We start from the raw sequence: 72,089 nt of genomic DNA, 5'->3' as shown, positions 1-72,089 counted from the left end.
ATTCTTACAGTAAATGTCTTTGCTAAGGAAATGCACTTTGTAACAGAGTTCCTTTCTAACAATGCCTAAAGCATGTTGTTGTGATAATTATCACATGGAAATCTTTTCCTAAAGCATTATTATGTTGAACTGTGTAAGAAAAGTAAAATACTTGGTTAAATTCTTCAAGGTTTGTTGACAATGAAACTTGCAGGTACCCTACCACACACAGGCTTAGCTAGTTTCTCCTGAAAGAAAATTCACTCTCAAGAGACATGAAGTACTGTTGAGTCAGAAACAGATCATTACCTGCAAGTCAGTACTAAAAAGGAAACTTAAAAAGTATAATACTAAATATCAAAGTAGCTAGTGTTGCAGATAGACCTGGTGTTGTTTGTATTTTGATGCTAATTCTGCTTCCCCAAGAGGGGCTGCCTGGGACATGGTAGGTATGAATCACCTACTCAGATGACTTTCTGTGAACCTTTCCCTAATGAATAAAGATGTCTAGGAACCAATCATTGGGTGAGGAGTAGGCAGGACTTTGGGGTCTGAGAGGGGAAGACTAGAGGGAAGGGTTTTTACTTTGGGACAGGGAGAGCTAGAGGAGAAGATATAAGAAACAAGTGGCCCTCGATTTAGATGGCGAATTCTAGTAGCCACTAGGATCCACTAGGATTCGCCACAGGAGGATTTATATTTCTATGGCTTACAAAATTAAGATGTTAGCTGTTGTGCCCAGAGATTGTGTTACCTGTTGATTTTAAACCAAGATTGTGTGATGTTTTACTTCACTGCCATGACTCAATTGAGTTACAGAGAAAGGTATGGTGGCAGGCACTCCAGTCAGCCAAGGAATTTAGATGTGTGGGGGTGGAGTGGCAGCAACCAGACATGGGAACTTATTGAGTCAGATTTCAGAGCAAGGGGTCAGATAGGCTGCAAAGATAAGAACAGGCCAAGGCTCCCTGGTGCCTTGAAGTGACTGTGTGGGTGCCTTGAGGCTGTGGAGGTGGCTAGATCGCTTGGGGGCAGGGAATAGCCAGAGTTAGCAAGAGATGGCGCATTTTTGCATTTTTGCATTTTTTATTTTTAATTTTAATTTTTTTATTATTTAATTTTTTTTTAATTCCTGGTACAGCTAGTACCCACAGATTGTAATGTAATATCTGCTGGTTTCTTTGATCACTAATATGAAGAACCCTTTATTCCTGAGGAAAGATGGCCTAGATGTTGTTCCCCTCACAGGCTCTTCATGGCTCCACCTGCCCATGGCCCATCTGAGGCCTGAGCGTTAGGTCTGGGAGATGCCTTCAGACTCGGCTTCACTAACTCTCACGCTGTTATGCATCTCTCTGGATATCAGTATTTGTGTTTGGATATGTTTACAGCTGATGCTTTAGTTTATCAAGGGCTTTACCCTTTTTCTTAGAGAAGGACCGACTTTGCAGACAGCCATGACAGGTTACTTCACTGTTAAGTGCACAAACAAGATTGGCTCTTGAGGTTACTCATAATTGGATGGAGCTCACGGGTGTGAATCCCACATGGTGAAATCCTCAGGATCTAGTCCTCTCATTTCTCTACTTCATTGTGGAAATGTACTTATACTACCTTCTCAAGCATATTGACCCCCTGTTCCTGCTAATTTAACAGACACTCCAGTGATGCATGCCTCTCCTTTATGCATGTAGGGAAATCTGATGAAAGTGCTGGGAGATACCAAAGACCATGATTTTACTACTTCTAATTAAAGCTATGGAAATATGTAAATTCATTTAAATTCTAATGATATCACATCATTAAATAAAAGTATAGGTTCTGAAACATTATCATTCACAATCCTATAAGTATTTGTTCACAAAACATTAATTAATATATTATACTAGAAAAACTAATTTTTTTGCTAAGGATTACTGACCACCTTCATGTCATAAATAAATCAAGCTTATATAATAACTTGATAAAATGAGCAGAGTGGTTAATTTCAAAAAAAGACACAAGGCTCAAAATTCTTATTCTATTAGCATACACTCAAGTGTGGTTCAAATGGATATACTATATTGTTAGGTACCTATGCAGTGTAGACACTGTACAGACAGTGTAGGCAGAACTTCTGTTATCATACTTTATTAATATTTTAATTGAGAGGTAAGCAAGCAAACAAAAAATAAATTCAGATGATAATATCAGCATTTTCACAATAAAAATAAGCAAACTTTAAAAACTGGTTTAACATAATTTGTGTCTAAGAGCAAATGGCAATACTAGAGTTGGACGTTTTTATGCCTTTAGTCTGTTAAATCAATTATGAATATATTTTAATAATGTTATTTGTTCATACCTTACTTTTCACATACTATACACAGATACACATTAATACAGATAAACACTGTCAAAAATTAAATTAATTAAGAACTGGTGATGTGAAATGTTAGACTATCAATCTTATATTTCAGTGGTTCACAACTTCACTAATGCTGTGAACATTTAATGCAATTCATAATGATGAGGTGACTTCCCCACCATAAAATTATTTTTGTTGCTACTTTATAACTGTAGTTTTGCAATTGTTATGAATTGTAATGTAAATATCTCTATGGTATAATTGTCTGGGGTTACCCCTGTGAAATTGTTTTTAGTATAGAGGTATTTTATTCCAGCAATGTGGCTACTGTGACAAAGGATCCTAGCCAAAGAACTTTAAGATCTATATAATCTGACTGGAATACCAAATACACACTTTTAATTCCTAACAATAAAGGTAAGGTTAGTTTTTAGAAGGAAGCATGCATGTTGGAAAGTGACTTCTAATTGTGGGGCAGGGAAAGTGATAATGAATCAGAGAACCAGTTGACAGATTGAGCCAGATATAGGATACACCCAACTATCCTAAGAACAGACATGAAAGAGTAAATACATGAGAGCAGCATTGGGAGTGTGTGTATGTGTTTGTTTGTGTGTTTGTGTGTATGTGTATGTGTGTGTGTGTGTGTGTGTGTGTGTGTTTTAGTAAGACAGCGTTATATAGACAAGTGGCAGAGAGAAAAAGATAAAAACAGGAAGACAGAGAATGAGAAGGAGCCATAAGAATAGAACAGACTGCCAGAGTTAGAAGAAAAGCAGAGCAGTTCCCTAAGAAGCCAAGAGATTCCAGCTTGAATCAGTCTGCTTGGAGCAGAGATTGGGCCAGAACAGATGAGTTGAACCCAACAACAAAAGTTCAGAAAGAGCAGGGTTCATTCAACTAAAAGCCTCTGAAACAACAATTAAATCTGGCAAATAAAAGATACATTTTGTATCTTAGACACACCATGAAGCTCAGATACATGAGTTGAGATCTCAGCTATATGGCCTCATTTGAACCTGACTTCAGTACCTCTACCAAACTTAAGCATCACGTGTCATTCACATTATATGAGTTAAAATATTTATATCTCTTCTGTTCTTATTTTATTTTTATATATTCTTCTCTATTAACAAATCACACATCCTTAATAATATTTTTAAGGTAAAGTATAATAATTTTAAATATATCTTTGGGACTTACATTTCTTAGCATCATGTTTATAACTTCAATGTGTATTTCTGCTGTGGTGCACAGTGAGCAATAGCCTTCTGTAATGTCCTCAACTCCATCAAAATTTTTCATCTTGTTTGAGGTGTGTATTCATATATTTACCTTTCATATGTCATATTTTTCAAAATACTGCTGAGATTTTTATTCACATTTATCATCATCTAGTTTATACACAATCTTTTTGGCTTGCTCTGTAGCTATGTCCTTCCTTATTTAAGCATTTCCTCCTTAATGGAGAAGTATTAGAAGTTACTCATATTCAGAAGGAATGTGTGTGAATCAAGAGTCAGTCCTAGAGAACATATTCACTGAATATGACATATTCATTACATGAATAACAGTATCAATAATTATATCCATACAGATATCTGGATGTCTACTTTCCACTTAACTAACATACACAATTATATATATATAATATATATGTATCAAATATACAGTATATTGTTTTATATGTGATATAAGTAATTTAAATATTAGTATAAATATTTTATATAAACTCTACATAATATATGAAGTATTTAATATAAATGAAATGTAATCATACACTTATATTTATAGTATATAATATATAATTTATTACACAATACCAATAATGTAATATATAATATATAATTACATATGTTAGAGTGTATATAACATACTATACATAAAATTTTATGTAGATTATTTATATAATTGTATGTATATATAGATATAGATAAAACATATAGATTATCATGTAATATATAATATTTATAAGCATAATAGTATATAGTACATAGTATATATCTTATATGTAACATTTCATATATGTCATATATAGTATATAATGTTAAATTAAACATTTTAATTTTATATTCATATCAAGGTATATAAATAAATTATAAAATATTGTATAATATTCATCACAGATGTATATATGACATATGTTATATTTTTGTGTGTGATATACATGTGTATATACATATATACATGAACATGAACATATTTATATATATATATTACACATGTATTGTGTTCTTCATATATAATTCACACACATAATATATGTTTGATATAATATATGGTATACATATCTATTAAATATATAAATACATTATATTATATGATATATGTAGAGTCTACAATGTGTATGTAATATATAAATACATTATTTGCATATAACTCAATATAATTCAAACCTCAATTTTACTTACTGTACTCTTACTCATAAAATTTATGTGTCTGAAAGCCATTTTTAAAAGGATGCATATGTAGCTTGTCATTTCCTTAGTCCATTTTTCACCTACAGCATTACCAGAGGGCCCATTATGTAATTTGATGTTTACTTGTGGCCCTTGTATTTTCTTTTATTTTTATAAATTAATTAATTAATTTATTTATTCTTTCATTTTACATCCCAATATCAACTCCATTTTTCCTTCCATCACTCTTTCTTTACCCATATAATTCTCCTTCCTTCCTCCACTTCTGTTTTGTGCATGGGTATATCCTCTTTAGGTATCATCCCCATCCTCTGCCACTAGAATCACCCTCACCTACAAAACGAGCCAGTCAAGTCCATATATATATTATATATATGCATGGAGTCTAGGTAGAGCTCATGCTTGCACTTTTTTGGTGATTCAGTCTCTGGGAGCCCCCAAGAGTCCAGGATATTTACCTCTGTTGGTCTTCCTGTGGAGTCCCTCTTCTCTTTGAGTCCCTCAATCCTTCCCACAACTCTTTTAGAAGACTCCCAGAGTTCCATCTAATATTTGACTGTGGATCTCTGCATCTGTTTCTATTGGTTGTTTTGTGCAGTATCTCAGGACAGTTAGACTTCTGTCTGCAAACATAATAGAACATTATTAATAGTTGGTTCTTGCAGATGAGATGGGTCTGAATTTGGGGCAGACATTGCTTGGCCATTCTCTGTCTTTGCTCTATCTTTGTCCAGTACAACCTGTAGGCAGAACACATTTTGCCTGAAGGTTTTGTGGGTAGGTTGCTATCCTTATCCTTACACTGGGAGTCTTTCCTGGCTACAGTGGGAAGCTACTTCATAATCCATATTCCCCATTGCTAAGAGTCTCAGCTACCCTTCCCTGTAGATTCCCTGTGGTTTCCTCCCATTCCAGGTGGTGTATACATCCTAGAAATTGCCACTGCTACCCCAGACTTCCACTCTCTCTCTCTCTCTCTCTCTCTGTCTCTCTCTCTCTCTCTCTCTTTCTCTCTCTCTTCCTCCTGTTCTCCCTATATCTGATTAATCCCACACTACCTTGGTACCCTCCTCATTCTTTCTCCCACCTAGTTTCTTTCCACTATACACTTCACACATCTAATTTATTTCCCTTTGGTCAAAGACATTCTCACTTGAGCCCTTGTTATTTAAGTTCTGGGGTTCTGGATTATAGTGTGGTTATCTTATACTTTACAGCTATTATCCACTAATAAGGGATAAGTGAGTGAATACCATGTATGTCTTTTGGGGCCTTGGTTACCTAACTCAGGATGATATTTTCTATTTCCATCCATTTGCCTGCAAAATTCACAATGTTCTTGTTTTATTAGCTGAATAGTATTCCATTGTACAAATGAACCATATTTTCTGCATCCATTCTTTCCTTGATGCAATCACTGAGGGAATCCCCATCCCTGATCTCAAGCTATATTACAGAGAAATAGAGATAAAAACTGCAAGGTATTGGAACAGAGACAGACAAGTTGATGAATGGAATAGAATTGAAGACCCAGAATTAAAAATCATATACTTAAGCACACTTGATATTGACAAAGGAGCCAAAAATATACAATGGAAAAAATGAAGCTACTTCAATAAATGGTACTGGTCTAGCTGCCAGTCTGAGTGTAGAAAAATGAAAATAGAACCATTTTTTGTCACCTTGCACAAAACTCAAGTCCAGATGAACCAAGGACTTTAACATAAATGCACATAAACTGGATGTAATAGAAGAAAACGTGGGAAAGAGCCTCAAACTTAGTGACACATGGGAATATTCTGAAACCAAACTCCCAATGGCTACCAATCAAGAATTGATAAATGGGACCTCATGAAACTGTAAAACTTCTGTAAGGCAAAGGACATAGTTAATAGGACAAATCGGCAACCAACAGATTGGGAAAATATCTCCACTAACCTGACATCTAAGAGAGGGCTAATATCCAAAATACATAAAGAACTAAAGAAGGTAACCTCCAAAAATCCAAACAACTCAATCAAAAAATGGAGTATAGAAATAAACAGAGAATTCACAACAGAAGATTCTTGAATGGCTGATAAGCCCTTGAAGAAATGTTCAAAGTCCTTAGTGATCAGGGAAACAGAAAATTGAAACAACCCTGAGATTCCACCTTACACTAGTCAGAATGGCTAAGTTCAAAAATTCCGGGACATCACATGATGCGGAGAAAGAAGAATATTCTTCCATTGTTGGTGGAATTGAAAACTGGTACAACCACTCTGAAAATCAACCTGAAGGTTCTTCAGATAATTGGAAATAGATCTACCAGAAGACCCAGCTATAACACTCTTGTTCCAAAAGATGCCACACCATGTCATAGGATACATTATGTTCATACAGGCCTTGTTTGTGATAGCCAGAAGATGGAAACAACCCAGGTGTCCCTCACAGCACTCACTCTTACTGAACTATTTATCAATGTTTACAAAGTCAACTACAGAAGAGTTCCGTCTTGCTGGAATGCGAATGTGAAGTTCAGAGAATTAAGAAACTTCCCAGAATTGAAATACTAATTAAAGAGAAGGAAAAGTCAAACTCATGTCTGAAGTTGAATTCATGCCCATTTCATCCTCCCAGGACAAGGCTGCCTTCATTATGCCTATGGTAGGTACTTGACTTCGGTTTATGGCATTTGAATCCTTACAGTTTAACCTAAGATTTCATGACGGAAGCAAGGAGACTCAAGTATATAGCAAGCACAGCTTAATATATTTCTTTTGTTACAAACTGTGACACATAAAAGTTTATAAAATGTCACTTGTACAGAAATGCACCGTGAATCAAATAGCTCTTAAAGAATAAAAACTGAATGATATGGTATAGGAAAAAAACAGCATGATGTTACAGTGCCAAATTATGTTACTTCTACCAGTGTTATTATCCACCAATCTAACTGTCTAATTGTAATACTGTCCAATTAATGAGATTCTATTATACTACCCCAAGACACTACTAGAAATTATGAGTTTAAGAAATGAAGATTGGAAAAATGATTTTACTAATTTCAACTAATTTTATCAAGGGCATTTAAATTAAAAACACTAAATAAATCTAGAAAAAATTTATTCTAGTTCATCATAAAGACTCACGAATAGATACTTTTATAATTTTTCATTGAGAATTTATGATTTCTATTTCAAAATATTAATTACAAGCTAAAATGTCCACAAGTATAAATAAATGTAATGTATAACCAAGTGAAAATCAGTCTTATTTATCTAGCTGAAAAATGAACCTTTATTAAAAACAACTTAATATTCTTCTGTTCTCTTCATTGCCCTAGAAGACAAATTGTTTTTGAAGCGATATAATGAACACCTGACACAGTGGCTTTGTTTCTGCAGTTAGGTCATTTAGGCAATATGTGACACCACTTCATGAACATGTTCTCTGGAATAAAAAGAAGTAACAAGAGGGTGTATCAACATTAGGGACAAAGAAATAAAATGTGTGTTTACAATGGACTAATTAAGAAGTAGGGAACCTGTTCTATTCTTTCTGTTGTTTCCTATGCTGTAGTAATTATAGAAAAAAAATGAAATAAATCTAGTCTTTCACCAACAATGAAGTGTATAATATATGATACAGGTAAACAAGTGGAATTTGGGTGTTTCAGTAAAAGGCTAGCAACTTCAAGGAATAAAGATGAGGGAATATATTTGAAATCAGAACAAAACGTGAGTGCAGTGTTTCAGGTGCAAATTTTCTTCACTTTTCTGTTACTTTAGGTTACATATCTAGAAAGCTATCATGGTGGATTTTAACCTTCAAAAAGAGGCATAGTTACTTGGCTGTATGATTAAGATAATCTCATTAATATAAGAATAGCCAATTGGTTTGTTTGCTTATACAGAATCCCTGGAGTATGGAGTAACCTAATGAATAATATAAGAAGACACAGGATTTCTGCTCTTCTTTTCCCTGGATCTGCATACTGAGGTTGTAAGCATGCACCACCAAGCAAGTTTTATGCCATGCTGAGGATAAAGGTCAAGAGTTTGTGCTTGTTATGCAAGTAATTTGACAACTGAGTTATAGTACCAAGTCTCTTTACTTCATTTAATAAGAGCAAAGTGCTTCCTATTGTTTAAAAATATATGTCAGAGTAGAACTGAGAAAACTGAAACACTATAGATGCAAAGTTTATGCTGAGTCTTCTAGAAAGGGCCAGTGCTCATGACTAAGAAAAAAGAGAGAACAAGAGAGATGAAGACACCAAGAAAGATAGAATCAGTACAATTCTATGTCAAAATTAAAATGAATCTGTACAGTAAGTGGGTCTGCAATTATGCTAGTTAATGTACTATCTAATACAGTCAAGCAGGGTGACATTGACATACATTTTAATCTCTCATAATAAAATCATGACCGAGGTGGGCACTCCTGAGGCTGCAGAGCGGAAGAGACCACCAACACTGCTCACCCCTGCCCACATCCCTGGCCCAAGAGGAAACTGTATAAGGCCTCTGGGCTCCCGTGGGGGAGGGCCCAGGAGCGGCAGGACCCCTGCCACAGACACCGCCGGACCCTGAAGGAAACAGACCGGATAAACAGTTCTCTGCACCCAAATCCCGTGGGAGGGAGAGCTAAACCTTCAGAGAGGCAGACAGGCCTGGGAAACCAGAAGAGACTGCTCCCTGCACACACATCTCGGACGCCAGAGGAAAAAGCCAAAGACCATCTGGAACCCTGGTGCACTGAAGCTCCCGGAAGGGGCGGCACAGGTCTTCCTGGTTGCTGCCGCTGCAGAGAGCCCCTGGACAGCACCCCACGAGCAAACCTGAGCCTCGGGACCACAGGTAAGACCAAATTTTCTGCTGCAAGAAAGCTGCCTGGTGAACTCAAGACACAGGCCCACAGGAACAGCTGAAGACCTGTAGAGAGGAAAAACTACACGCCCGAAAGCAGAACACTCTGTCCCCATAACTGACTGAAAGAGAGGAAAACAGGTCTACAGCACTCCTGACACACAGGCTTATAGGACAGTCTAGCCACTGTCAGAAATAGCAGAACAAAGTAACACTAGAGATAATCTGATGGCGAGAGGCAAGCGCAGGAACCCAAGCAACAGAAACCAAGACTACATGCCATCATCGGAGCCCAATTCTCCCACCAAAACAAACATGGAATATCCAAACACACCAGAAAAGCAAGATCTAGTTTCAAAATCATATTTGATCATGATGCTGGAGGACTTCAGGAAAGACCTGAACACACTTAGGGAAGCACAGGAAAACATTAATAAACAAGTAAAAGCCTACAGAGAGGAATCGCAAAAATCCCTGAAAGAATTCCAGGAAAACACAATCAAACAGTTGAAGGAATTAAAAATGGAAATAGAAGCAATCAAGAAAGAACACATGGAAACAACCCTGGATATAGAAAACCAAAAGAAGAGACAAGGAGCTGTAGATACAAGCTTCACCAACAGAATACAAGAGATGGAAGAGAGAATCTCAGGAGCAGAAGATTCCATAGAAATCATTGACTCAACTGTCAAAGATAATGTAAAGCGGAAAAAGCTACTGGTCCAAAACATACAGGAAATCCAGGACTCAATGAGAAGATCAAACCTAAGGATAATAGGTATAGAAGAGAGTGAAGACTCCCAGCTCAAAGGACCAGTAAATATCTTCAACAAAATCATAGAAGAAAACTTCCCTAACCTAAAAAAAGAGATACCCATAGACATACAGGAAGCCTACAGAACTCCAAATAGATTGGACCAGAAAAGAAACACCTCCCGTCACATAATTGTCAAAACACCAAACGCACAAAATAAAGAAAGAATATTAAAAGCAGTAAGGGAAAAAGGTCAAGTAACATATAAAGGGAGACCTATCAGAATCACACCAGACTTCTCGCCAGAAACTATGAAGGCCAGAAGATCCTGGACTGATGTTATACAGACCCTAAGAGAACACAAATGCCAGCCCAGATTACTGTATCCAGCAAAACTCTCAATTAACATTGATGGAGAAACCAAGATATTCCATGACAAAACCAAATTTACACAATATCTTTCTACAAATCCAGCACTACAAAGGATAATAAATGGTAAAGCCCAACATAAGGAGGCAAGCTATACCCTAGAAGAAGCAAGAAACTAATCGTCTTGGCAACAAAACAAAGAGAATGAAAGCACACAAACATAACCTCACATCCAAATATGAATATAACGGGAAGCAATAATCACTATTCCTTAATATCTCTCAATATCAATGGCCTCAACTCCCCAATAAAAAGACATAGATTAACAAACTGGATACGCAACGAGGACCCTGCATTCTGCTGCCTACAGGAAACACACCTCAGAGACAAAGACAGACACTATCTCAGAGTGAAAGGCTGGAAAACAACTTTCCAAGCAAATGGTCAGAAGAAGCAAGCTGGAGTAGCCATTCTAATATCAAATAAAATCAATTTCCAACTAAAAGTCATCAAAAAAGATAAGGAAGGACACTTCATATTCATCAAAGGAAAAATCAACCAAGATGAACTCTCAATCCTAAATATCTATGCCCCAAATACAAGGGCACCTACATATGTAAAAGAAACCTTACTAAAGCTCAAAACACACATTGCACCTCACACAATAATAGTGGGAGATTTCAACACCCCACTCTCATCAATGGACAGATCATGGAAACAGAAATTAAACAGTGATGTAGACAGACTAAGAGAAGTCATGAGCCAAATGGACTTAACGGATATTTATAGAACATTCTATCCTAAAGCAAAAGGATATACCTTCTTCTCAGCTCCTCATGGTACTTTCTCCAAAATTGACCATATAATTGGTCAAAAAACGGGCCTCAACAGGTACAGAAAGATAGAAATAATCCCATGCGTGCTATCGGACCACCACGGCCTAAAACTGGTCTTCAATAACAATAAGGGAAGAATGCCCACATATACGTGGAAATTGAACAATGCTCTACTCAATGATAACCTGGTCAAGGAAGAAATAAAGAAAGAAATTAAAAACTTTTTAGAATTTAATGAAAATGAAGATACAACATACTCAAACTTATGGGACACAATGAAAGCTGTGCTAAGAGGAAAACTCATAGCGCTGAGTGCCTGCAGAAAGAAACAGGAAAGAGCATATGTCAGCAGCTTGACAGCACACCTAAAAGCTCTAGAACAAAAAGAAGCAAATACACCCAGGAGGAGTAGAAGGCAGGAAATAATCAAACTCAGAGCTGAAATCAACCAAGTAGAAACAAAAAGGACCATAGAAAGAATCAACAGAACCAAAAGTTGGTTCTTTGAGAAAATCAACAAGATAGATAAACCCTTAGCCAGACTAACGAGAGGACACAGAGAGTGTGTCCAAATTAACAAAATCAGAAATGAAAAGGGAGACATAACTACAGATTCGGAGGAAATTCAAAAAATCATCAGATCTTACTATAAAAACCTATATTCAACAAAATTTGAAAATCTTCAGGAAATGGACAATTTCCTAGACAGATACCAGGTATCGAAGTTAAATCAGGAACAGATAAACCAGTTAAACAACCCCATAACTCCTAAGGAAATAGAAGCAGTCATTAAAGGTCTCCCAACCAAAAAGAGCCCAGGTCCAGACGGGTTTAGTGCAGAATTCTATCAAACCTTCATAGAAGACCTCATACCAATATTATCCAAACTATTCCACAAAATTGAAACGGATGGAGCCCTACCGAATTCCTTCTATGAAGCCACAATTACTCTTATACCTAAACCACACAAAGACACAACAAAGAAAGAGAACTTCAGACCAATTTCCCTTATGAATATCGACGCAAAAATACTCAATAAAATTCTGGCAAACCGAATTCAAGAGCACATCAAAACAATCATCCACCATGATCAAGTAGGCTTCATCCCAGGCATGCAGGGATGGTTTAATATACGGAAAACCATCAACGTGATCCATTATATAAACAAACTGAAAGAACAGAACCACATGATCATTTCATTAGATGCTGAGAAAGCATTTGACAAAATTCAACACCCCTTCATGATAAAAGTCCTGGAAATAATAGGAATTCAAGGCCCATACCTAAACATAGTAAAAGCCATATACAGCAAACCAGTTGCTAACATTAAACTAAATGGAGAGAAACTTGAAGCAATCCCACTAAAATCAGGGACTAGACAAGGCTGCCCACTCTCTCCCTACTTATTCAATATAGTTCTTGAAGTTCTAGCCAGAGCAATCAGACAACAAAAGGAGATCAGGGGGATACAGATCGGAAAAGAAGAAGTCAGAATATCACTATTTGCAGATGACATGATAGTATATTTAAGTGATCCCAAAAGTTCCACCAGAGAACTACTAAAGCTGATAAACAACTTCAGCAAAGTGGCTGGGTATAAAATTAACTCAAATAAATCAGTTGCCTTCCTCTATACAAAAGAGAAACAAGCCGAGAAAGAAATTAGGGAAACGACACCCTTCATAATAGACCCAAATAATATAAAGTACCTCGGTGTGACTTTAACCAAGCAAGTAAAAGATCTGTACAATAAGAACTTCAAGACACTGAGGAAAGAAACTGAAGAAGACCTCAGAAGATGGAAAGATCTCCCATGCTCATGGATTGGCAGGATTAATATGGTAAAAATGGCCATTTTACCAAAAGCAATCTACAGATTCAATGCAATCCCCATCAAAATACCAATCCAATTCTTCAAAGAGTTAGACAGAACAATTTGCAAATTCATCTGGAATAACAAAAAACCCAGGATAGCTAAAGCTATCCTCAACAATAAAAGGACTTCAGGGGGAATCACTATCCCTGGACTCAAGCAGTATTACAGAGCAATAGTGATAAAAACTGCATGGTATTGGTACAGAGACAGACAGATAGACCAATGGAATAGAATTGAAGACCCAGAAATGAACCCACACACCTATGGTCACTTGATTTTTGACAAAGGAGCCAAAACCATCCAATGGAAAAAAGATAGCATTTTCAGCAAATGGTGCTGGTTCAACTGGAGGGCAACATGTAGAAGAATGCAGATCGATCCATCCTTATCACCCTGTACAAAGCTTAAGTCCAAGTGGATCAAGGACCTCCACATCAAACCAGACACACTCAAACTAATAGAAGAAAAACTAGGGAAGCATCTGTAACACATGGGCACTGGAAAAAATTTCCTGAACAAAACACCAATGGCTTATGCTCTAAGATCAAGAATCGACAAATGGGATCTCATAAAACTGCAAAGCTTCTGTAAGGCAAAGGACACTGTGGTTAGGACAAAACGGCAACCAACAGATTGGGAAAAGATCTTTACCAATCCTACAACAGATAGAGGCCTTATTTCCAAAATATACAAAGAACTCAAGAAGTTAGACCGCAGGGAAACAAATAACCCTATTAAAAAATGGGGTTCAGAGCTAAACAAAGAATTCACAGCTGAGGAATGCCGAATGGCTGAGAAACACCTAAAGAAATGTTCAACATCTTTAGTCATAAGGGAAATGCAAATCAAAACAACCCTGAGATTTCACCTCACACCAGTGCGATTGGCTAAGATCAAAAACTCAGGTGACAGCAGATGCTGGCGAGGATGTGGAGAAAGAGGAACACTCCTCCATTGTTGGTGGGATTGCAGACTGGTAAAACCATTCTGGAAATCAGTCTGGAGGTTCCTCAGAAAATTGGACATTGAACTGCCTGAGGATCCAGCTATACCTCTCTTGGGCATATACCCAAAAGATGCCTCAACATATAAAAGAGACACGTGCTCCACTATGTTCATCGCAGCCTTATTTATAATAGCCAGAAAATGGAAAGAACCCAGATGCCCTTCAACAGAGGAATGGATACAGAAAATGTGGTACATCTACACAATGGAATATTACTCAGCTATCAAAAACAACGAGTTTATGAAATTCGTAGGCAAATGGTTGGAACTGGAAAATATCATCCTGAGTGAGCTAACCCAATCACAGAAAGACATACATGGTATGCACTCATTGATAAGTGGCTATTAGCCCAAATGCTTGAATTACCCTAGATCCCTAGAACAAACGAAACTCAAGACGGATGATCAAAATGTGAATGCTTCACTCCTTCTTTAAATGAGGAAAAAGAATACCCTTGGCAGGGAAGGGAGAGGCAAAGATTAAAACAGAGACTGAAGGAACACCCATTCAGAGCCTGCCCCACATGTGGCCCATACATATACAGCCACCCAATTAGACAAGATGGATGAAGCAAAGAAGTGCAGACCAACAGGAGCCGGATGTAGATCGCTCCTGAGAGACACAGCCAGAATACAGCAAATATAGAGGCGAATGCCAGCAGCAAACCACTGAACTGAGAATAGGTCCCCTATTGAAGGAATCAGAGAAAGAACTGGAAGAGCTTGAAGGGGCTCGAGACCCCAAAAGTACAACAATGCCAAGCAACCAGAGCTTCCAGGGACTAAGCCACTACCTAAAGACTATACATGGACTGACCCTGGACTCTGACCCCATAGGTAGCAATGAATATCCTAGTAAGAGCACCAGTGGAAGGGGAAGCCCTGGGTCCTGCTAAGACTGAACCCCCAGTGAACTAGTCTATGGGGGGAGGGCGGCAATGGGGGGAGGGTTGGGAGGGGAACACCCATAAGGAAGGGGAGGGGGGAGGGGGATGTTTGCCCGGAAACCGGGAAAGGGAATAACACTCGAAATGTATATAAGAAATACTCAAATTAATAAAAAAAAAAATTTAAAAAAAAAAATAAAATCATGACCCCAAACACATGTCCCTTGCTGTTGCAGGGACAGTTATATCCAATCTCTAAGGTGAAGTGAGAAATTGTGGTAAAGCAGCACAATAATTTCCTCAGATGGATTTGTGTAAACACATTCTCAGATGGTATAATATGGCCTCACATATGAAAACAATCATCTTCTTTAACAATGAAAAGTAAATGTATTACACAGAAGTCTTTGAGTTTCAGATTGAACTATCTTTCATTGACCTGAGGCTTCTTTTCCTACATGGAACTATTTTCCTGAGCTCTGGAATATGGTAAAAGGCAAGAGGCTGGGGTATTGATCTAGAGAGCTTTGCCCTGCAGCATAGAGATGAGCTGTACCTGAGTCAGAGCTGATTCTGAGGTAATCAGTAAGGTTGCACGTAAGGAAGGGGGAACATTGGTGAATTTGCTGTCCAGCAAATCTGCCCACATAGATCACAAATCGACCTCTTTGTTCAGATAGAAAGAAATAGGCACCGGGTATGGGAAACCCATCCTTACAGGAAACAGAATTACAAACTTCCTCTGTAAATCCACCTACGTGTTAATGAAAATCAGTAAGAGGAAGTGTATGGAGTTGTCCATAATTCTTTCCTTGTTATTAAAGACCATGTTCAAATAATGAGGCAATCTGACTTCTGGTGTTACTATACTTAGCATGATTTGAGTTAACATTGTTTGGATACACATGGGTGCAATAGTATGCAAGTCTGTGTGTATGTCCCATGTGCTGGCACACACTTGTGAAAATGTAGGGAGGCCTAAGACTGACATTGCTCTCTTCCTTGATTGCTCTCTGTTTTATAAACTGAACTAGCTGCCTTGACCAGGATAGCTAGCTGGTTGCTCTTACAATTCTGGTTTTGCCTCTGTCAGAGGATTACAGGACAGCTGCCATGCCTAACACCCTCTTCATATGTTGTTCACTATTTACAGAAAAGGGTAATTATTTCTATCTTCTTATACCCTTTCCATCACAGAGTACCCTTCAGAATTGTTTCTACACACTTTTGTGTCAGAGTGATTCCTATCAATAAGTACTTAGTTTGTTTTACAGTAGCATTTAGACTAAAAGTCTTCATTTCTAGTTCAGTCATTTTCTTACTTTTCTTTTTTACAACATGAGACTCCAAACTCCTAGGTAGAAGATAATAGACAACATTCAAATAATTTATTCAACTATTTCTTTACATAGATGCTTGTCAGTTTTTGTTGTCTCAGCTCCACATGTCTTTCCCCATGATTAATGTGATTTTGCTGGAGTTCCAGGACTAAGAATCATGCAATTGTGGATAAATATACTATACATGCTGAGTTACTGGAAAGGTTTAAAATAGCAAAGTTTTGTAGTTGTTATTAGTTTTTCTCTCTGTTTTGTGTTTTTGAGATAGGGTCTCTTACAAGACAGAAGGACTCTGTATTCCCTATCTAGAGTCTGGCCTTCAATTTTAATCCTCCTGCCTTCTCTTCCAAATGCTTATAGTTGGGTACCATCATACCTACCACTACTAATTAATTCAAAATTTATCTTTGAAGCTGAAAAAATTTAATTTTATTTGGTAATAAGAAGTATCAGAATTGTAGGCAAAGAACACAAGGATTCTAGCAGGGAGTTGATGCAAACATAAAAGCAGGTATAGGGCTCATTTGTAGAATACTGCTAACTTAGGAAGAGTTGCTGCTAGAGACAATACATCAAGATCTCCAGCTCTCCTGGAAACATTTGTCCTTATGTATCCCTTGACATTTCCAGGGGTGTTCACTTTTGTCAGAATTTCTTGGTATCATAAGAATTCTAGATTTGAAATAAAGCTTGTAGGCCAAGGTCCTATTGAGCCGGGCCTCTGTCTTCTGCCCCAGTGGTTCTGTTCCTGCAGTGTTAGACTTAGGGCAGACTCCACTTTCTTTGACCCTGTTTTATTCACTATATGTCTTATTCTTTCAGTTACTAGCCAAAGTCTATCTCTTTAATTTTTTTCTGAACAGAACCTCAATGACTTATGTGCTAAGAACCAAGAAATGCGACCTCATAAAACTGCAAATCTTCTGTAAGGCAAAGGACACTGTCATTAGGACAAAAGGGCAACCAACACTCTGGGAAAAGCTCTTTACCAATCCTACATCTGATAAAGGTCTAATATCTAATGTATACAAAGCACTCAAGAAGTTAGACTCCAGAGAATCCAATGACCCTATTAAAAATGGGGTACAGAAATAAACAAAGAATTCTCAACTGAGGAACACTGAATGGCCAATAAGCATCTAAAGAACTTTTCAACATCCTTAGTCATCATGGAAATGCAAATCAAAACAACCCTGAGATTCCACCCCAAACTATTAAGAACTAAGAACAAAAATTCTGGTGACAGCAGATGATGCCAAGGATGTGGACAAAGAAGAACACTCCTCCATTGTTGATGGGATTACAAGCTGGTATAGCCACTATGGAAATCTATCTGGCATTTGCTCAGAAAACTGGGCATAGTACTGCCTGAGTATCCAGCATAACTTTCCTGGGTATATACCCAAAGTATCCTCCAACATGTAACATGACACATGCTCCACTATGTTCATAGCTGCCTTGTTTATAATAGAAGCAGTAAAGGACCTAGATGTCCTTCAACATAGGAATACTTTTAAAATGTGATACATTTACACAATGGAGTTCTACCCAATTATTAAAAAACTATGACTTGATGAAATTCTTAGGCAAATGAATGGAACTAAATAATATCATACTGAATGAGGTAAAGCAATCACAAAAGAACACACATGATATGTACTCATTGATAACTTGATATTAGCCCAAAAGCTAAAATACCCAAGATATAATTTACAAACCACATGAAGCTCAAGAAGAAGAAAAAGTGTGAATATTTTAGTACTTCTTAGAATGGGGAACAAAATACTCACAGCAGGAAATATGGCGGTCAGCATCTCAGACATCAAGACCTTTCTACAGACATGTAACTTCAACATTTAACTATGGCCTCCTCCCTTTAATTACTTCAATTGGCACTACTGTCACTAGATTTGAGACACAGACCCACTATTCTGCCAAGATAGTCTCAAACTTGGACTGATCTACCTGCTTCAGCCTTCTGAGAGTCAAATTAAAAATCAGGTTCCACCATGCAGGGTTTCTTTTCTTAGTCTTCTATTTCATATTTGATTATGAATTCTAATTTCTAACAAATGTCTAAGCTACTTGAAGTTGAAAAGTGTTTTATTTAACTAGATCAAACTTTATATAGATATTTTCCAATAAAAGTAATAGCTTATCAAAAAAAGCAAACATGGATTATATGACTAGCCGGTCTCAAAATGGCTAGCAAAATTATGAGGCAAGGTGATTTCCCTACAATTTTAAATTAATTTGCCCGTGTGTTTGGGACTCTTCCACACTTTCTCTTCTATTAGTTTCAGTGTATCTGGTTTTATGTGGAGGTCCTTGATCCACTTGTACTTAAGAATTGTACAGGGTGATAAGAATGGATCAATTTTCATTGTTCTACAGGTCGATTTCCAGTTGAACCCACACCACTTGTTAAAAATGCTATCTTATTTTTCCACTGGATGGTTTTAGTTCCTTGTCAAAGATCAAGTGACTAAAGAAGAATCAAGATGGAGACAGAGAAGGACCACCCAGATCCAGGTGGTCTTAAGCAGCAATATGTAGTTATGAATATTTCTTAAGGGAGTGATACAAATGCCAGCCCAGGTTGGTGTATCCAGCACAACTCTCAATTAACATAGATGGAGAAACCAAGATATTCCATGACAAAACCAAATTTACACAGTATCTTTCTACAAATCTAGCCCTACAAAGGATAACAAATGGTAAAGACCAACTCAAGGAAGCAAGTTACACCCTAGAAAAAGCAATAAACTAATATTTTTGAAACAAAACAAAGAGAAGAGAAGCACACAAACATAATTTCAACTCCAAATACAAAGTTAACAGTAAGCAACAATCACTATTCCTTAATATCCCTCAACAGCAATGGACTCAATTCTCCAATGAAAAGACACAGATTAACAAACTGGATACGTAATGAGGACCCAGCATTTTGCTGCCTACAAGAAACACACCTCAGAGACAAAGACAGACACTACCTCAGAGTAAAAGGCTGGAAAACAACTTTATAAGCAAATGGTCTGAAGATGCAAGCAGGAGTATCCATACAAATGTAGAATAAAATCGACTTTCAACCAAAAGTCATTAAAAAAAGATAAGGAAGGAAACATCATATTCATCAAAGGAAAAATCCACCAAGATGAACTCTCAATCCTAAATATCTATGTTCCAAATACAAGGGCACTTACACACATAAAAGAAACCTTACTAAATCTCAAAGCACACACTGGACCACACAACAGTAGTAGGAGATTTCAACACCCTAATCTCATCAGAGAAACAGAAATAAAACAGAGACATAGACAGACTAAAAGAAGTTATGAACCAAGTTGACTTAACAGATATTTATAGAACATGCTATCCTAAAGCAAAGGATATAACTTCTTCTTACAACACCATGTTACTTTCTCCAAAATTGACCATATAATCAGTCACAAAAAAGGCCACAAGAAATAGCAAAAGATAGAAATAATCCCATGCATTCTATCAGACCACCATGGGATAAAGCTCGTCTTCAATAACAAGTAAAGAATGTCCACATATACAAGGAAGTTGAACAAGGCTCTATTCAATGATAGCATGGTCAAGGCAGAAATGAAGAAGAAATTAAAGACTTCTTAGAAATTAATGAAAATGAACGTACAGCATACCCAAACTTATGTGACACAATGAAAGTTGTGCTAAGAGGAAAACTCATAGCTCTGAGTGCCTGCAGAAAAAAAAAAGGAGAGACCATATATCAGCAGCTTGACAGCATACCTAAAAGCTCTAGAAAAAAAAGAAGCAAATACACCCAGGAGGAGTAAAAAGCAGGAAATAATCAAACGCAGAGGTGAAATCAACCAAGACGAAAAAATAAAAAAAGGACTATACAAAGAATAAACAGAATGAAAAGCTGGTTCTTTGAGAAAATCAACAAGATAGATAAACACTTAGCCAGACTAACCAGAGGACACAGAAAGTGTATCCAAAATAACAAAATCAGAAATAAAAAGGGAGACATAACAACAGAATCAGAGGAAATTCATAAATTCATCAAAAGTCTATATTGTACAAAATTTGAAAATCTGGAGGAAATGGACAATTTCCTAGACAAACACCAGGTAACCAAGTTAAATTAGGAACAGATAAATCATTTAAACAACCCCATAACTCTTAAAGAAATAGAACCAGTCATTAAAATTCTCCCAACCAAAAAAAGCCCAGGTTCAGATGGGTTCAGAGCAGAATTCTATCAGACCTTCATAGAAGACCTCATACAAATGCTATCCAAACTATTGCACAAACTTGAAACAGGTGGATAGCTACTGAGTTCCTTCTATGAAGCAACAAAATCACACAAAGACCCAACAAAGAAAGAGAACTTCAGACCAATTTTCCTCATGAATATTAACACAAAAATACTCAAAAAAATTCTTGCAAACTGAGTCTAAGAATACATCAAAACAACCATCCATCATGATCAAGTAGGCCTCATCCCAGGGATGCAGGAATGTTTAATATACTGAAAACCACCAACATAATCCACTATATAAACAAACTGAAAGATAAAAACCACATGATCATTTAATTTGATGGTTAGAAAGCATTTGACAAAATTCAACACCCGTTCATGATAAAAGTCCTGGAAAAAACAGGAATTTAAGGCCCATACCTAAACATAGTAAAAGCCATATACAGCAAACCAGTAGCTAATATTAAACTAAATGGAGAGAAACTTGAAGCAATCCCACTAAAATCAGGGACTACATAAGGCTGCCCGCTCTCTCCCTACTTATTCAATATAGTTCTTGAAGTTCTAGCCAGAGCAATCAGACAACAAAAGGAGATCAAAGTGTTACTGATTGGAAAAGAAGTCAAAATATCACTATTTGCAGATGATATAATAGTATATTTAAGTGACCCCAAAAGTTCCACCAGAGAACTACTAAACCTGATAAACACCTTCAGCAAAGTGGCTGGGTATAAAGTTATCTCAAATAAATCAGTAGCCTTCCTCTACACAAAAGAGAAACAAGCTGAGATAGAAATTAGGGAAACAACACCCTTCATAAAAGTCGCAAATAATATAAAATACCTCCATGTGACTTTAACCAAGCAAGTGAGAGAATCCCTGAAGAATGAAATTAAAGATCTCAAAAGTTGGAAAGATCTCCCACGCTCATGGCTTGGCAAGATTAATATAGCAAAAATAACCATTTTTCCCAAAAGCTATCTACAGATTCAATGCAACCCTGATCAATATTCCAATTCAATTCTTCATAGAGCCAGACAGAAGAATTTGCAAATTCATCTGGAATAACAAAAAACACAGGATAGCCGAAACTATTCTCAACAATAAGAGGACTTCTGGGGATATCACTTTCCCTGAACTCAAGCAGTATTACAGAGCAATAGTGATTAAAAACTGTATGATATTGGTACAGAGACAGGCATATAGACAAGTGGAATAGAATTGAAGACCCAGAAATGAACCCACACACCTATGGTCACTTGATTTTTGACAAAGGAGCCAAAACCATCCAATGGAAAAAAGATAGCATTTTCAGCAAATGGTGCTGGTTCAACTGGAGGTCATCATGTAGAATAATGCAGATCGATCCATTCTTATCACCCTGTATAAAGCTTAAGTCCAAGTGTATCAAGGACCTCCACATCAAACCAGGTACACTCAAACTAATAGAAGAAAAAGTAGGGAAGAATCTCGAACACATGGGCACTGGAGAAAATTTCCTGAACTAAACACCAATGGCTTATGCTCTAAGATCACAATGGACAAATGTGTTCTCATAAAGCTACAAAGCTTCTGTAAGGCAAAGGACACTGTTGTTAGGACAAAACAGCAACCAACAGATTGGGAAAAGATCTTTACCAATCCTATAACTGATAAAGGCCCTATATCAAAAATATACAAAGAACTCATGACGATAGACTGCAAGGAGACAAATAACACTATTAAAAAATGGGGTTCTGAGCTAAACAATGAATTCACAGCTGAGGTATATAGAATGCCTGAGTAGCACCTAAAGAAATGTTCAACATCTTTAGTCATAAGGGAAACGCAATCAAAACAACCCTGAGTTTCCACCTCACACCAGTCAGAATGGCTAAGTTCAAATTCTCTGGCATCAACAGATGTTGGCGAGGATGTGGAGAAAGAGGAACACTCCTCCATTGTTGGTGGTATTTGTGGACTGTTACGACCTTTCTGGAAATCAGTCTGGAGGTTCTTCAAAAATTGGACATTGTACTACCTGAGAACCCAGCTATACCTCTCTTAGGCATATACCCAAAAGATGCTCAACATAGAATAATGACACATGTTCCAGTATATTCACTGCAGCCTTATGTACAATAGCCAGAAGCTGGAAAGAACCAAGATGCCCTTCTGGAGAGGAATGGATACAGAAAATGTGGTACATGTACACAATGGAATACTACTCAGCTATCAAAAACAAAGACTTTGTGAAATTCATAGGCAAATGGATGGAACTGGAATATATCATCCTGTGTGAGGTAACCCAATTACAGAGAAACATAAATGTTATGCACTCATTGATAAGTGGATATTAGCCCAAATGCTTTAATTACCCAAGATGCACAGACACATGAAACTCAAGATGGATGCCCAAATGCGGATACTTCACTCATTCTTTAAAAGAACATCAGTACCCTTAGGAGGGGATAGGGCGGCAAAGTTTAGAATAGAGACTGCAGGAATGACCATTCAGAGCCTGCACCACATATACAGCCACCAAACTAGATAAGATGGGTGAAGCAGGCTGACAGGAACTGGATGTAGATCTCTCCTGAGAGACACAGCCAGAATATGGCAAATACATAGGCTAATGCCAGCAACAAACTACTTAACTGAGAATGGGACCACTGTTGATGGGATCAGAGAAAGAACTGAAAGAGCTGAAGGGGCTTGAGATCACATATGAACAACAATGCCAACCAACCAGAGCTTCCAGGGACTAAGCCACTACCCAAAGACTATACATGGACTGATCCTGGGCTCCAACTGCATAGGTAGCAATGAATAGCCTAGTAGGGGCATCAGTGGAAGGCGAAGCTCTTGGTACTTCCAAGGCTGGACCAACAGTGAACAGGATTGTTGGGGGTGGGTGGTAATGGGGGAGATGGGGGGGGAACACCCATATAGAAGGGGAAGGCGGTGGGGCTAGTGGGATGTTGGCCTGGAAACTCGGAAAGGAAATAACATTTGAAATGTAAATAAGAAATAACCAATTTAATAAGATGGGAAAAAGAAAGAAAGCTTTAAAAAATAAAAAAGAGAAAGAGATGCTCATGAATATACAAGAAGCTTACAGAACTCCAAATAAAATGGACCAAAAAGGAAACTCCTACAACCACAAAATAATCAAAACGCAAAATGCACAAAACAAAGAAAGAATATTAAAAGCAATTAGGGGAAAATGTTAAATAACATAGAATGTCAGAACTATCAGAATTACATCAGACTTCTAACCAGAGACTATGAAAGCCAGAAGATCCTGGGAAGATATCATACAGACCCCAAGAGAACATAAATGCCAGCCTAGGCTACTGCATACAGCATAATTCTCAATTAACATAGATTGGAGATCCCAAGATATTCCATGGCAAAACCAATTTTACACAATATTTTCACACAAATCCATCTCTACAAAGAATAATATGCAAGAAACTCCAATACAAGGAGGGAAACTACATCCTAGAAAAATCGAAAGGTGTGTAAATGGAAGTTACAAAGGTCTAAGAAACTGGTTTAAGATAATACTGTTTCAGATTTTCTCTCCCATCTATGCTATTATCAGATTAAAACTTCTAAAATTCACAATTTGAATATTTAAATCAATGTAGTTCTAATAGGCTATTAATGTAGCCCTGCTAAAGAATTAGTTATTATTAACACCAATAAGTTCTAACTTTAAATTTTCTTTGGTGATCTTCTAAATATAAACTTGAACGTTATTCCCTTAAAAACTTCATGCAAACCTCAGAGAGTTGACATGACTCCACCAGTCAAGTTCAAATGGATTCCAAATAACTATTCATGTCAATTAATAGAGTATGTTTCCCTATCTACTGCCTATTCTAGAACATACGCTTTCCACCCCTCCTCTCTCTTTCTCCCTTTGTCCTTGTTTTATAGCCTGGAAGTCGTGTCTTCCAGGCTATAAAACAGTGTAAAAGAGGGAATATAGGAAGAAGCCTATATTTCAATTCTGTGAGTGTGAGTCTGTTCTCAAAGTGAGATTTCCCTCTTTGTGAACATAGATATCAGCCATTTAGCAGCATAACAAAGGAGGGTGTGCTATGTAAATATGCTCCAAGCAGTCTCTGCCCTGAAATCTATTACTCTCCATCATAAGCAAGATATGTGCTTATGAAGTAGTTGTTTCATGATTGGCAGCTGATATTCTGGATCCTACACTTAGTTAAAATAGATACATTGTATTACATTAGGAAAGCTATGAATTGTGAAATCAAGGGAAGGACTCTGATGCATTCAACATTTTAAAGCCTAGAATAATTTGATGATAATGGCATCTTGAAACATTTTCCAGTTATAGGAAGTGTCTTTCAAAAGTATTTGAATTTCCTATTATTTCTGTTTCTTCTGAAAAGTAAGATTTAGCAAATTTCTCCATGGAGTGAAATATTCACTATGATTAGTCACTGATAAAGAACACAGAGTAAAAACAGCATCCACAGTATAGCTGAATATCATTTCCTTCTATAGATTTTCTCATGACTCCCAATTTTAGACAACCCGTATACTTCTGTTTTTCTGCGTGTCCCAGCACAAAAACAAAGCACAAATATCCCGTTTAAATGAAAATATTTTTCTGATGCCTCAAGTATCTTTCTGTGGACTCAGAAAAACAATAGAATCAGGTTAGGAGTATTGACTTAGTGATTAAGAGCATTGGACATTGTTCTAGGAGATCTAGATTTTGTTTCCAGCACTCATAAAATGGCTCATAATTGCCTCTAAATTCATGTATTTCCAAGGCACTTGTAAATGACTTTCTGACCTCTGTAGCCCCTAGACACACACACACACACACACACACACACACACACACACACACACACTCAGACAAAATATTTCTGATAGAAAAAAGAAAAATGTTAACAATAAATTTAATATCCTGACTTCAAAATATGCTACTGCTATGATAGCACAAAGCATGTGGGAGTAAATAACAATCTGAGTTGAGGGAAAGCCATATGAGAGAGAATCCACTGTGTGTGTTGCAGCAAGGTTACAAAGGTATCCTGGCAGTCAGAAGGCAAGGAATACCACAGAGTAACACATTAAAATAAACCTCACACAAGGGGATTTACTGGGAGGGAAAAACCCAGAGGGAAGTATGGAAAGAATATCTTGTGTCTGTATGGATGAGACACCTGTCAATAAAAATCTGATGGCCTATAGCTTAGGCAGAAAATAGGAGGTGGGGCTTCCAGGAGGCAGAAAGGATTCTGGGAGAGTGCCAGTTGGAAGATTCTCTTGGGAAGATGTGACAACATGCACACATGGTACTGGAGCACATGTAAGCAGCCACATGGCAGAATGTAGATTTGAATAAATGGCTTAATTTTGTAATGATATAGTCGAAGATGAGTCTAGCTATATGGCAAGATATTTGTAAATATGTTTTGAGTTTGAATCTCACTCCTGGAAACATGGGGCTGGGAGGAAAACCACAATTAACTTCTACAGGGGTAACTGCCTCTGCTTAGATGAGAAACAGCAGACAACTGAGTAGAAGAGAGGGATGTATACCTGTTCTTGGGGTGGGGACAAAGCTTTTCAGGGTGGAGATTTGGGAGATTTGACTTGGGCTGCTCTGTAGGATGGAGTGGAAATGGGGAGGGCTGAGGATGGCCAGTGGGCAGTTAGAGGGTTCTGTGTGTGGAATCTGGCAGTTGGAAATGCTCAGGGGAGGGGCTTAGCCACTCCTGTGCCTCATGGAATTTACAAGCATATCTGACACTCCTTGGGTGGCCAAAAACCAGGAACTAGAAACCCCAAATACTTGCTAATAGCAATCCTACAGATATAAAAATAAATTAATAGAAACAAGTAGCTATTATTGCTTCTTATGATATTCTGTTATACTCATAGTTCAGTGCCTTATTCAACCATCAGAAAAGGCTTCTCCTGCAGCTGAGGGTAACAAATGCAGAGACACACAGCCAATCATTATGCAGGCAGAGAGACAGACAGACAGACAGACAGATACACACACACACACACAGAGCAATATGGAAAAACACATACAGAGAGAAAAGAGACAGAGACAGAGACAGAAAGACAGAGACAGAGAGACAGCACAACTCTAAATGGGATATACATTAAATAGTCCTTTTCAGAGCTCAGAAGTAGAAAATGAAGCAGAGATAGTATTACCAGTGGAGAGATTAGGCATAAGGAGAACAAAGCCCTCTAAGTTCACTGATTAGAGTTTATATGTACACATGGACATTGAAACAGCAACCATATGGCCTACAGGGGTCTGTAAAGAGGTCCTCCACAAACATAGGTTTTAATTTAATGTTTTTAGAGGTCTCCAGAATGTGTAAAAAATGTGTCTGACATTCTTGTGTCTTAAGATCTTTTTCTTCTGTTGGTTTGCCAAGTCCTAATTTATTGTAATGACTTTCTGTTTGGCAGCCTAAGTTTCATTATCAAATTCAATATAAAGATTAATGAAGAGAACCCTCTTCACTAAATTGTCCTCTGACTTGCAAACTTTGTGCATTTATTGCCCCATAACAAACAGACAAACCAACATCTCAACATCGTGTATATTCTATGAGGGCTGGAGACTTCAGTGACTAAAAGCATACATTGCTCTTGCAGAAGAGGTGACTTCAGTTTCTAGGTGAACAACAGCTGCCTCACAATTGTGAAAGTGGAAGGTTCCCGAAAAGCAACATCTGAGTTTGTCTTCTGAGCTCCACATCTACATTCTGTGCACACATCTACCCATTGTTTGGGTGACATTTCTTACTTTGTATGAAGGTGTGTCTTTGTATTTTCAATTGTTAATCATGTACTGGCAAAGAGCTAAGTGATGGCAGGATTTTGATATTGTCATTTCTTTGACACATCACTGGGTTTCAGATTTGTAAATTTCATCCTTACCCACTAGCTCAAACATGAATGTCATTCCCTGAAAGTAAATGAAGGAAGGGATATTTTGGCACAGTCTTACTGCTGACAGATAATAGTAAATATCAGATAGCCAATAGCTCGGGCAGAAATCACTGGGGTTTACCTGGGCAGGAGAGGGACCGAAGGGACAAAAGCAGATACAGGAGCATGATAGGAGGCAGAAGATAGGGAACAGAGCTGTAAGCAGTTAGTGAGAACCCATGGAGAGACAGGTTGTTGCACAAGTTGAGGTAAGTTTAAATGAACTAGTTGAGAGTCTGTCCTAGCAAAATGTATACAGCTTTGGCCTACACAGAAGTCTCTGATTCATTAATACTGTAAGCTGATCTGTGAAAAGCCCTGCTTGCACCCATGCTCACAACAATGCCCAACTCCAAAAGGGGATGTGATGCAGCTTCTCTGGGTAAAGGGAGGAATGAGCTGAGAAGCAGACACTTTCAGCCTTTTCCTCCAGAGAGAATCCAGAGAAGCATCCATCCCTCTTGTAAAGACCATGGACTGTCCTACTTCCCAAGTGCAGCCCAGCTTCCTCACGTCTCTCTCTTGCTAGAATGTATTTGAGCTGTGGTAAAAAGTTTCCAGGGCAACAGTAGATCCCCTGACAAAAAAAAACCTCTTTGCTTTATTCTGGTTTTCTGTAAGCATAGAAGCAGGGGAGGCACATACATAGCTAAGCACACATGTATGAATGCTCTCACCAACAAGTGTATGTTCACACTCAAGGCCCTCACCTGTATACATGCTCATATCTCACACATGTGGAGACCCCTTCTGTGGGATAAAGGTGCATTTATAAACACGTTTCAACAGGCTCTTTTATAACTCTGTGACCATTTCCTCTACTGTGCACTCGTTTGTTAGAGAAAATGCTCCTTATCCCCATGGAACTAGGCCTGGGTGTCAGTTCATGATAACTGTGGATCTATGGCTTCCTACTTTTCCTGGACTTCTGTCATAATGTGAGGGAACCAAACAACTGTCCAATCATGTTCTCTCTTTCAGATATTCCTGGATCAAGAAGCGAAGGGCCTGAATTACCAACTACACAACCAATGTGGTGGCCAGTGGTACAGCTGGCTACTGTCAAGTAACCCATGTCGCAGATGGAGGTGGATGCATGGGGCTCCCACAGGGCAGGCAGGGGAGAAGCATTTAACAAGAAGCGACATGCATGCCACTTCCCTCAATCAGCCTCGAATCTCTGTATCATCAGGTGGCTCCAGTCAGTCTGTAAAGAACTTCATTCCTCTGCTCCCTCTAAATCTCCCTTGAGGATTGAAAGGTAAGGGGCCAGAGAGAGTAAGCCATTAATCCTGGGCTATGAGCAATAAGAATTTCTTTAGCTACTTGTGCCTTTCCCTGCCTGTGTAGTATCTCTTAGCTTCTGGCTTCTATAGTGATGATTTGTGGATTTGGTACTCCAGAATTTGAGCATCCTAGATCACCAACTCTGGCTTAAACAGAGCACCACTATTGCTGTCACTCAAAGCTCTGTGAATGTTAGGCAGGAAAAGCATGTAACTAGTCTGCCTTATGTACATATTCTACCTCAAACTCTGTAAGACTAAATGTCTATTAAGAAATGTCTCTATGCCTCACATCTCTTAGATTTCTAATATCACTTCCTATGCTACTAGGAAAATGTCATCATCAGGAGGAACAGAAACAGCTCCATGGTCACCTGTGTTATGGAAAGCACCTGAGTGGTTCTTTGTACGTGTTGATGGAATAGCACCAACATATCAGTAGGTGACTCCCCTCTCTCTAGAATGGCTTTATTTGAAACAAGGTCTCACTATGTAATGCAGACAGGCTAGAAGTCATGCTACTTTCCTGCCTCCATGCCAAGTAGCAGGACTTCTGATGTAAGCCCGCATACCCATAAAACATTTGCTTTTGTCTTCTGGATGAGTTACCTAATTACCTTGAGCCTCAGTGAAAAGGAAACAAAAGATATTAGCAACATTTTACTTAAAACTTCAGGGACCCCAGGACATATGTTTCTTCCTCATTGGTGAATTTCCTCATGCCATGTACCTGAGACACTGTTTAAATTTGATATTTAACTCAGACTAGAACATATGTACATAAAGTTTATCCCAGTCAGACTAAACTCCCAGAGAAAATCCTGAGGAGTCTGTGCTCAGGACAATAAACAATACCAAGATGGGCAAGGTTTCCTATCTTCTATTTTCTCCTTCAGGTTGGCAACTTGCAGCTCTAAGGTCTCCCTAGAAACTTCACTCAGTACTCACAATGTGAGTGCAATTGTTCTCTGTGTGGTGCAAGTCAGGGAGAACTGGTTGCTGAGGAGAAAGTCCATACACACTTGGGTAAAACATTCCATGTTCTCCATCTCTTCCTACCTTAGATACAGTCATATTAAACTTCCACTAGAACTCCAAACTCAACACTTCTCCATGGCTTCACTGGCAAAGGCCCCACCACACATTCCTTGAGGGATCTGCCTCAAAACTGAGGAAACCTATGGAGACTCATGAAGAGATACTAGGTTATAGAATCCCATGTTTATAGATTTCCATTTTTCTTGCTTTTTTATAAGACACTTGAGTGTTTGGTCTACATGTAGATATAGGTATTCCGGATGACACCTGAGGTCACCAGAGGTAATTAGATCTCCTAGAACTAGAGGACAGACCTTTGTCAGCCAAAATATGGGTGCTGAGAACTAATATGATCCCCAAATTGAGTGACAGTCTCTTTGGCACTAAGCCTTGTCTGGAGCTTTATGCACTGTCTTTAAAGGAAGTGGTGCTCTGAGGAGCATGGGAAGTCAGAATGCTTTGTTTCCTCCTCTTCCTTAGATCTATGAACTTGTATAAGTGATGACCTGGCCCCTCAGCCTTGCCTTTTACTGATAGAGTCAACTCACTTAAAACTCTGCATACCTGGACCATGTCAGTCTGGGTTTTGGCTTGTGTCTCTGTCTACATGTAGTGCCAGCTGTGATATTAAAAGATAATAACCTTTGTGTTCACTTAGACCAGACAAGTATGCTGCAGAGGAGAACACAATATGGAAGGATGTATTGGGAAAAATTGAAAAAAAATTGTGTTTCTGGGACAGGTGTGGACTGGAATGTGAGCATTGCAAAGAGGACACTTACAGATTCACATCCTGCACTGATCAATCTAGAGACATCCAAGGGGCCATGGTAAGAAAACTGTGCCCTATAGTGATGGAATGATCATCAGTATGGTTTCCATGTATGATCCATTTGCTGAGTGTGGACTTGAGGAAAAGGTGAGAGCCCATTATTCTCAGGCAGTAATGATTCATGAGCCTCTGACTGTACTTGAGGATCCAGTAGGAATCATTAGCTACACAAGATACTCATTCCTGCCTTGTTTATTTCACTTCTTCTAGGCAGCCTTGGACTAATATTTCAGTTTATAACCTAAAGTTCAGTATTGCCTCCTGCTTTGCACCATCTTAGGCCTTGTCCTAGTCAACGGGTTAATTTAGGAGGCTGGATGTCCAGGCAACTGAACCAGTAAATTGCATGCAGTCAGGCACTCTTAACAGGATTCAGTGCCCAAGCTGAACACCATGAGTCTTAAGTAAAAGGGAGGATCCATGAGGAGAGAACACTTCAAGCTACTTTCAGCATCTATTTATCATGAATGAAAAATTCAGTCCCATGTATGAGAAACCTATGTATTTATATTCAGGAAAGCCTGACGCTCCCTAAATAGTATAGACTATAATATAGGCTAGTACAGTTTCTCTTGGTTACATATCGGAAGTGGGTGGCAAGACCCTATTGTTAAAGACACCACCATTTGATCTTGGCACAGAGAGAAATAGTTGAAACTTACTGACAAACTTAAGCCCTGCTGCCTAGATTTCTCTGTGTAGGGTGGTGTTATGCAGAGCTCTGGGAGGAAACAGTCAGAGTTCTGACCAGCAGTGGATTTGCTATACTGTAATGCTCACCTGTTAGGGAGGTTTGCCTACAGATACAATCATGGCACTGTTCCTATAATAGTAACCAACACATTCTGGTTGAGTTTTTGGCCATTTAACAGAGTGGAATGCATATCTGATCTGGGACTCTAAATCCGGTCTTAAGCACTCGCACTGGTCCTAAACAGACCACAAGAGAACATACTACTCTCATTTTGGTCATGTCAAACTGCCTTCTAAGTAAGTTTGTGTCCCTAGATTAATGCTGCTTTTCCTGTCACTCAGAGAAAATCCCTTTGTATGGGGATTTGTTAATTCATAGACTTATTTACTTCTCAAGTTGTTCAGGGAAAATGTTGAGTTTTCGGCCCCAAATGAGAGGTTTATATCATACAGACACACACGAACTTCACCAGTCAGGGGGCATGGTGTAACATGAAACAAAAACAGTAAAGGGTTTAGCAGGAGTGCTATGGAACCTCTGTTTCAGACGGCCATTACAATCATAAAAGCCCGGCAACTGTGATTACATCTATTACATCTTCGCAAAGTGAAGTCATTTCAGTATTCCACCATGCATAGGATGGAAGCTCCTTCTCCAGCCTTAGTAGAAGAATTATTGATAGCAACTGTTTGGGAGTATAAGGAGTCCTTTTTCTTAAGGGATATAGGGATTTGGAATTTGCTCAGGATCTATAGGATGTGAAAAACAAGACTTGCAAGATACCTTGATTATACACAGCAGGTTTAGGCCACTTGGCTTCCAGGGACAAGGCCTTTGCCACTTACCCTTACAAGCAGAGTAGAAACACAGTGAACACACATGAACACACATAAACACACACACAGACACACACAGACACACACAGACACACACACAAAACACACACACAAACACAAACACACACACATACAGAGAGAGAGAGAGAGAGAGAGAGAGAGAGAGAGAGAGAGAGAGAGAATAAATGTACATTTTAACGAGACATGACAGTAGGTGACATTTTTCTCTTTTTAGAATTGGGGTTTCAGATGGGCTTGGCAGAGCACCCAAGAAAACAGGGAGGAGCAAATGTGATCAGGATACATTGTAGACTCTGTTCACATGGATATGGGTTAGCATAGGTTTATTTACTCCTCAAGTGTTGAGAGCAAATGTTGAGTCAATGTCAAAAGATAAATTTTAAGTTTTAGAAACATAGTGATAAAAAAGTCTTTAATCTTAGCACCTGGGATGTAGGAGTAAGATGTCTTTCTCTCAGTTTTATGTCAGCCTAGGCTAGTGACTCTCAGGACAGACACTACTTTACCATGAGATCCAGTCACAATCAAAAACAAGGGAGACAGAAAAGTGGGAAATGATAGAGAACAGGAGTAAATAAGAACCTAGACAAGGTTGTCGCCCAGCAACTGCAAATCGTAATTGCTTCCAATCACACCTCTCCTTTAACATGCTTAGGGGACACCTGATCTGAGACAAGACTCAATAGCTTGGCACAACAGTTAACTGTACTGTTCAATTAAAATAGCATCTTAAAAAATTATAAATCTGTTTGAAAATATACTTATATAAATGAGAGATTCAGTGCAATTTATGGGAATTATCAATGTGTTCTGAGTAGCTTCACTTGTACACAGGGTCAAAGAGAGAAGCATTGAAGGGAATGGTTATCCATCAACAGGTCATGACTTCACTGTCAACAGGTCCTCACTTTAATCTGTCACCAACATTGAATTTCTCCTGTCATTCCTTGTTCAGGACAGTTTGTTCATGTAGGTACATTACTCTTTCTAGGCCAGACAGACATTACTGTTGTATTATGTTTTTTGTGGCCACACTGGTCAGTCTGGAGTATGGCCATCAGGACAATTTGTTAGCAGGACTGGGCAAACTGGAGTTGCTGACATAGTATGTGAAGAATGGAGGAAGTCTTCGTGACCCTATTTATATGATATAAATGTGACAACTTCCATAGGGCTGTAGTCATCTCCACTGTTGTTCCAGGGCTTGAGAGGTGGTCACTTTGTTCCAAATATTATTTCACAAATATGATGTACTGCAGATTTGATATGCAGTGACCATTCAAGTTCAATGCTCACCACTTCAATGGTATAAGCCTCAAACAGGATCCTCAAGGGTTCTTCTGGGAGCCCAGCCGAAACACCCATTGCATTCATATTGCTGATTGAAACCTAGTAACTGACAAAATGAAAAACACAGTAATATTGAATCAGCTACAGGATTCCATACCTTGTCTGTTACATTTTTTCCTCATGTTACTGGGTATAGAATTCAGGGCCTCAAGCATGCTGCTCCCACACTCTGACCCTGAGGAACACCCAAGTCCTACTTGCTTTATCATCTCCAGAGAGTATTAGTATACCCAGATATCAGGTTAAAGGGAGAGAAAGGATCAGCACCCCCAGAGACAGTGAATGACCAGATTTCAAATATGAGAAAATTTATGTTCACTGACATGTTTCCTAAATATTTGGTTATTATGGATTTTTATGAAGGTGAGTGATGAGGGTGAACTGCCAGATGGGTAAGAAAAAAATGATAAACCCAATCAGTACTATGTCCTGACTGAGAACATGGCTTTGATATCTTGTACATAGACACATACACAAAAGAGACCTGTGTCCTGTTTGTGGGAATGGAACTCCCTCCTTGGACAATAGGATATTTCTTTTAATCCAAGAGGTGTCAGTGTGAAAATTCCAATTCTGAAATGAGAAAAAGCAGGTTTTTAAGACACACAGCTATGCCTCCAAGACCAAGTTTCCTCTCTTTCTCTCCTCTATCTTTCTCTCCTCTTTCCTTGCCTCTCTCACTATTTCATTCCTCCTTCCTTTTCTCCCCATTGTTTCCTTAGATCTCTCTGCTCTTTCTCTTTCACCATCTCTTCTCCTCTCTCCCCTCTTGCCATATCTCCTCTCATGTTCTCTAGAGAGTGCTTCTCTCCTCTTTTAAAACTTGTGGACTTCCTTCTCCTCCTATTGCTATTCATCATTGTCATCATTGTCCTCCACTGAGACATTGTTATCCCTGTCATAGTATTAATCTCCTTCCTCTTATTTTTTGTCCTTTCTTTTCTTTGATGTCTCAGCTTCCTTTTGTTATTTATTTATTTATTCATTCAATCATTCATTCATTTATTTTCCTTATCTCTTCCTCCTCCTCTTCCTCCTTCTCCTCCCCCTTTTCTATCTCCTCCTCTCTCTTCTACATGTCCCTCTCTCACCCTGCTATGTATACATTGGGCTCTGTCTGTCTCACACTCCCTGGATCTCTTTCTTACACATTAACTAACCTAAGTGGGCAGAGGAACTCTCTAGTAGAAATGACTATCAAGTAGAATCTAGCAATGAATTTGGTCTGTTTTAATCAATCAGTGTTAGGAATAAAGGACAAAATTCTAAATCCAGGGTCATCTTGATCCTGTAGCACATTAAATGTACAAAAAATTATTATAAAAGGATGAAGGATGATTTATTGCTTGCCCAACACTACCTCTGCTGAGGAATTCAGTATAACACGGCATTGGGAATGAAAAGACACGAAACTCTGACAGAGTGTTTCCTGTGGAATTTCTTCAATATCTGCCTCTTGAGGTCACTTCTTGAGAGGTGGTCTTAGAAAACCAGCAGTGGTGTCATCGTATCCTTCAAGAGCAGCTGGTGATCACTAGAATAGGCACCTTAAAGGAAGGCTTTTATAGCAATCAGTTAAGGTATTATGTACAAAGACGGTTTTTAAAACAGTTTTAAGGTATTGATGATTTGGTTCTTGTACCTTCCAGACCAGAATCCCACATACTTACTGTTTGTACTTGGGGGCACACACAACAGCTATGGATTCAGGGAGCACCTTTTGGTATCCAAAATGTTCATGTAGACCTACATTTGATAAAAAGGCTGGCTGGGTCGTATGGGTCTGAGAAGACAAAAGAAGTCAGGATTTCTAAGTAAGACCAGTCAGCTATGCTTAATCCAGCATATAAGGGTAACCCAAGGAACATTAACTGTTTTCTCCTATAATTTCCAAAATCATTCCATGCAAACACATATCATGTGGAGAAGGAAGAGGGAACCAACTGCTTTGTCCTCCTACCACAAATTTCAATATTGACTGAGTTTTTCTCACTTACTCTCTTAGTTAGCATTTTCATTCTTTTGAAGCAATAGCATGACCAAGGCAACTCATAAAGGTCATGATTTAATTGGAGCTAGCTTTTTATCCTGAGGTTCATTGTATACCATCAGAGTTGAAACATGACAGCATCCAGGCAACTGTGACACTGGATGAAAGAGTTCTACCTCTTATTTGAAAAGCACACAGGCATCAAGGAGGGTCTCAAAGCTCACACCCAATATGACACACTTCCTCCAACAAGGCCATACTCCCTAATAGTGCCACTGCCTGGGCCAGGAATGTTCAAGCCAATATAGTTACTTTTAGGTTGCTGCTTTCTGAGGACAAGATGCTTTTATTCATCCATGCCTCGTTAAACCTGATATCTAGACAGTAATCATTTCAAGTTATGTCATTCAGAATTTATCCCACCTCTGCTTACCTTCTGTGAATGGCAGACTGAGTTCTTCTTCAACAATATTTCTGATAATTGCTTCAAACATTGGTTCAACAATATCTCTGGGTCTTCAGCTATCAACCTTCACTCCTGCCTCTGAGACCCATGGGATTTCTCCCTATATGAATAGGGGACACTTCTGTCCTTTTGATGTGGTACTGTACTACTGTCACACAATCACACTATACCTCTTTCCTATCTTTCCCTTCCCCTCTTCACTGAGTCACCAGATGTAAAAACACATCAGGCAACTGCTTGCATGAGTGAGGATGAATCTTGCAGATGGTAAGCCATGCAACCCAGTTGTGAAAGTTACGTATGTACCCATTACACTTGAAGCACTGTTAGCGTGGAAGAGGGGCACATATAAAATGTGAACTCTAAAGAAATCAGGGAAGAGATAGTGAGAGCAAGAAGGGGTTTGATCTCAGAGGAAAAATTTGAGAAATTTGCAGCAGGCTCCTGGCAGGTTCTTGTTTCTTCCTCTTAAGTTTTATGCACATAAATGCTTCCTCCATGAGCCATTAAACAACCCTGTTCATGTATATACACTAACAAGTAAACTATAGTTGAAAACCTCGAGCATTTGAAAAACAAAAGTGAAGTCAAAGAAAAATTGGAAAAAATAAAACAAAAAAACAAATTATGTCCAAACCATTTCACAGTCTGCAGTCTGTTAACCCATTCCCAAAGAGCATCCTCTGCACTTCAAATTGTCATAGAATCTAGGGCCTCGATACAAGCCTTAGTATGACATTCATGGCAGACTCCACAATGCCACATACACGTCATCATGTGACCTTTTGATTCAAGGCACACTATTAAGGTTAGTTCTCGTTGGCAATAAATGTCTCCACCCAGCATTCTCACCCTACTGAATGCTAGGGTTCCAGGAGGAGCCCTGCTTTTTAACACTTTGTTCACGTTTGCAGTCTTTGCCCTCCATGGCTTACAACTCATGAATCCAATATCCTCAGAACTCCTGTAGGAGATTTGGATGCGCTTCCTGCTTGAGCCTGTCCCTAGGTCCCATCCTAAACTCCTTCTTCCAATATCACTGGAGTGTGGCTTCTGTGAACCTCATCCCGTTCTACTGCAGCCTTCTTGCTCTTCCATTCCCACTCTGTTCCCTTCTACCCTTATTAGACCTCCTCCTCAGGTGCCAGGGAAATGTTTCTCTTGAGCACATGTCAGCTCTCCCCATTTACCTAGGTTCTTGAGTCACCATCACATATAAGTGTCCCAGTTTCCTCTCCTGGCTTCCCACTACATCCTCCCAATGTCAATGTCTAACATCTCACAGATGCTTTAAATTCCACACTCTAAGACTGAAGCCTATGTCCAAACTGAGTCCTCTACTAAAAACCTGACTCATGTTTCTGAGAACATCATTCCATGAGCCTAATTGAAAGCCTTTCCTGTCACAGACTCCTCAACCTCTATGCTAATACCCTAGATCTCTGAAATCCCCCAAACTCTACCCTCCCCACCACACAGCTTATTACCCCTTCATCATCAGTCCATGGTATCAACTCCCAAACATTACTTGACCTCTTCCCAAACAGCCTTGCAACTCCTTCATTTTAAGTTCTCGGAGTAGCCCAAAAAATTTATCCTGTATTCAAAATCGTCACTATTTCCTGCTCATACCAGACAATGGGTGGTATGGTTCTCATGAGTGATTTCAGCACATGTCAGGCATTCTTTTCAAATAAATCACAAATCCCAGCCAACAGAAATGTTCACTGATACAGGAGCACAGTGTTTCTCTCTCAAACACTTTCTAACACTTTGTCCTTCCCCATGAAATTTTTGTTCCCCTCTACCCAAGTCATAATAAGTCACAGTAAGTGTTACAGTTCTTCCTCTGCTAACCACACTGATCTATATTTCTTGCCTGAAGAATATTTGTTTCATGTGACTTGGTATGCATTATTTGTGTAATCTACCTTTTCTGGCCCTAGACACAAAACACCAAATTTCAATTGGGCATAATATGTTATTGAGTTAGGAATAGCAGTAAGAATTTACACAACCAGGTTAAAGATTGTGAAGTCGTAGGAGATGGCCTTCCCAAGGTCTGCCTAGAAGTATATGTGTTCTCACAAAGCCTACAAATAAACCACCTGATTTGGGCTTATACATGTCACATTGCAAAAAGTGCTGCATGTTTTGTGACCTCCAGTCTTTGAAAATGAGAAAACCCTTCAAAGCACTCTCAAGGGAGTCACTGTTTTCCCTAGAAAATCAACAGAAGTGTGCTGGGTAGGTGCAAACACTTGAATACCTTGCATGTAGAAGCTCTTTGGGTATGCACAAAGTACTTCTTCACAAATACAAAACACACTTATCTGAAAAAAGTTCCTTGCTTATTTAAGTTTCATTTCTGTATCTTTTAGGTTTATGATCTGTATATATTGTTGTCGTACATCTTGGCAATCTACTATTCTCATCGCAGACTCACGTGGAGTTGGAAGTTTGAAGAATTACTTCAAGTAAGATGTAAAATAAGAAGAGCTGTAAATGTACTAGGAAATGCTCCATTGACTCCAACTGCACACTCTTGACCGTGGTCAGAGATGATCTGGAATGGAATGACTCAGTGCAGAGCAAGATTTAGGCAGGATGTTTCTAAGAGACAGAGAAGAGGAAGCCTCAGTGATTGAGGTCCATTTGCTTACAGGAATCCAGCCTAATGTAAGAAGCCACAGTTCTTCTTGTATGAAGAAGAGCTTCTTCTCATTTTGAGAATAACTGTAATCTCAGCCTCTTTTCTGGAATGGAATTATGTTAGTCACGTGATAATCTTCTCCAACCTGCCAAGAGATAACAAATTCTGACAATTCTTGGAGGTCTCAGACCCCCTCATAACACTCATGAACCCCAGTCCACACCAGGGTATTAATTTCAGTGTTTTTTTTCTCCCTTTGGTGTTTTAAGACCTTGGATGCTCTTGTCCTTTGCTGAGGTACAGTATAAAGGAACAGATGTTGAGTAGAACCTGAGATGTCCGTCTTGACACCTCCTGCACCTATGCTCTTCCCTCTATCAGCCTGCAGGTCTGCTTAGGAGTCCTGAGGTGGTGAGATGATTACATTCCAAAGCTTACCAGGGTAGGTTCCCAGACCAGGACCCCAAAGCAACTGAATACTCCATTTCTTTTTACAACTTATAACAAGACTTTCCCCTGCCTTATGCCTGGCTGTCTGTCTCTCTGCTTTTCAGTCTGCATTCTTTTCTTTAAGGCAATATAGCACTCTGACTGTGAATCTGATTTTAACTTTTAGGAAGCCTCCAGCCTCAGTATGCCAGTGACTGGAATTACTTGCACTAGCCCCAACTAGAATGAAAATTTCTAACTATAGCATTGACCCAAATTATTGAATTTAAAGGATTCTGAGAAGCAACCAAATACAAAGTCATCAAATTCAAGGTGGACAGGCTTTGTCATTCATAGCTCCTTTTAGGGTCTCATAAGTATGGATAGATTTTCCCTGAGAGTCATGGAAAGGCAAGGGGGAAGAAAGAGCCTCGATAAGAAGTGTTTATGTTTTTACCAGGCATCCACACAACACCCTGCATTTCTCAATTCCTTTCTTGATATTCTTTCTTGCTGAGGTGAGGATAATCCTGAGGGAGGACCACCAGGTCCAGGCCACTCCTTGTCTTAACTGTAATCCAAAAGAGAAAAAAGGCTGAGGTGACATGGCCTGGTGTCTCTGAGCAGAACTCAGCCTGGCAGCATGGGTGGGAAATGCAAAGTCATTGGGATTCTCTCCTTCAGCCCCTTCCCATAATGGGCAGGTAGTTTTTTTCTCCAAACTCTGGATCCTTGTGTCTGGGTCATGTGGCCATGTATTTTATTGTCAGCTTGAGAAGATGGAGCAATATTTCTGGATACAACTGTTACCTGATTGTAAAATTTCTCTGTATGTGCACAGACTCATTGGACAAAGTCCTCTCTTTACTCTGGTGAGCACCATAAGTCTCCTGGAAGCTAAACAATCAGATAAAAGGAAAACTTTTGCTTTGTCTCTCCTGGCACAGACATGGCTTCTCTGTTCTTAGTTCATATCTCCAGATTTGTAGCTTCTATACTCTGAGGTCTGGACTTGTGTTGTCCTATGTACTCCTGAGTGTTGCTTTAAACCTAGACTCACCCAAGTGACTTTCAAGGTCTGTGACTTCCAGACATAGATTGAGCCAAACTAGGGCTATTCGATAGCACCCACCTAGAAGAAAGCCTGCTGGAAGAATGTTCAATCATAAGGAGCATTTTCCAAAGAGCTGAGAGGCTGTATGAAACCCTGCCATGTATTAAGAGGTTGCATATAAGACAACTATATACACAGAGTCTTATGCCAAGGTCAGACAGCCACAGTCTGTCAGCACTCATGCAATATTGTATGGCTAAGGGAGACCGTTTGTGGCCTTAGAAACTCAGGGCAATCTCAGAAATTTCTTTACACTTAGCTCGCAGATACATTGAGAAATATTGCTCTGTCTGTACAAGCCAACAACAAGACAGTCAAGTTGGCAAGACAAAAATAGACAGTATTCATCACATGCGATTCTGACCATAGGAAAATAAGTGGATTCATGGAAGCAGAAACCTGAGGACATGGCAGAGATTCAATATTCTCCGTGGGGCTCAGTGCTCCAGACTTCAGACCCCTGGCCAGCACCTCTACCTTATCTTACTGGTGAGCTTCAGTCTCACTCCTGTGTGGCTAACTCAGATGTAGTGGAACCACTTCTATACAAGGCTTGTCCAAGTCAGAAATCTGTGGTGACTCAAACTTGATACCAGTTTCTGCAGCCTCCTTAGCTGATGCTGATGTTGGGGGTGCTTCATCACAGGCTTCCTTTCCTGAAGACACTACAGGTAGGCTGAAATTTCTTGTTAATGAAGATGGCTGAGCTTCCTGCGATGGTAATGGTGGTGCAGGGCCCACTTCCCCACATTTGTTTCTTTCAACATAGATTTGTATAAAAATAAAATAAGACCATTTAGAAAACCATGCCCTAAGCAGGATTTCCATTATGTCCTACCAGAAGGCTGCCTTCTGGGCTAGTTCCTTTTGTTTATTTTTCTGCAGGAAGGCAAAAGGATTTGAGTCAATACTGCAACTCTTGGAAGAGAAGTCTTGTTAGTATAGACATGAACCAAGTGTAGTTCTGTTCAAGTCTGACATTTCAGTCTAGGGACTGTATTCCTTGTGTGGCAGAAAACCCCTACTTCCTCCTTACTCATATCTGTATATCTGTCTTCAGTAAAGCTGGGTCTCAGTTTTCCTAGTACCACATTCCATTGTGTGTGTGTGCATGTGTGTGTGTCCACACACGTGTGCACACCGTGGTACTCAAGTGCATGTAGAGCTCTTTCATAGAATCATGCACTTCACTAAAGCAGCACAAGACAGTCCTAGGAACAGACAAAGTAGTTTACACTCAATCTTGTCGCCTTGCTCCTCCTCACGGACCTTTTGCCACTTAACTTTTATATTCTTCCCTTGATTCCTTAGAATGTTCTTCTTCAGCTCCTCTGCCCTCTCAAAAACTTTTTATATAGTCTGCAATACAATACCAAAATGGAGAATCAGCACAGTTCTAATGCCAGAAAAGAGACAAAGAATACAAGTTGGGAGAGGCAGTATTATGTCGCGCATGACTTGAACTTCATTCCCTCCCAGTCCCTCCTCTGTACTGAACTCCTGAGGCAGCATTTCCTCCCCTTCCACACACTGTCAGCATCTGTGGCTTTTCTATATGCAGCCATGAACTGCTCTGGAGATGTTTGATCAGGCACATAGAGAATAAAGAGCCACCTTGATGACCTTTGCTCTTCTACCACTGACAGCATACTTTCGATAGTTCTGTTCCTTGGATAGGTTTTCCACATAGAGTCTAAAGGAATAGAGCAGAGTAACAAGGCTATGCAGAGAAATTCAAATGTCTAAATGAGGCCTTGAGGAAATTTGGCCTCTGTATGCACGGTTTTAGATGCTCCTGGAGTTTGAAAAGGCACACCCTGTAATCCCACATCCAATACCATTTCTGTACCTGGAGAGAGACGTATACCTAGTCTTCCACTAAACTGGCACATTCAGCGAACATAGCATAGCTAGACTGACATAGTACATGTTTGACATCTAAGTACTAAGAAGAGACCATGTAGACCCACAGAGCCTTGAGGAAACAGGTTCTACTCCCTAACTTCAAACTAAAAATCAAAGACTGTGGTCTCTGTCTTCCATTCGCAATCATGATTTGAATTTTGGCACACACAGCACCTCTGGATATTGCTTAGCTGATGTGCACCACCTCACCTCACAGATCATTATGTAATGAGAGGAGACACTGAGGTACTTAGTGCTGGAGTCACTGGGGGTACTTAGTGCTGTGGGCATCTAGTCAGATGCTGCACCTAAGGATGTTGTTAAACTGCTTCAACCCTCATATCTGTCCAAGATTCAAAAAAGATTCTCATCCCTGTCAAAAACTCTACTTACGAAGAGCCTATGACCAGAAACTCAGTATGGAAAGCTGATGTTTTGGAGGACATATGAGTCCCTAGGAAGAGAGATTTGTTTTTGGAACAGGGAAGAAATGAAGGGAGATTACTATGATCTTAAGAGAATGCCTGCAATTTACTGAAAACCACCAGAGCACAACAAAGAGAACCCCAGTTCTAGGAGTTGAACAACCTCAGAGTCATGTACATCTCCATATGTTCTATTTGACCAAACTCAGGGCCATTCATGCTTGGTGTGACATTTTCTTTTATTCTTTTATTCAAAAGCTAAGGATCCTTGTCAGTGAGGCTATATGGGTTATTTCCTGATGACAGCTCTCCAATTTATTATTTCTTCTTCTTACCCAATATAATGAACAATTTCAGGGACCCAAGCCATGCTTAATCACACTGACACCAGGTGGTCCACCATCCTCTGGTGAATGTGTAGCTACAGGAAGGCCTACCTCTCCCCCATATAACTCAGTAAATTTGGTCACCCATCAGAGACAATCCTGTATCTGTCTGAGAATAGATTTGGAAGTCTAGATACTCACCAGTTCAGATACACCCTGCTTTCCTGGCACCTTTTCTTCCCTTGTGAGCTGTAGTATGTGTGTACAAGGCTAAAGAAGTAATTGTGCTATTAATGAAATTCCTTATTTATATTACCACCTTTGGTCTTCATGTGTTTGGATTTCGAGGAAAAGCATGTGTGTGCATTGCCAGAAATCTGATTAAAAGTTGACTCCCTTGAGTTCCATAGCTATCAGCAAAGTAGAGAATCTATATAGAAAAGCAGGATGAGCAAGGAAAGTGTCCCAGGAAAGGAGACAGAAACTGTAGGTTTCTCACGTGAGAAATTTATGATAGAGCACAAAGGCTGATTTAACTTGTCCACATTTATCCTGGTTGGCTGCCATTTTGAAGAGGTTTTTCCTCAGCCTCATGTAAGTAGCCAAGGAAAAATTGTTGATTTCAGTGTTCTGCCCAAGAGCACTTAAGATTTGGAAATGGTCTTGGGGAAGGAGAGTGACATCATGGTGCCTACATATATTCTAAGACATATAAGACAGGAAGACGTCAAAACCCATCTTCTACCATGCTGCCATTCCAGCTCTCTAGCACACACACACACACACACACACACACACACACACACACACACACACACACACACACATACATTAGTCTAAAGACAGAAAAAAGACACTGAGGTTTTAAATGTCCTTCATATAATTTCATGCATATCATCTTTATTTGTAACTGTATTGAGACTTACCACATTTGTTGCTCCAGCAGAGAAAGGTCCTTTATTACATAGACTCTGTTGTTCTGAGTGCCTAGGTATCACAAGGTTCCCTCCTGTCACAAGATAAGATAAACAAGCAATTAGGAAAGGAGATCCTTTGCCTCTCTAAGAATGATTGTTAGTTTATGTTAATGTACGTGTTGCTAAAGTAATGCCCATTTTGCCTAATTGAATCTCCATTAAAAATTCCTATAGAAAAAAAGCAATGGCTTAAGCCTATTTTTTAATCAAATTTTAAATTTGTCACTGGGCAATGCAGGTTGTGGCTACCATCCTGCTTCACTCACTGAACTGCAGGCATAAAAGCCTGGACCTCCATGGCCCCCCAAGTGCTCAGGTAGCATGTCTGAACAAGCATTCCTGGCAGTCATACTACTTTTAGAAATTTTTTCTGGGGGACCATAGCAGGGAATACTGTCCCTAGGTCCTAGACATGACACCCAGTCCCATTGCTCTGTTCTGAAGGTTCCATTCTAACAATAAACCCCAGGTCCATGAGGGTTATACTCTCATTCCTGAGTAGGACACAGCTGCCTGCCCAGGCAGGTCAGCAAGGACAACCCTGTTCATGGAAGTTTGGCAGATTTGGCAGCAGCTTTTCCTTACTTCCCAACACTGCCTTTGAACAGTGTTAAAATTCAGATGCTAATGTGGAAGCTGGCTGTAAGCTGGGTGCCTCAGTAAGGAATCTTGGATCTAAGGGCTCCTGTGTTCACCTCAAGTCTCTTGTCTGGTACTCTGGACGACCTCTCATGGATGACCTGGGTGTTTTCTCTACACTGTGCTCTCCTAAACACTCAGCCACCAAATGAGACCAGACAGCAGCTTGTTAGTTACTATGGAATGTGAAGATCCAGTTATGAAAGAGGAAATGCTCTGTCCAGAATCATAAGCTCAGATATCTCAGGGCCAAAACTGATGCTAGGCCACCAGATTCTAGTTCAGTACTTTTCCTCATGCTTACACCCTGTCTGACTTTCTCAAAATATATGGGAAAATTCAAGGAAAGAATGTTTAAATGTCAGACTTTGTGAGGTGTGTAATATGAAAACAGTTTTAAGAATCAGATAGTTAAGGACACTGTCAGATTTTATGAACAAAAACCCACATGTGTTGGACTAGTTTTGTCCTCATCATAAGGACCCCACGATGATTCAGGTGTGCACTGGCTAGGAGGTAGACTAATATCATAAAGCTGTACTGGTTGCCCTAGCTCAAGAATTCCTGGGTAGGGGGGACTCAGATAAATTAGAGATGTACAACTGAGTCTTACTGAATTCCTGTCTTTGCTTTGTAGTCTCATAATTCCTTATGGTTATGATTATTGAACTGTGTCTTGTGAAGTAAATGACTATGAAGCTTGGAAATCAGCTTTAGCTTGATGTCCAATCCCACAGAGACTAGTTCACCATGATTTCCCTAGTTCATGTCCTTTCTGAAAGTCAGAGGGAAAGTAAGCCCCAGCACAATCTCAGCCCTTTGGGACATGTCACCAACATGTGCTCAGAAAGAACTGTATTTTTTTCAGTAATTTTGACTTCACAGCCAGAACTGGCCTGTAATTCATAATTTATCTTAAGGTTCAATGAACCAGCGCCAGTCCTTCTGTCTCAGCCACTTGGATACTGGAGTTTTACCATTGAGTCCAGAGACTGCACTAAGAATTGGTACTACTGTGTATTCATCCAATGATCATTTTCAAAATTGTCAAGCATCACCAGTGTTCAGGGACTAAGAACACCAAATTTAAACACCAAGGGTGTTTTCCTGATAAGCTGGTCCTGCTAGTCATGCCCTGTCCCAGCCTCAGATCCTTCCTGGTCTATTGGTCTATTGACTTATATGTCCATTAAGTCCTTCTCTATTTGCCAAATACTAAGCAATTTCTATCCCTCGTGTCTTTTTATATTTATTTTTTAATATCATTTGGCTGACTTTGGGATTCTATACTGAGCTTCCTGTGTTTCATGCTTAACACCTCCATGTTCTATGTTCTCCTTTCATCTATTCTTCTATAATCTCTCCTCCCCAACCCCTGCACCATATTTTTAAATTTTCTTCAGGATCTCCAGGCACAGTTGGTCTGGTCTTTTGATAAATGGCCCCTAGCTTGCCTTCTCAAGAACATTAGGTTTTTTTACTGTCCTGTGAATCCACCCTTCTATCTTAGTGGTCTTTAGACAGAAGATTCCTGATACCCCGAAATTTAATTTTAAATTTTATTGGTTTCATTTTATTTCTCAGTAATCGTCTTATACGCCCAGACTGGCTCTAAAGTTACTTTCCAACAGAAACTCTTCTGTTCTCCTTGGATTTCACGGCTCTGGTTTCCAAGGGCTGGCATTACAGATGAATGTCACCATATCCTAGCTAATCACATTTGGGGTTTGTTTGTAATGTCAGTCAAGGATGTGAGGTTATCTGTAAGCCATTTACTAAAACTTGGTGTGGCATCCTGCTCCATCAATAAGGTACCCATCTTTAACCCAGTGTGTAGCACCAGGGAGAGCACAATTGTTCCTGTGCCCTTGACTATAACAAACTATCCTCTGTCAGGGAAAGAAGACCTTCTTCTATCAGATACTTTCAGAGAACACAAATGTGCAACAATGGAGGAGAAAGGTACATCTACCCAGTTGGCAAAGTCTAGTCAATTTTAGCTGCTGATTGAGCAGTGGCAGATGTCTTATTGAAACTCCTCACCTCAACATTACTCTTGAATAACCCCAACTGTGAAGTACTATTGCGGAAAAGTCTGTGGAGGCTGTCAACAGAAGAGAAGCATCTTGGCCTTCGGTTCTCATGTGTCTATATCCAGTTATCTCTCTGCATCAGTTGAATTAGTCCCATAAACCATTTGGGGGGCTGAAAACCCATCTTTAAATTTTGTTTCCTAAAGCCTTAGGCATGCCTCTTTAGTACTATGACACTCTATTTTAGATGTCTCTAACACCATAGGAAAAGATGCTACAATCATATGGCCTGCTATATGAACAACTTTGCTATCTAAATTGTAGGGAAATCACCTTATCTCTTAATTTTTCTACCCATTTTGAGACAGGCTAGATTAGTCACTTAGTCATATACTCCATATTTGCTATATTTGACAAGCTATTATTGGAAAATATATACAGTTTGAACTAGTTAAATCAATTTTCTACTTTGCATAGCTTACTTTGTTGGAAATTAGAATTCCTAATCATATATGAAATTGAAGATGAAGAGAAGAAACCCTGCGTGGTGAGACCTGATTTTTAATTTGTCTCTCAGAAGGTGAAGCAGGTAGATCAACCCAAGTTTGAGACTGTCTTGGCAGGATAGTGGGACTGTGTCTCAAAGCTAATGACAGCAAAGCCAAGTGAAATAATTAAAGGGAAGAGGCCATGATTAAATGTTGAAGTTACATGTCTGTGGAAAGGTCTTGGTGTCTGAGATGCTGGCCTCAGAAGCTGCATTCCCTTGCAGATGGACACCATGTCATTATGGAAGGGAAACACAATAAGAAACTGATACTAAATGCCTTCCTCAACTGCTCCCTATCAGCATCCAGTGGCTTCTTCATCTTCAGATATTTTTGCATCTTCAGGATTAGCCCATGTACAGCCATGGTTGCTTGTTTCTCTCTCATATATTCTTCATTTTTTATTTTATTCTCAGTCTTCTTTTTTCATTTGTCACCATATGCTCAAACAATGACTTTTGAAAGGGCACATCATAACACTTTAAACATTACATGTCAATGATCTGAGATTTAGTCTTGAATTTCAGTAGGAAGTACATTTCTCAACAGTCATTCACAAAACAGATTAGACAGTACTTTGGACCAACTGCCTTTTTAATCAAAGACACGTGAGTACTTCATTGCTTGTTGACATTTCCGTGACCTGAGTATGTGTTATTCCTGACACCATTACCCCATTGCCATCATGTTCATAATCAGCCTGAAGCTACATGCTTTCCAGAAGCAGTCTGTTCTGTACAGCTACTCAGAAAATTAATCTGTCTATGACAAGTCTGCCTTGCTAAGGGTAATGTCAGCATAGGTATTTTTCCCAAGAAGAGTGTAAGAACAGAGGCTTTCAGAGGCTGATTCTTTAAAGCAAGTAAATATACATACAATTTAAGAGTCAAATGCAGTAAATTTCATTTTCCCCATATTCAAAGGAACAGTAAAGTCATTAATTGAATGTCTGTTATATTGCCTAACAATGTTCATTATTTTCCTCATTGCTATGGAAAAGTGCATGATAAACTCAACTTAAGCATGGAAGGTTTGTTTCCTCATAATCTGAGGGTATAGTCTAGCATGGACAAGAGAAGTCAGCATGGCAGGCAGGAGTGTGAATCAGCTGGTCACATGGTACCCACAGTAAGGAAGCAGAGAGAGAAAGAGAAATTGTTGTGCTCAGATATCTTTCAATTGTTTATTTAGTCAGGACCTTAGCCCATGAGATGACATCATCTATATTTAGGGTAGGTTTTCTCACGTCAATTAAGCTAATCTATGATTTTCCTTATAGGCTGTGTACTGGCTTTTCCCCTAGCTGATTCTAGATCCTTTCAAGTTGACAGTCAATATGAATCATCAGAAATAGTGACCAGACTAAAATTTCCAAATATTGTATTGGAAACATGCAATAATTTTATGGGATTTTTTCAAATAAACCTAAGAATTTAAAAAGATCATAAGTTCAGTTGTCTTGGAACAGACAAAGCCTTGTACCTGAATGTTCAGATAAAAATAAAATATGATAACAGTTAATCTGTCCTTTGTGCAGATAATTTGATCATGGTTACATATTTTAGTTCTATGAGTAAGAGTAGAAGGAATTGGATAATGAACAAAGTATTTGTGTTGCAAGGCAAATATTCTCTTAATGAATCATTACCAGTTTTTTTGTCTTTTTGTAGAATGTATTGAGTACCTAATCAGGAATCCATTATTGTGTTCTGGCACTTTCCATTTTGGCAATGTGGTTTAATGGCTCCTTATGGCTTGTTAAACCATGAAATGTATTCTGACATAGCAAAAACATTCGTCTGTAGACATTGGAGCACATATCTCTATTCAACACTTTATTTTACATGATTAAACCACACACCCACCACCAAAGTCTACCAAGGAGATGAGAATCACAAGTCTCTGACAAGACACAGAGATATGATTGTGAGGGTGTGAGGTGTGTCTGCCTGAACAAGAAACTCCAGAGAAGAATCAGCTGGAGGGATTACCTCAATACTACAACCAAAGACAAAAACCTTCTTATAGTATTGTTTACACAAGAGTGGAAATGGTTTCTTCACCGAGAATTTAACATTCATGTTGGAAATTGTAATAAGATTTCTAAAACCCAGTGAGATCATTTTCCCTCAAAGGAAATACAATGTATAAGGCAGTTACTTATTTAATAGTTATATGTTTTAATATTGGAATAGTTGTGACAAGGGAATTCTGTCCCCATAAATGTGTCAACAGGTGATTTGTTAGAGCTGTTGGCTACACTTTTAATCTCATATTTCCAAATACTTTCAGTCAGTCTGGATCACTGGTATTCAGAATATATCTGATCTCCTAATAGGACTGTTCCAGACTTGTGTATGTTTTGACTCTGGTGTCTGAAAAGTTTCCCTTCCATCACAAGTTATTCACAAATGTGAGGAATTTACCGCAACCAGAGAAAGCCTGGGTGCTAGTGGACAATGCTGTCTTTGTCTAGCATTGTTATCTTCACAAGACCTTTCTCGAACAAACTGAGCAGAGCAAAAAATAAAAACACCAAATAAACCATGGCTGTAATGAAGAGTAGAAAGTGCATCAGGAGGAGGAGGTGTGAAGCAGGTGATTTTTTTATTGCTTAAATCTTTTCAAAATATATTACAATGTTATTTAAGTCCTAAGGAGATGACCCAATAGCTTATAGCTCTTACTGCTTTCAATGGACCCAAGTTCAGTTCTCAAAATTCATGTTGAGCAACACATAACCTTCCATACCTCTGGCTTTAAGATATCTATACTCCCTTCTGACCTCTGTGTGTACCTGCACATATGTGCTAGCTTGCATGCACACAGATATGAATAAACTTATACATACAAATAAATATAAGAAAAATAGTTTAAAAAATAATAATATGAATTTTTCACCTATAAAAGTGTGTAGCTAAAACCAAATTAAACATATGACAGAAGAAATCAAAACTACCTGTTTCTGGGTGCCTCTGTCTCTGTGGGCAGTATTCTAACATTCAAAAGTGGGCTCCTTTTCCAAAGATGTAATCTGTCTTCAAACTCTTTCAACACTGCTAAATTTGAAAAGAAAATTGTTTTCTTGAAGTCATGGGCAGTGTAAACATGACAATACCCACTGTCCCTCAAATCTTCCCTGATATCTTTGAACCTATTACCAGTCACACTTTCAATGCTGTGCCTGAAGTCATCACTTCAATACAGCCTCTGGGAACATTTTCTCTGTTTGAGGCAAAAGAATCAAATATATATTCATATAAAGTTAATGAAAGAGCGAATCATGTTTTTCTATTATTTTTTACTATTTCTATTCGATAAAAAGATTTAAGCATTATACTTTTTGAATACCAATTATATATTTATTGTATATAACATGCAACATATATATTCACATATCATTAAAAAGAAAGCATATAATCATACAATATTAGGTGAGTCATTGTTTTGATATATTTAGGTATTTATGAAACCATGTACAAACTAGAGCAGAATATAAGTAAAGGCAAATAGATACTGGACTTTAAAACATAGTTTTGTAGTCATTGTTAGCTCCTTTCAGAGATGGAAACCCATAATGAGAAGGGAGGTAAGAAAAATTCCCAAAGTCATCAATTTAATAAATGGTTGAACTGAGATTAAATAACAACCAATTTAAATCCACAAAGCATGTTCTTAACATAAATTCTTAACATGGAACATGCTATATCTTTACTTTATTTCCCAAGTTATGCTAGTTACCTTTTGGGGCACTAGGAAATAAGAGCTCTGAACAGTCTTCACGACAAGACCTTAGATAGTCATGGTGCTGAGTTAGACAGGCATGACAGCCAGAATCATCTCAAAAGATATTATCTAGAGTTGAAGAAATGGCTGAGGGGTTAAGGAGATTTGCTGTTCTTTCAGAGGATTCAAGATCAGTTCCCAGCAATTGATCAGGTGGCTTACTACTGAGACAATTCTCCAGCCCATGATTGGAGATAGTCAAAGGGCAGAATCCAAGTTATAGCACACAGCCTGGAAAGAATGGAGAGAGGAAGGGTGGAAGGGAGGAAGAGAGAGTGGGAGGGAAGGAAAAAAGTAGGGAAGGAGAGATTGAGAGACTGCATTGTGCCCAACTTCAAGGGCTCAGGTTGGGATGAAGAACAATAGCAGAGCAGTGGTCTGGGATTTAGCCTTGGATCCCAGTTGAAAGTACATTCCTCAACACTCCTTTACAAATCAGACTGAACAGTACTGTGGCCAACTGTCCTTTCTAATCACAGACACACGTGAGTATAACATTGGTAATATGGATGAAGCTTCTACCTCAGTGATACAAGAGCAAACAAATAACAGAAAAACATTCTGTAGACATTTGAATCCAGTGGTATCAGTCAGTTATATGCTGTTATTCCCTTTTCATAACTGTTTTATTTCAAACTTTGTTTAAAATCATTGTAAATAAAAAACAAAACACAAACAAACAAAAAGCCACTTCACTGACATAAACCGTACCTAAAGACTATGCAGTTCAATAAACTTCCGTTATGAATGAAGACATGGAGCTTCACACTTGATCTTACACTTTCACTATTGAATATATTTTCTTTCACTTATTAGACTCCATCTGTAAAAATTCCATTACAGATTTTCCTAGAAAAACAATTAAGTTTTACATAATCTTTTATAATCTGTGTCCATTATTTCAGTTCTTCGTTGTTATCTAAATTTTAGGCTTTCTTATTCTCTGTCTACATGTTATTATTACTTACACATACTTTTGTTTACATATATACATATATTATTGTCCAGGTTCTGCATATGAGAGAAACTGTGTGCTTTATTTTTCTTTTTTTCTGAGATTGTGTGGTTTCATCTAATATTATATATTCTGATCTCATCCATTTTCCTGCAATTTTTCTGATTACACTTTTGTTTAGAGCTATATAAAGTTCCAACATACATGGTCACATTTATTTTGATTGGATTTCATTGCATTTTCTTCCCTTTTTCCTGTTTTTCTTTTCACTCTATTGGTAATATTTCTCTTTGTGTGTGAATTCTATTGTGTTAAATCTTATGAATATTGATGAACTTCATGGATATTCTATGGAATAGAAATGATCATAGGTTCAACTGACTGCTAAAGATCCTTTTCTCAGTGCTTGGGATAGGACTCAGAAGTAGGTCCCAAATTTATGGCAATTATTCACAGTCATTTGTTTGTGTTTGGAATTTGCACAACATTCTGCGGTTTGGGTTATACTTGTGTCAATTTTCATTTCCAAAAAACAGAGTCTCCTTTTATAGACCTACAAAAATTGTTAGTTTTCTTTTCAGTAACATCATGTCAATAACTGTGAGGTGATATATCAGTTTGGATTTGCATCTTCTTGGCAATTAGACCTGTTGAACATGATAATATTACCCATTGAATGGCACCTTTGGGAAGATACTATTCAATCCATTTTCATTTTCATTTTTTTAAAAACACTGACTAAGGAAACCAAAGCACTCTTAACACTTTGAATATCAACTCTTATCTAATATATGGATGACAAGTACTTTCTCCAATTAGATTTTTCAAAATATTTCAGATGTTGCACTATATAGGTAAGAAATACAGGCCTTTACTGTCTGGTATTTAAGCAACATATGAAAAAGCTAGCTTCCTGGGAAATGGGCTTACTTTCAAGCATTGTGCTTGTAAAATAAATTTGTTTTATTTTAAAATTGAGGAAGACAATCAAATGTGAGATAAGGTCTTTCAATCACATAAGAAGTGGAAAGGGTTACCTTTACATCATGCCAAATTTCCTTTTCATTCATTGCATTGTATGGTATCTAGATAATAAATGCATAGATGGTAGATAGATTATATTTAGGTCTAATGATAGATATATAGTTAAATGTAATATATTTATTTAGTTTTTCATTTTATGTATATTACTCATATGTACAAAGATATTGAAAATATTAGCAGAATGAATCTGATAAGTATTTCTAAAAAGCTCAGAGAGTCTTATTAGGAATTGCATTTTTATGGACGTCAGTATCCACTAAATCACTAATCCTTTGAGCTTCTAAAAACACTGGTGCCATGGTATTTAAATATATCCAGGTTTTATAAATAGTACAGGGACATTAAATTGGTTTTAATACTATGTGAAACTTCATGTCATTTTTGTCCTGGCTTCCGAGAATATTGATAACACATGCATATAATGGTTATGAATGCATTTAAGGAATTTTAGATTCAGGGTAATCAGGTTCCTCAGAGAGTGTTTCATAGAATATTGGTCAGGTCTCAAGAATAATGAAGTCCAGCAGTTATTAGATTGTATCATTTGATGGTATAGATTGAATGAAATCTGTTCTAAATTCTCCTCTCTTCTCAGGGTTTGCAGTGTCTTATTAATCACTATTTTGCAAATGTAGTTGTTTCAGCCTCATCCTTATTTTATATTCATTCCACATGCAGGAGATATGCTTGGGTGTTGATGGATAACCTAGCAAAGCAGGGGCTTGAGAATGTGGGGAAAAGATTTTGACTATGTCTGTGAAATGTGCCCTTTTGGGGAACCAAGCAAAGAAAACTCTTGGTTTCTATCTGTGAAGCTAAATAGTCTTAATATGAGTATTTTGATTTTTTTATTTCCTTGGGGGTATAATTGGATGAGAATTTAGCACGGTATATGTGAACAGAGCATACAATAAATGGCCAGTATTTCTACAGATAACCTTCCTGCATAGTGGTTTTATGGAACTTCCAATTCAGAACAAAGAAGTATCAGTAATGAAATTATCTAACTGCTGTACATGTTACTCTCACATTGCCTGAAACACATGCAGCAGGGAGAAATCCCACTGCTGGGGTAGATTCAGAAAAAAAAGTCTTCAGTTATTATTTGTTAAATTGCTTCTTTGCAGAACAAAAGTGAGGTGGGGAGCAAGAGGCTCAAAAAACAATGCCAATAAAATACTTTTTATTCATTTCAATGAAAACAAATTATTTTTGTTCTATATATTGATGCTCAATATTAAAATTGCTAAAGTTTAACAGTCTCAAACACATTGAAATGAACAAAGCAAACATCTTAGGAAAGAAGCACATTTATAAACCATTCTGAAGTGGACATTCATCTGTACTTACAAAATTAAGGTGACAAGCCTTCATGCCCTCTAGCCCTTCGTCCTTCACCCTCTCTTCCTTCACTCTCTTGCCTTTTCTTCTTTTGTGCACATCACCTCGATGGAATAGATTCCCATCAGCATGACCACATTTTGCCTGAATCACTCTATTAGAGGTAGAGTACTGCTGGAATCAAGTTGTGGGATTAAATCTTCAACCAACAGATTAGAGGAAGACAACACCAGGGTGAATACCATCACTATCCCTTGGCTTATTTCATATCTTATTGCGTAATATATGGGATTCTGAATTCTATTAAAAGTGACAATATCCTAATGATTTCTTATCTGATCTCCAGAAATTGTGAGTAAATTACATTTCATAGCTAAATGTCTTTGAGTTTCAAGGACAATTAAGGATGAGGAATGTTATAGGTTGTTAAAGTAGTATGAATATAATTATCTCTATTCTTGAAAACTGATTTGTTAGTCCTCAAAATTACTGCTCAGAGGTAAATATTAGTTCCTTGTAAGGAAGATGGAAAGTTTTCTCAACAAGGAAGTTGGAAAAATTATTGTATGAACCTCCTGGATACCTTATATCCAGTAATACATCCCCAGAGACCCAACCCTGCTGTTACAATCTCTACAGGAAAATGTCTATCCTGAAATGAACTCACTCATTTTCCCCCTGATTTTCCTACCCAAATTTTATGCTATATAAAATGTACTTTTGCTGTTGATCATTTCTTCTGAACTCTAATATTCATATAATGTGAAATGTTAATTTCAAGTGACAATGAATGTAAAGTGTATCTCATAAATGTATATGTTCATTTATCTAAAGTATGAGATGAAACAACTGAAATGTTTCTTTTCTGAATGTCTATGCATTTAGGAGGAATAAATAAACTTACAGACGATGATGAGAAATTTTGGCTCATGGTTATTATAATTTTATCAAAAGATAAAACGTCCCCTCATCTTCCGTGATAATGAATCCAGTCATAATTTTGTGGAATAATGAAAGTGTTATTGTACATGAAATTGTCAGTTATGAAATAAACAAGAAAAATCATTTTACTAGGTAAATTTACAAGTGTTGATTGTGAGCCTTTAACAACTGAACTATCTTTGCAATTCTTAACACATATATAATCCATGTTCATTTCCAATCATTTTAAAATTATTCTGACAGTAAGAATATGTTAGGTATCCATTGAATGGGGATTGTTATAAATGCATATACAGAACTCTTTATAACTAAAACAACTTGAAAATATAAAACATAATGTACCAAAATTAACAGCACCAAAGATTTTTCATCTCAGTAAACTTCTGTACAATTTGAGTAGCCCATTTGAAGCCCATTAACTTCATTCTGGATCTTACATATTCATTATAAAGTATCTTCTTATATACCGGTCTGCTAAAACAAATGAAAAACCCACATGGATTTGCAGCTTGAAGAATAATTAACTTTATATAGTCTTGCATGATTCCTGTTAATTCCTTTCATTTATTTAGATACCTCTGTGTGTGTGTGTGTGTGTGTGTGTGTGTAGTAGTAGTAGTAGTAGTAGTAGTAGTAGTAGTAGTAGTCCCCGAATCTGCTACAATTTTTTTAAATAATACTTCATTTAAAAAATAGCAATTGAGGAAATACAGAAGACATGGACATCAGGTAAGGAATGTAGGCTGATATTTATATGCACATGAAGACTGGCACAAGTTAAGGCAAGACCTGTAATTGGACAGTAAAAAGTAAGGTGGGAACAAAGTTGTAGTAAGGCAAGAGAGGAGGAAATGAAGAGGGAGAACCAAGATGGAGGCAGAGAAGGATGATCCAGATCTTTGTGGCCTTAAATGCCCACAGGTAATTACAAATATTTCTTAAGGGGTGGGTTTTTATAGGTTAATTTATCTTATCTAGGTGGGCAGTTTATATCATTATCAATTGGTTGTTAGTTTATTGTGTGGATGTATTGCAGATTGAGAATTTAACATGTAAATCTGATTACTAAACTACAGCTTATTGAGTCTTAACAGGTTCCTGGGAGTTTATACAGTAACTATTGGGGACCAAAGTAAGAGAGCCCTGAGACAGGCAGTCTCTGTATAACTGGCATGATAGCGACCCTCTTGGGAACTAGATGGTTAGAGCGATTGCTACTGGGCTCAGAGAGTGCCATCAGCAGTGTCAGATGGGATGGAACTTAGTGGCTGAGAAGCTTTGCTGAATGAGATAAAAACATCCCACAGATGCCATGTGGCCAGTGCCAGCACTAGTGCAGGACAAAAGAAAGTATTATTGAATAATTACCATAACAGATAGTAAACCAATGAGCTAGGCAAGAATCTACTAAAAATTTAAATTTTATGAGCCTGGGAGAGTTAGGTTTTATTTTCTAAAGGAGAGAAAACTGGCAACCAGATTAGTCAGATGATGGGCCAAGTGCCAGTTGGGGCTTGAGAGTTGGGGCTGAGGGTGGGAAGTGGGGATGGGGAACTTAAGCAAAGGAAAAAGGGGGGTCTGTTCAAAGACTGTAGGTCCTTTGCTGTGAAAAGTGCAGGATGCTCTTAGCCACGGAGATCTGAAGAATGAAAGCTGCCTGGTTCCTTAACAGAGAGTGATTAGAGTATGGTTTATTTAAAAAGGCTGTCTTATTTGCTTTTAAAGTAGATTTATATACAGAGTTTATCTGAATCATGTGGGAAATTTCACCCACAATTCATAATTCATAAAATTAAATTAAATCTGTAGCACCAGGCAGAGTGCATACAGACATAGTTTATAGAAATTGTTATAAATAAAAGTCTGGTGCTCCAGGTAGAAAGCGTTAATTAACAGATAGATGTATATTTTGGTCATCAGGCTTCCTAACATGGGCTCCTCGGGAATTTTGTGCTAAAATCCTGGGTTGACAAGGTACCTACTTCCTATTGACAGGAATAAATAGAATTGTGATTAAATTTGTTTTTATGAATTACGCCACTAATGCCATATGGCCTGATGATACCAGCACTAGTGTGGGATAAAAGAAACCATTATTTAATAAATATCATAGCAAGGGAAGAGGAGGGAACTTTCTGAATAAAGCAGTAACCACATACAAATCATTTTATCTCTTTGATACTTAAACAGTTTAATATCTTTAGGCAAAAGTACCCTATTAGCTTTGTATTTCTATGTAAACTTTCCACATTGGACTAAGAGATCCTGGTGTATCTGCGTGTGCTTGTGCATGTAGGGAATGCTCATAAGCCCTGCAGATTCTTCCTCCCCCTGTTATGCAACACTATCTATGTTGTGTTAATGAAGAGCACCATACCAGCTTAGGAGGAAATGCATTGCTCTCTATTTTTCCTCCATTTAAATGTTTCTGAAATTGTTGTTTTGCTTCAAAATAAAATTGGGTACCATGATTTAAAATCTGATTAAATAGAAGCGCCATATTAAGTCACAATATTTAGAAAAAGGAAGACCAATCATCTTAAAACTGATGGAATGGCTGGGGAGATGGCTCAGCAATTAAGAGAGTCGCTGCTCTTGCAGAGGACTCAGGTTTATTCCCCAGTACCCACAGGAGAGGTCACAGTCACTTGTCATTCCAGGTCTCCATGATCTGACACATTCTTCTGGACTGCATATTCATATGGGTAGCAGGCATTCAGATGGTTTAAATATAAACAACTAGGGAGCAAACTCCTATAGAAAAAATAATAACCAAATAATTCTGAAAACAACTATGAAGCCCTGTGCTCTATGTAAGTGAAAAACGAAACCACAGAATCTGTATGAGTATATTTGTCATTTAACGAAACATACAGTAAAAATGAAGGTTAAATGGACACTTAGCATCTGCTTCAGAGCCTTTGATGTCTGAAGAAATGGTATCTAGCAATGATCAGTTAAATACCTTATAAATAGTAGCAAAAACTTTATGATTATCATATTGTCTATTGAGATAAAACAATTATGAGACATGTTTGATCATCACACTCATTCTGAAGTGGATAAAATGAGATACAATTGCTTCTATAAACATAAGGAAATTACTTACACCCCAAATTAACAAAACAAATTACCTTTTCTTTCATTTTGGTACATATATTTTGGTTTAAACCAATCACTCTGTCACTTTAAAATTCTGTTTCTTACTATACTTTGTATGTCAAAGACTTTTCAGATTTTCGAAATTTTTTATATTTCCATCACTGAAAGGTTTATTTTCTTTAGTATTTTAATTTAATGGAAATGTTCCCTTTCTTGAAGGTAATTAATACCACACAGTGCTAGTTTTTCTGAAAGTATAGAAAGCCATATGCAAGTAAATTTAATTTGTTTATGGTCACAGCTAAGTGACTTTGCTAAATATATATTAAATAGAAAATATATCATCCAGCTTTCTATAGTCATTAGCAGCACTTATTAATCAATACTTACTATTTATCAGAAAAAGACATTCAGTTTATGAAAGTATTTTATTTCAATTGTAATTTTACCCTTAATATATTTTGTCTTTTATTAAATTAAGATCAGAGAAAATGATTTGAATATAACATTTTTCTCCAGTAAAAATTTTTTGTATTGAATCAGTAGTATAATTTTAAATATTATCTGATATTTTCTGGTATTTTAGGTTATGAAATGAAATGTTCTTGGTTCTAAAATGCACATATTATTCACACAGTGTGAAATACACATGATGATTCTTAACAACATTGTGGGATGAAATGATGCTTGACAAATATCAATGCTAATTATTTTCACAACCTGTGGAGTTCATGACTAAAAATTGCTGAGTGGAGTGTTTGTCCATTCTGACTAAATTGCCTACAGAGTACTTATCTGGAATGTGACCACTAACTCACAGCTTTTGGTTCACATCAATATTCTGAAAGGTCAGTCACCGGGCAGTTCTTGGTCAGCCATTGCTTGGAGCCACAATCAGAGTGTACATAATTTATGTCCAACAGTAAATGCCTCAATGGTACTCTTGACTTTAGTTAAGGAAATTGCAATCAGTTATACAAACAAAATCACATTGAAATTATTAGCCTCAAATTACCCCCAAACTCTCTAGCTGTATCATAGTCACTATGAGTAATTAGTTGAACATTTTCTCTTATTTTAAAGAGGCAGAAATAAGCAGAAACTTCCCATGTGTCATTTTAAGCCTGTCTTCACCCTTTGTAATTATGTGTGCAGTTGTCAAGGCAACCAAGCAGAGCATAGGCTAAGTAGCACAGTGTCAAAGTGTGAGGCAAATGAAATTTCAGTTGTGTATAACCTACATCTTGAAAGAAGATGATGGACATGTGTAATGGCTGAGATCATTGAAGAAGAGTTGCCTCCACACAATCAGAGCTCACACACATATTCCTATCTCCAAACTAATACAATCTGTGTTAGTAGCCAACACTAAATTACCACTTATAGAACACTCAGACAGCAAATTCCTTGCATATTTGAAAAGGCAATTGCCAAATGTCTTCAGTGATGCTGAGACTTCTATTACATCACTACCATTTCCAACCATAGTGATTGTCATTCTTGGTACATTGATTTTAATAGGGGGGGGTCATCCCCTAGAGTTTTTCATATTCTTTTAAACTGCTCACTTGGATTGTCTAGAGTAATGCTGGTTGCAGTAGAGCTGTTGTTGAAGAACCGTGTTTGTATGTTTGTCTCAGTGCCGTGTTGAATACAGGGTGAATCCCTTCAATAGTCAACTACATCTCCAATATATACAACTGGCAAAACACTTGCACGCACACACACACACACACACACACACACACACACACACACCTATAATTATGATTTTGGTAAACTTAAAAATCAGTGTATATATTATTTTAAAAATACATGACTTTGTTTAATGAATGAAAATGTTGTGTTACTCTGTAAGGTTGTTCTTGTTTGGTGTACAAGAAACCTAAACTCTCAACACTTTGACTTCAGAGATCTAAATTTCAAGGCCATCCTCATCTACATAAGGAAATGGTGGCCAGATTGGAGTAGTTGAGATTCTGTTTCCAAAATGTTGAAAGATAGGACCACCAACACAAACAAAAATAAATACACCAAGTAAGATTGTCCTTAAGAATTTATGAAAACTGAACCCAGAGAATGTATTATACCATAAAATTTTTAATGACAAATTGGTATGTTGACATTCTGGAATTTTGCATGTGAAGTTATTTTTAACTGAGAACTTACTTTATTGACATAAAGATATAATACTTATAAAATCCTTCTTAGACATTGTTCTGGAAGGGCCATAATATTAGTTATTCATGAGGACACAGGTATAGAACCCTTAATGTTGAATTATTAAAAGTATAACATTTGGGATGTATATGAGTAAGAAATGGGCTACACATTAGAAGATATCACAGGCCACTTGTTTCCAGATGATGTATTGATTTTGCACCTTAGAATTTTCTAAGGATTTCATACATGGTGCTATATAAAATTATTCTTCAAGGTAGTATGTTAATATAAAAACAAACTATACCTCATAAACTTATTTCTAGGAATAATGTTTCTTAACTTCAATGCTAACTCTTAACTGTCCTTATGTGTTTATATAATGTACCTTGTTTATGATAAGGTAAATATTTATGAGGTAGATATTTAAGCCCTTTGGTAATTTGTAATTAATTTTTTCTCTTTTGCTTCCTCTTTTTGGATTAAATTTAAATATAATTTTATCATTTCCCCCCTCACGGTCCTCTTTCTCACCCTTTCCATGTAATCTCTCTTTCATGACTCCATTTTCTTTAGTTGTTATTCTTTTATATGTGCATAAATTTATAACTACAAACCACTGAATTTGTTTAGTTTTCTTGTAGGTTTTTTTGATTTTAGAGAACCACTTGAAATTGCATAATCAATTAGAAAACTAATCTCCTGGGATAACTAATTCCTCTCTGGAGAAAAATTCCCATGCACTATTTGTAAAAAAGTCCAGTTGAATTTTGCCTTAACCTAAATGTGCATGCTATCCCCTGTGGTTTTTTTATATACACAATATTTGTCCAAAGCTATAGTCATTGCATTTCTCAGAGACACTATTTTATAAGAAAACTAATTGCTTTTTGTCTTAGTCAGGGTTTCTATTCCTATACAAACATCATGACCAAGAAGCAAGTTGGGGAGGAAAGGGTTTATTCAGCTTACATTCCGTGTTGTTGTTCATCACCAAAGGAAGTCAGGACTGGAACTCAAGCAGGTAGGAAAGCAGGAGCTGCTGCAGAGGCCAAGAAGGGATGTTACTTACTGGCTTGCTTCCCCTGGCTTGTTCAGCTTGCTTTTAAACTGCTCACTTGGATTGGAACCCAAGACCACTCACCATCCCAGGGATGGCACCTCCGACAATGGGCTAGGTCCTCCCCCCAACCCCTATCACTAATTGAGAAAATGCTTTACATTTTGATCTCCTAAAGGCATTTCCACAACTGAGACTCCTTTTTCTGTGATAACTCCAGCACGTGTCAAAACTAGATAGTACACTCAACATTATGTGCTCATTAAAATGTGTTACAAAACTTTATTTCCTGTTAACATTATTTCATTAAAACCAGTAATATCAAATAAATGTGTGAGTTTAGTACTATGTAAAACTATACCAACCACTAGATTCTTGAGTTTATTCATTCAATTTTATGTGAAGTTGTTAAATTAGAAAATTAAAAGACAATTTCTTTTTTCTACCTGCTTTTGGATTGTCAATAAAAGACTGGACCAAGAGAAAGGCTAGAGTGAATGAGAGAGCACATGAGGGAGCAAATGTGAAAGCAAATCTGAGAACACATATGAGAGTAAATGTGAACGCAACTGAGAAAGTAAATTGTGAGCGAATGTGACAGCGGATGTGTGAGCAAATGAGCGAGCTTGTAAAGAAGTGAATGAGGGAGTGAATGAGAGCTTGAGAAGAACATGTGAAGAGTGAGTGGACAATGTGGGGTGTGTATGAAGATTGAGTGAAAGGAAAGTGCATGTGGTGTGTGTGAGATATGTGTGACAAGTGTATGAAGAATGTGTGTGAGAATAAAAAGGTAATGAACAGAGGTGTTCATGAGTGTGGGAGTTCAAGAAAAGAAAAGTGCAGTGGAGAAAAACAGTGTGAAAGAGAATGCAGTGTATATGTGTGTGTGAGAGAGAGAGAGAGAGAGAGAGAGAGAGAGAGAGAGAGAGAGAGAGAGGCAGAGAGAGGGAGGAAGGGAGTAACTTTAAGCCTTGAAATTGCCTGTCAGTTTGTACCCAAAGAGTAGTCTGTGTATATTGATTATATGCCCTCCAGATAACCCTGCTTCCAGTTGAGAACTCTGATCCTTAGTGGACGCTGGACCCCAGCATTTGAAAGGCACATTAGCAATTTGGTAGAATAAAATTTATTGGTTCTCATTTGTTTGCAAATCATCAAAATGGGGAAATAGTCCCAAATGAGGTGCCATGCTACACATTTATAGAACTTGGGACTGAGGCAGATGATTGCTGTAAGCTTGAGAGAAGCTTGACTCCCAAAGCTTGTAGGTGAACAACCCGTGCTTTACAGAATTTCCTATTCCAAAATAATACCTGAATAAATACAACTTAAAAAGAGAGAACACTCATAGAGACATAAAATGAAACAAAACATCTTTCCAGGAGCTCAAGGATTGTGCCAACCCTGTGCACCTTAAGTGAGGTGAAACGATCATTTTAAGTGATCAGAAAGTGTTCAGTCTGTGTTAGTTCTTCCAAGCCACAGGAGGGACGGAATCATGGGGCCAAGGCATGGGATGTTGACAGCAGATATTTGTAAGATGTCCAATCTAAGGCTGTTCTGGTAAAACATAGTGCTGAAAAGACCCTGCTGCAGTCTCCAGCTGATGTCTACAGACTGTGTCTGAAGGCGCACGTCAATCCCAAATGTGACCTGTAGTCCCAGATTTTGGGTCCGGTCAAGCAGACCCAGTTTCTAGACTCAATATATCATCAGGTTAAGCTAGTAGCCACAGAATCAAATTGTATCCACCCCATCACCCAACTAACCATTGCCCAGGTCTCACTTGAGCATCAATCTAGGCACCACTGACTGATTAGTCCTATGCTTCGGATCTGGCTCGAGCTCTTCTTTAATGAAGGTTAAGTCCAGATTCTCTGGGTGCTGCTGTATCAACTTCTAGGCACACAGATTCCAGAGTACCCACTGCAGCTCTAGAAAGCCATCAATTCTTCAGTCTCCTGGTGAATACTCACAATCTGAGGTTCCTCTTGACTCTAAAACTGAAAGCTCTACATCTTCTCTACATCAGGCTTTTCTGACTAGCTATTATGTTTTTTCATGCTGTAGGACTCAGAGTGTTGACTTGCTAGAGTGGCGCAGGCATGTATGACTGTACTACTGGGCCACGTGGACCCAGGCTTCATGATGCTTCTGAGTCTCATACCTGCAAACTTAAACTCCCAGGTCCCAGTGGACCAAAGTTTTGAATTTATCCCCAAATCTGCATCTCTCCTACGGATGTGACTCAGCACGCCGATTTTGTATATATACTTTTTATTGATCATTTTTGAGTTTAATCCCACTCACCTTTCTGTCCCTTTCTATTTGCCTTCTGTCCTGTAACCTCCGCCACAAAAGAAAAAATAAGCTCTCACTGGGATTCCTCTCACACATCCTCTCATTGACTTGTGCTGGGGAGTCTGTTGGATCTCCTGATGTCCTCACCACCCATCAGGAAAAGAGTTTTTTTAATGGTATGAAAATGTAACAGTGAAAAGAGTTTGATTTTTCTCCTGCAATTCTCATTAGTTTATCTCTTACTCTTTTAACCCCTAACACTAAGAAAGTAATATAAAATGGTCTTGGCATAAGTAGGACTCTTTTGCTACTTGCCACATTCCCTGAAGTTTTCTAGATTCTTAAAGCAAGACTCTGCTTCCTTTATGATAGTTCATGCTGACTAAGAACATGGGACATTCTCTTTCTCAGTTTCCACCTGCCAGCTACCTTAGCCCTTCTTTCTGTCCTTGAATACTTCAAGAGTGTCCTATTTAATACTGCCTGTCTCTACCTCTCCTGTCTAATGTCTTCCCTTGGTAAATATTAATAAACATTAAAACAAAATGTTTGAGAATTCCATACATGTATATGGTTGGGTAAAATCTACCCCACCCCTTCTATTCATATTCTATTCCACCGCTAATTTACCCTCGAAACTTGATTGCTTTTTATTAAACCCATTGAATCAACTTACTATCTGCATGAGTATAGTACTACCCACTATAACACATAAGGCTTTCAGGGCATATTTCCTTGGAGAGACATCAGAGTAAGGGGACTATCTCTGTCTCATACAACGTAATAGAGTTGGTTGAGTTAAACTCTGCCTTGAAGATGCCATTCATCAGTTGAGTGATCCCAACCTGTGACTATAATCATACTCAAAATAAACCTCTTTCCTTCACAAAGTTAGCCAGCCTCAGGTATTTCACAACAGTGATGTAATGCAAAGGAATCACTGTAAAAGAAACTTTGAACTAAACAGAAACTTCTCCCAGATAACCTCATCAAGAAGCAGAGTAGAAAACTTTTAGTTTTTTTTTTCTCAACTGTACCATACTAGTTGGGTGAAAACCTATTGCCCAGGGTTATGGATTTTTGAGGGGTACCTTGTCAGTCTCTACATTGGGAAAGTCACTTCTACCACTCATTTTCTGTTCCATAAATTATTTTGTATTTTTGCCTATGCTGCATTATTTAAATTTCTTATTCCTTTCAAAACCTATTAATCTCTTTTCAGCACCATGTCAGCACACAGCTTCATATGAGTCACTCTTTCTCATTGCTAATCCAATAAAATTTGTGAAGTTCAAATAATGAAGCTCTCTTTGAAGATCCTGGAGTGCACATGTTTTAGGAATGGGAATTGAAACAAGAGGACTTTTTTTTGTTACTTTCAAACTTCAATATCTGGATCTCAGTTTCTATGGATACTATACTAGTGATTCCCATTTTTTTTTCCACCTTCTGTTTTCAGTCTCGTTGTAGGAGTTAGTACCTTTCTAACTGATGGGTATGGTAAAGTAATATGGTTGCTAGGCAACATCATCACATTCAAATAAAATGTTGAGACATTTTCCAATGAAAATCTTACTTATGCCCCAGTGTAGGGGGATGCTGGAGGGGTGGGGTGGAAAAGTGTGGGTGGGTAAGGGAGCACTGTCATACAGGCAAAGGGGAGTGGGGAGGGTGAATGTGGGGTTGGGGGCTGGTAGAGTGTTAACCAGGAAGTCGAATATCATATGAGATGTAAACAAATGGAATGATTAAAAAATTTTCAAAAAAGAAGAAGAAATTTTTGTTTATGGAGATTCAGAGTGGGAAACTTCTATTAATGATAAAGTCAAATAATCCCAGGCTATGAAGTATATACCTATGGAGTTTTAATAGAATCATCAATAAAATAAAAAATTAGATTGGGATGAGATATTTATTTTTGCTGGAGATTTGATTATCTGTTTTAATAAGAAATCTTTAATTTTGTAACATTACATTCATAATGTGGTTTGTCAAAATTAGTGACTTCTTAAAATAGATCTGCTTATTTTTCTATTTTTTTCTAGACTTTTAATAGCAGGCACAATTACTTAAACCTCTGCTCAGATCCCCTGGAATATAAAACAAACTAGTCTGTATAGAGAATACCTTGTATATTATATGGATGCATCACCTGTCAATTAGAAAACCTATGACCTATAGGACAGAGTAGAATAGAAGGTGGGACATCTGGCAGGCAGAAAGTATTCTGGGATAGAGACAGGTATTGGACACTCATGTGAGAAAATGTGACAAGACAGATGCAGGGTAACTGAGCACAGGTATATAAATTAGCATACATTTCATTAATTTAAATTATGATCTACATAAAGAAGAGCCTAGCTGTATGGCCAATATATTTTAAATATATTTTGAGTCTGAGTCTTATTTCTGGGAGCATGGGGCTGGGAGAAAGAACCAGGGCTAACTTCTAAGTTAATCTTCTTTGGTAGTGTTTACATTTAATATTCAACATGTTCCACATTCAACCCCCTTCCAGGTGCATATGATTGTTGGTTAAAAAAAGAAAATTTCCTTATAATTGGAAATTCTTTACTATTTGGCCTGTAACATCACATTATAATCTGACACTCCAGCTTCACAAGCTAGAAAAAGCCTTAAATAAGTGGTGCCTCGCAGAGATCAGATTAAAATTCTGACTTCAACAAATGTAGCCAGTATCCTTTTAGAGTGTCAAGATTTCAACATTCTGAGAAAGAAAATAATACACAACCATTCTAGAGTTCAAAACTCCTATTGTCTTTATTTTTTTAAAGTTATACATTAATAGTTACCCACATATGATAATTTTACAGACAGTATTGTCAAAATTATTTTACTGGATGATAACAAAATTTCTATCTTTCTGGACACACTAAGTGAATATTGTCTGGTCATTTAAAGTCTTCTTTATACTGTCATAGTAAGAGTTTATCTTGTTCCCAGTTGCACCTAGATTGCACTGCTATATCTAGTGGGGCTTTAAATAGAATATTTATTTAATACATATTTATATTTATTAATTTAAAATTTAATATTATTTCAGTGTAAATAAACCATGCAGAGAGGTAAGTGTTTGGTGATCTAGTTTTACTCCTGTGCCTATTTGCACACTGGAAGCATGGAGATGTGCTATATCATTGCACCGATAAAAATAGTAACGTTGTTCTGGAGTAGGAGAGAAGTCTGGCTGAAACTTATTAACTAAGTCAGTCCGCTGTCAAGGAGATGACAGTACAGTGTATCTATTGACATGAATTTCTAGCTTGTCTGGTGTCAACTCAACACATGGAGGGAAAGCTGGATTAGAAAACGAAAAAGTGAGTATGACCAAACTACTCTGAATGCAACCAAAATTTTCTTATCTGGAAAGCTATGCAGGTATAAATTTTTAGTTCTTGATAAAGTACAATAAATGCTATTTTGACCTGTCACACATGAAGATTTTTAATTTAATAAATCAAAGTTCATCTTAGTTTTTATAATCAAAGTTTTAAATTTCAAAATACCATTACCCTGACTACAAATGGAAATGTTTTGTTTCTAATCACATCTCAACTATAATGTTTGTTCATATTTTTTAAATCTTTTGGTATTATTTTTGTATCTGTTACCCAGAATGCATCTGCATCTCAACAGCAAAATGCAGTACCTAGAAAACTGTAAAACCCATTATTTGGAATGGCCCTGTATTAATCAGAGAAATAAATGTGTTATGGGTTTTTCTAAACAACAGTACAAACGTGAGAATGCTGAAGAAGACAAAGAAAAGCCTAATAGAAAAAAATGTATAGGTATTGTCCTATAGCTGTAGTTTGTATTTCTGAGGTTTTCGTTACATTTTTAGTGTTTCATTATTGAGAACCTAAGTCTCTACAGAGTTCTATTATCCTTTCAAGTCTGAACAGAGCTTCTAGAATGGGAATATATTTTTCTCACATTAAAATTGAAAGCTATGTTTAACATCTAAAATCACCTCAATGTTATAAACATAAGCAAATGTTGAAGAGCACACTTTTCTTTCAGAGTTGGCTATAAAAAGCTTATGCCATAGTCCTTATCAATTGTGTGGGGGAACATTTTTCTCAGAGAGTTCAAAAAAAAAAAAAAACCAACTCTCCGGACTCTCCTGAGGATATGAAATTCTAGATTCTAGGCACCATTGCATACTGGAATTTGGTCCTGAGAGGACCTTTTCATTCTTTCTTTTGTGGCAAGGTGACATGATGTATCTACAATGTCCAGTACTGCTGAGGATGCATATGTCATTTGTGGCCCTTCCACAAAGCCAGGATTATGCTGATTACTCAGGACGTAGTCTGATTCAGTAATAGTAGTATGTAACAGACTGTAGTACAGGACAATGGAATAGAAGTGCATCAGTGAATTTCACCACCAGAGTACAAGTTTATTATGAGAGGACCTTTGCTTTACTCTTAGCTATTATTGTCTTTTCAAATTGAATACAGCAATGTGTGTTTGTGTTGATTGGAGCAGAATTTCATGGCATGGCCCTGCATGAGGTGAAAGCAAGGAAAATGAGCTACCAGTTTACTGTTAAACACTTGTCTGACTGAGTTCAACTCTTAAATATTATACTGCTCATTGAATTCTGTAAGACTTCTGAGAAACAAGGCAACATCTCACACAGTCTAAAGCAAAGATGATGGTCTCCATTACTTATAACTCCTGTTTGAAAGCCCTAATACTAAATTCACAGTTTCTTTCACAGATAACTTATAGTCATGATGCTTAACATGGTATTGATGACTAAGATGTTTTTTCTTCTTTTTAATGCTGAAGCATCTTCTCAACCCTGGAAATAGAGCATCCTGTGTGAATGGGCCTTGTGTGTGACAATGTACATGAGAGCAGGGTGCATTTAACATATTTCAGTTGGGTCAGTAAAAACACAGAGTTGTGCATTTGTGTGTTTCAGAATGAGAAAAATATTCAAAGAGCAGGAGGATGTATATGACATTTGAAAGGACAAAAACCAAATGATGATAATGAGGGTAGTTACTGAATTGGCCTTTATGTCTTTTTCGTACAGGGAAGGTGGGCAACGTTGCATGTAGTGTTCATCATGTTCTCGGGCACCAATTGTTTTATAGTTCTCTACTGAGGATTTTCCATTTAAAATGGTCTCCACAATTCAGAATTCCAGCTTTCCTTTCTCTACATGTTTTTTTATTACATTTTAGGTGTTAGTTGAAAATCTTACAAATGACAAATTTTGTTTTCATTACTGCTCACCATATCCTAAGCAGTTATTGCCTTTATCCTGCCTAGATTGATCTGCAGTATAATTTCTAGGATTGTTCAGTAAATTTTGTGTGACAATCATAGTGATGTTAACAGCTTATTTTGCTAGGAATTATCATTTAAATTGAAATCAAATTACTATTTGTATATAAAATAAACAGATTATATTCTTACTAAATCATAGGATAAATGAGAATAAACTCCCTGCAGTACAGGTCTGAAAAAGCCAGCATGCATTGTACTGAAACTCGCTACTTGTGAGATAGTATTTGACTTTCTAATATCACAAGCAATTAGAACATGAAGTGAGATTGCAAGAACAAGATGTAACCTTTACTGGCAATTTATAAAATTCTCATTCATTGGTTTCAGGCATTTTCCTACTTCTTTTATTAAAATATGAATGAACCCAACCAAACAGCTTTGCATTCTTTATAGCCTCTGCTTTTCTTAGTTTGTACTCACTGGTGGTGCCACCATGGTGTACTGTCCTTACAGCTGAAACTCAGAATATCCACACACTGTAATGCTTGACATTATTCCTACAGTAAGTCCTCATTACTTTTTGTGTTTGTGTTTACTTTGGTTAATTTTTCATAATACAACTACCATTGTCATTCCTTTGAATTTCTGACTCATATATTGTTGTAAGAAAATATTAATACACATTCATAGGACAGTTATGCAAGTATAGTTGGAAGTGAAAAAGAATGAGAAGCTCAGATCCAGCTTCTTCACCTGTCACATTTACAGTATGGTGGGAAGATCTTGTTCCAGAATCTCTTTAACATTCCATTCAGAGTATTCTTTGGTCTTAATATCAGGTATTACCCTATATTTAAGGTCTGTTGAAAAGTCCTGGTGGAAATGGTACACAAGAGTTATTATTTATGTTGAAAGGACATCAGACCTCTCAGATTCTCAGAAACCCATGAAAAGGCGATTCCTTGGCCTTCTACACTTTTATAGGTTCTAGTCAGTAAGGTGTCCTGAATCAGAGACAGGGCAACAAAAAGAGTATGTAATGAAGAGACAGAACATTGTAACATGCAAATGGCTGGTATACAAACACAGATACCTGACATGGGACCAACAACAGGAAAAACAGACAGATTGAAGTAGAAAGCCTCCTATAAATATGTGGGTCTAGAATTTGAGTCTGTGGTTATGTCGAACCACCTAAAACTTAGCTCTCTCAAGACAGAGCACACAGCCACACTCCTTTTCATACTCATCTATTGTGGTTGTGCTTCACCCCATGAGACCTACAGACTGGAAATTTTAATGAAACATTAATAAAAATAAATATTTCAATGTCCAATAAATATTTCTTGGCCTGAGAAAATATTAGTAATAAAATTTAAAAACAGACAGATATATGAATTATGTGAGTCCATAGTACTAGATATTAAGTAGAAACCATTTTGATATTCAATAATATTTACCTGAGTAATCAATGTATTATGATTGCTTTTATATAGTTTTCTAGTGAGATATTTTCCTTTATCAAGTCATCCTCTGATATATAAATTTGATAATAAGCTTTTAAAGCATCAGGTGAGACAATTAAATTTTATGTATAGAAAGTTTTTTGATGGGTTGAAAAATCCTCTCAACTGTTCACTTCCTAATCACTGGAAGCTATGACCTCAAATAGTGGAAGAAAGTTTTGAAACATATTTAGCATAAGGACCTTGCCAAAAGAAGATTATTTTCAATGAGTCAGGGAGATCAGATGCATTTTCATACTGAACCAGGCCATGAAAACATTGCCTCCTAAAATCTTCTCAGGAGAACAGACAGCAGCATTAGACCAACAAAACTATTTTACTCTTCCGAATGCCTGAACCAAAGATTAATTTTGCCTTGTTTACTCTAATATCTTGGTGTAATTTTTTTTCAATACAAAGTTGAACAAGTGCATTTAGATACTTGAAAAGAGTGAGTTAGACTTTACTTATAGATAGAAACTAGCCCTAAAGAGTGGCAATAAATATAGCCATTTGTTATATATAAGCTTTCCTTTGTGTATGTCTTTGTGTCTCTCTTTGCATAAGTGTAGTTATACTTCTGAATTTGTGTGCATGTGCATTTGCAAGCATGTGTGTGCTTATAGAAGTGGTTATTCATGTGTATATGTTTTTATATGCCCATGAATGAATGGAGTCTACATATGCATATATATATACATATATATATATATGCTTGCGTGTATGTATTAGCAAATGTGTACCTAGTATACAGGTGCACTTTATGCACATGTGTGTAAGTGTGGAATTGTGTGCTCATGTATATACACGCATGATTATGAGTGTGCATGCATAATACATATGTGGATATATTTGTATATTTATTTATGTATGAATGTGTATATTTAACTTATATCAACTTATGTTGGTACATGTACATCCACCTGTGAGTATGTTTGAACTTCTATTTGCTCATGTATGTCTATGAGTGTGCAAGTCCATGTATGTGCCTGTAATTATGGAGATTACATGTATGTTTGTTCATAAGTGTTTATGTATCTGTGGGTAATTGTATATATTTATGAATGTATGTATGTGTATGTATAGAATACATATTTTTTGTGAATTTGTGTACATGTAAGCCACACAGGGTATGCAGGTTGAATGTGGTAGAGAAACTACATGTGGCAA

The 72,089-nt window shown here is 37.7% G+C and overlaps 1 protein-coding gene across 13 annotated transcripts; it reads left to right on the top strand.

Moving 5' to 3' along the window:
- Window positions 1–26,165: 26,165 nt before the first annotated feature.
- LOC102552387 (uncharacterized) lies at window positions 26,166–48,976 on the top strand. 13 transcript variants are annotated; one of them, XM_039100984.2, is made up of 7 exons: window positions 26,257–27,719; window positions 28,875–28,981; window positions 29,086–29,154; window positions 29,510–29,617; window positions 30,876–31,047; window positions 38,788–38,883; window positions 40,972–48,976. In XM_039100984.2, the coding sequence occupies exons 1-7, from the start codon at window positions 27,714–27,716 to the stop codon at window positions 41,131–41,133; spliced, it is 720 nt and encodes a 239-aa protein (XP_038956912.1). In that variant the 5' UTR covers window positions 26,257–27,713; the 3' UTR covers window positions 41,134–48,976. The 13 variants fall into 13 exon arrangements, 4 of the variants coding, with proteins under 4 accessions (XP_038956913.1, XP_038956909.1, XP_038956912.1 ...); XM_039100985.2 differs by lacking the exon at window positions 26,257–27,719 and adding an exon at window positions 26,166–26,244 and having other exon boundaries at window positions 28,875–29,154; window positions 30,960–31,047; XM_039100981.2 differs by lacking the exon at window positions 26,257–27,719 and adding an exon at window positions 26,166–26,244 and having other exon boundaries at window positions 28,875–29,154.
- Window positions 48,977–72,089: the final 23,113 nt, after the last annotated feature.

The sequence above is a fragment of the Rattus norvegicus genome, chromosome 1, assembly GCF_036323735.1.
Source record: "Rattus norvegicus strain BN/NHsdMcwi chromosome 1, GRCr8, whole genome shotgun sequence".
Taxonomy (NCBI): Eukaryota; Metazoa; Chordata; class Mammalia; order Rodentia; family Muridae; genus Rattus; species Rattus norvegicus.
Note: the sequence above shows the minus strand (reverse complement) of the source record. Positions and strands in the feature narration are given on the sequence as shown.

Bases quoted from the DNA above. Each gene is read 5' to 3' on its own strand.
- LOC102552387 (XM_039100981.2), top strand. From the start codon at position 28,967: ATGTCGCAGATGGAGGTGGATGCATGGGGCTCCCACAGGGCAGGCAGG. The intron at 29,155-29,509 runs GTAAGGGGCCAG...CTATGCTACTAG, and splicing joins TCTCCCTTGAGGATTGAAAG to GAAAATGTCATCATCAGGAG. The intron at 29,618-30,875 runs GTAGGTGACTCC...GTGTTCACTTAG, and splicing joins GGAATAGCACCAACATATCA to ACCAGACAAGTATGCTGCAG.